This window comes from Hypanus sabinus, unplaced genomic scaffold, assembly GCF_030144855.1.
Source record: "Hypanus sabinus isolate sHypSab1 unplaced genomic scaffold, sHypSab1.hap1 scaffold_440, whole genome shotgun sequence".
NCBI classification, from domain to species: Eukaryota; Metazoa; Chordata; class Chondrichthyes; order Myliobatiformes; family Dasyatidae; genus Hypanus; species Hypanus sabinus.
The window spans coordinates 235106-294355 of NW_026781314.1; the positions used below are offsets into that span (position 1 = coordinate 235106).

Genomic DNA, 59250 nt, shown 5'->3' on the forward strand with positions numbered 1-59250 from the left:
CCTTTCTGAGACACTGCTTCTAATCCTTTGGTAATCTTATAAACGTCTATTCAGTCTCATCCCAGCCGGCACGTCTCCAGAGAAAACAACTCAAGTTTGTCCAACCTCTCGTTATAGCTCATGCCCTCTATTCCAGGCAGTGTCCTGGTAAACCTCTTCTGCGCCCTCTCCAAAGCCCCGACATGCTTCAGAGAACGAGAGCGACCACAACTGTATGAAACACTCCAGATGTGGCCTAATTAATCTTATAAAGCTGCAACACAACTTCCAGACTTTTGAACACAATGATAAAGAGAACCACACCATTTGCCTTCTTAATCTGTGCAGATCAATCTGTGCGGTCGCTTTCAGGGAGCGATGATCTCGGACTCCAAGATCCCTCTGATCATCAACACTATTCAGTCTTGCATTTAACAGTGTACTGTCTCTTTACATTCCACCGACCGAGCTGCGAAGGTGATCATCACTAATCAAATCTCACTGAGATTTCTCAGGTCCTGTTGAATTTATTGCCAAGTGCACAAGTACGAGAAGGTACAGGGACAGAGAAACACTGACTTGTAGCAGCATCACAGGCAAGTCTATTCAGATAACACACGGAACACAAATTATACGATTCTCTGTCAGTAACAGTATAGAAATATGTTTACGTCATCCTGCTAATAGGACCAGAACAACAGGGGCTGAGCGGCGGCTCATCTCAGAGACCTTGTGAGACCTTCACACCGAACCGACCCCGGCAGATTCTGTGAAGGAAGCGAGGCGAGGCCGCCAGTCCGGGAAAGTTCATCCCCTCCCCCTTCAGGTTTCACCGATCACCTTCTGTTTCTCTCTCCCTTCCCCACCCCCACCTTTTATTCTCCAGTCCTGCCGAAGGGTTTCGGCCGGTTATGTCGACTGTACTCTTTTCTTAGATGCTGCCCGGCCTGCTGAGTTCCTCCAGCATTTTGTGCGCGTTGCTCGCATTTCCAGCAACTGCAGATTTTCTTTGTTTGAGTTCAGGAAAGTTAACTCACTATCCACCGTCAGAACTCCCCGATCGGGACCGGCTTCAATACTCACCGAAGGAAAATTGTTGGTGTTGCCCCGCAGAGAATAATCCGTCTCCGGCTCCCCGTCCAAGGGGGCGAGAACCTACTCCCCATCCCGATCTCACCACCGACCCGGTTTCACAAAGAACGAAAAAACAGCACTGCCAAGCCCGGGAATGTGAGCATGCGCAATGTGCTAATTGCGTCATCAGGCGGTGGGCGGGGCCTCGGAAACAAACCCGAAGATGCTTCCGATCTGCGGTAAAACGGGATCACGTGACGAGTGGAGGGTCTCTCAAGTCACCCGTTGACTGTTCCTCGCCCTTCACACCCTGCCCTTCCCACCGCCGCATTTCCCACATTATTTTATTATTTCCCTATATTATCTCCAAATTTAAACCAGATATGTATTTAGTTTTTCCCACCATATCTTCCCCGGTCCCGTTCCCTCCAGCCCAAAGTCACAGAGCGCTCAGAGTTAGAGTTTCGATTCCCATCCCAGTCAGAAACTGAATTCAGACCCAAACCGGAAATGTGCAGGTTTCATTTAAATCAGTCTATGTCAGTAAACACTAATTTCTATTCACATTCCTCCGGCCTCACTGATCAGGAACACTGAATCATTAAGTGAGAAACAGCAGCAGGAGGCCATTCAGCCCTTCTAACCATCAACAAAATGGCGGCTGCTCTACCTTCTTAGCCACAAACTTCTGCCCGATCCTCTTTTCCTCGATTCCCCTCGGTCTCCACACATCTGCTTTTCTCTGTTTTATGTGAGGACGATCACTGAGTCTTCACCACCCTCTGTGGTGCGGATTTACAAACATTCACCACCCTCAGAGTGGAGACATTTCCCCTCATCTCAGTCCCGCACAGTCCATCCCTGTTTCAGAGACTGGGATCCCTGGTTCAACCGGTAATGATGTTGTGCATTTCAATGTGTTCACCTCTCAGTCCTCGCTTCTCTAAATGAAAGGGTTATCACATTTGATCGTTCTTCATATGATGACCCCACCACTCCAGGGATTAGTCTGGTGAATCTTCATTGCACGCTTTATAACAAATACTCTCTAACCTCTCTGTTAATCCTCTGTGGAATTAATTTCCATCTTCTGCAGCACCGTGTTGGTCCAACCACTTACTTCCCACCCTTGTCACTATTTCCACCATCCCACCTCCCCCCTCACCTGGATCCACCTCTCACTCCCCAGCTCTTGCCCCATCCCCACCCCTCTCCTCTTTTCTCTGACTATTTCCCGTCTACTCTCAGTCCAGAGGGAGGGTCTCGGCCCGAAATGTTGACGGTCCATTTGCCTCCACAGATGCTGCTCGGCCCACTGAGTTCCTCAGGCAGCGTCTTTGCATCCTGGTAAACTAACAGCCTGACAATGTGGACCATGGATACCCCTTCCTCTAAAAGTCATCGAATCACTCAGACGGCTAATCGCTGACAGGAATTATATTTGTTGGTCATTGCATTCCAGCTGGATGGAGTTGATGGAGAGTTCGGCGTGTCCCCGTGAAACAGCCGAACGGCCGAGCTCTCTGCACTGTCCCTCCGGCTCCGGCCAGTGGTGGCGCTGTGGGGACCCCCGGCCAGTGTCTTGAGCATAGGGAGACGCGCAGGCGCGCTGCCGACACTAAGCCTCGCAACTCCGAGCGGCGGTGAGCCGGGGCCGATGTCGGGTTTGTGTAAATCGGGGGCCGGTAGCAGTGAGAAAGGGCCTGGCCCGAGCTCTGCCGGGTGGCTGTGGGCTCCAGGCACTCCTCAGCCCCGGTTTTAACTTTGCGACCGAGCCCGGGCTGTGGGATCAATTCCTTGTGGTTCTCCAAGGGGTGAAGGGGATCTGTCCGTGTGTGTGGGTAGAGGTTATCAGTGGAGTGTGGGCGTGGGGTTGTAAGCGGGTTGGGTTCTGTTGCGAGAAAATGGGATGATTGGACATTCCGTGATACAGGGAGGAGGGTACCGAGACAAACTAAGTTGTAAACAAGGGATGATCTGGTGAACTGGATCAGACAGCTTAGCTCGCGTGTCCTTTCAGGAAACAACAATTCTCTCTTCATATTAATGACTGTCTAAGCTTGCTGTTCACAAGATTATGAGTTACAAGATTGTGTGTTACAGAGCCCCAGAGTCCAGGACAGCTGTCTCCGTCATGGGCTGCGAATGCAGATTGGGAAGGGGGAGGGTGTGTCAGTGACACGGGTTTCTACATCCTCCTGTGAGGTATAAATGTCCTTACAGTGAATTCTGATATGCTGGCATATCGGGAGTCTGAAAGGGAAAGGGAATCAGTAAGGGGCTCAGGACAGAGTTTTAACAGAAGAACATGTTCAGGGGTAAAGGGGTACAGGAGCTGTCTAATAGATCATTTTATTTATTTATTTTTTGTTTGTGTGAACTCACAGAAGGTGACTGAGGAAGAAGCTTGTTGACGGAGGATACCCAGAGGCGAGCAGGTCAGGCACAGAATCAGGAATTGAATTGAATTGACTTTATTTCATACATTCATGAGGAGTATGTCTCCATCTAAATGTGCAAAGTGCAATCATAGTAATTTATAAGAGTTTATAATAATTAAAACAGACAATGTAATATAGAGTACATTCAAGTCAGCGTCAGTTCATCAGTCTGATGGCCTGGTGAAAGAAGCTGTCCCAGAGCCTGTTGGTCCTGGCTTTTATGCTGTTATGATGGTAGCAGCTGGAATAGAGTGACAGAGATGTTATTTCCTTTGTCACGGGTATAGACAGTCGTCTCAAGTGAGGAGTTTGTGTGGAGATGCAGCTTCCCTGGAGGTGGAGGAAAGAGGACACACCAACAGGTGGAACCAGCTGTGGGAAGACATGGTTTGTCAGGTCTGACGATGAGCTGAATGTACCATAACCTTCAGACTGAATCAGAAAACCATTCTGAGGGTATTTGAAATGTCAGAAGCAGGGGAGATGTGATCACATATGCAGAGGGCAGGGATTGTGTCTACAGAACCTCAGTGAAATGGTTCAAGTGCAGGGTTGAAAGCACAGTGTTTGGTGCGGGATTTAATCACTGATTGTGACACTGTGAGAGGGTTAGTTTTGCTGTAAGGCAGCAACATTAATGGAAGACACAGGAACTTCATCAATTGCCAGTTATTTAGCAGAAGTGACCAATCTGAATGCTACCTTGACAGAAACAGATACTTCCAATGGTGACAAAGGGGTTCAGTCTGGATTATTTCAGGTTGGAGAGGGGTGTGGAGTTTTGAAATCAATAATTTACCATGTCCGGAGTGGCGGATCACACAGATCAGAAACAGGCCTTTGGCCGGCCATACCTGTTCTGACCATCCACTCACTGTCTACACTGGTCCCATTTATCAGCACTTGGTTCACAGCCGACTGTACCTCGGCAGTTTCAATGCTCATCCTCTTCGTAAATGTTGTGAAGGGACCTGCCTCCACCACAACCTCGGGCAGTGAGTTCCAGATTTCAGCTGCCCTCTGAGTGAGAAATCTCCTCCTCCGATCCCTCTAAACCTCTTCATCCTCTGCTTAAATCCATGCCCTCTGATCTGTGACATCTCTGTCCCAGGATCGTGGCCGATATGGGCATCAGTGAGTTCTTTCATACGGTTCAGCATGGTAAGTTGCTGTCGAAAGTTAGATCACACGGGGTCCAGGGAGAGCTGGTTAACTGGATGCACAGATGTCTTGATGGTAGGAAGCAGAGAGTGATGGTGGGAGGCTGTTTATTGGACTCGAGGCCCGAACCCAGTGAGGTTCCCCAGGGTTACACCCCATTGCTCTCATTATTCATTGATATTTAATTATATTTGCATTTGCATAGTTGGTTGAATTCTGTGCTCTACTTGATCTTTCATTGATCATGTTACTATTCTAAAGATTTGCTAAGTATTCTTGTAGGAAAAACTATCTCAGGGTTTTATGTGGTATCTGACTATATAAAAGTTAAGTACTCTGATAATAAAATTTACTTTGAACATCAACCATTGCTACTTGTCATCTGGATCAGTAATCTGGTTAAGAATATACAGGATATGGAGAGTAGGTTTGCAGCAAGTTAAAACAATTAATTTTTCTCAAAAAATATTAAGTATAAACACTCCGCTCTGTTTCCCTCTCCACACTCAACCACCCTTCCCTTTACTGTCTTCCCTCTCTGCCCCGTCCACCCTCTCATCCTGACATTTCACATAAGTTCCGTGTGAATGTGAATTATTTTCAGGGAATCTGAAGTGGAATTCTTCACTTTGGTGAAGAGGTTGGTGAGAGTGTGGAATGAGCTGCCAGTGGAAGTGGAGGATGTGGGTTTGATTTAGAAACTAAAGACGGATTTGGGTGAGGACGTGGGTGGGAGGTGTATGGAGGCTCTGATGCAGGTAGCTGGAAATGGGCAGTAACAACAAAAACAGGTCAGCATTGACTAGAAGGGCTGATAGGCCTGATTCATTGCAGCTTGGCTCTGTGATTCTAATAATATTGTGATTTGTAATTTCCACAGTTAGTACATTGCTACTAATGTCTGAACCCAGAAATTTGCCCAAACAAGAATTGAAAGACTCTTGGCTGGCTAAAAAAAGTGTCTGCAAGCTGTGATACTTGCCAAAAGGGGTGCTACTGAAAATGTAGGGCGCCCAAACATTTCCTTCTGGCCCTTTTCCTTTTTTTGTTATTTTGAAACTGTAATAGATTGAAATAAAAATGTAATCTTGCTTAAATATTAAAGAAATGTGTCATCTCTAACTTTATGCCTTTTGTAAATCAGGTCGTCTTTTACTCGCTGATCTATTCACATTAGCAGAACTTTTGACAGGGGGTCAAAAGCAAGGAAAATCATTGGGAAAATCAGATCGCTACTGGAAGAGTGGATTGGGAAAATCAGTTCTGCACTGGATCTCAAGAGAGAGAATTTCTAGAATGTCTATGAGATGGCTTTTGAGAACAGCTTGTTGTTGAGCCCACTAGAGGATCAGCTGTACTGGATTGGGTATTGTGTGATGAAACAGAGGTAATTAGAGAGATGGAAGTGAAGGAACCCTTAGTGATGACAACATGATTGAGTACACTGTGAAATTTGAGAAAGAGAAGCCAAAATCAGATGTGTCAGTATTTCAGTGGAGTAAAGGAAATTACAGTAGCATGAGAGAGGAACTGGCCAAGGTTGACTGGAAAGGGACACTAGCAGGGAGGACGGCAGAGCAGCAGTGGCTGGAGTTTATGCGAGAAGTGAGGAAAGTGCAAGACAGATATATTCCAAAGAAAACTAAGTTTTCGAATGGATAAAGGATGTAACCGTGGCTGACAAGAGAAGTCAAAGCCAAAGTAAAAGCAAAGCAGAGGGCATACAAGGAAGCAAAACTTAGTGTGAAGACAGAGGACTGGGAAGTTTTTTTAAAAACTTACGAAAGAAAAGTATGGTCATTAATAGAGAAAAGAAGAACTATGAAAGAAAGATAGCAAATAATATCAAAAAGGATACTAAAATCTTTTTCAAGTATATAAGGAGTAAAAAACAGGTGAGGTAGATATAGGACCGAAAGAAAATGATGTTGGAGAAATTGTAAATGGAGATAAGGATATGGCGGAGGAACTGAACTGACTCCATGCGTGTATATGCAATTATGATAAGAAATACAGACCATAAAACTTAAATGACAAGCTGGCTCAGAAAAATAAATCATCACTCTGGATGAAAACATTAACCAGTGAAATGTGTATGACCCTCCATGGGAGACATCCCAATGATCTGAGCAGACGAGGTGGTGACAAGGAAGCATCGAGCACCTGACTGAGAGTTGGAGACTTCTTCCCAGAAACAGAGGAGTTCCTTGCGGAAATACAGGACGAGGTGGGTAACAAAAGTAAAACAAATCGAAACTTCATGAAATACAAACAAACAAAGCAGTAAGTGCAGAAAAGGCCAAGAGAAACCAGACACAGTCCAACACATTCTAGGATCCTGCAGCAGTTTAACTCAATCTGATTACTTACGCAGGTACAATCAAGTGGCAAATATCTTTCACCAAAATCTTGCTTTAAAATACAAACTCATGAATGCCCTCCATCACCTCATGAAAACACCATAAATTCAAGCCTGATCCAGTTTTAGAGCCAAAATCTTGCAAATTATATGATCATCAATACATTATTTCAGATAGGTCAATCCATCTGGTTATAATATTACAGGATAAACAAGCAGGAATAACTTCCCCAATAGATAAAACCATTCCTAACACACATGTTCCTCAACCAGTGGAACCAGTAGTGTTTGTGTCGTCAGTCAGATAACCTAATTACTTTCTCTGTCAATCTGCTTCCAAATGTCATTCGTTGACATGCCCTGTTGCTGAATCCCCTCTCCTCATCATACGTTCTTACCCCGAACATCGTCCAGGGCCCCAAATTCTGCTCCGTGCAGACCTCCCTCTGGTTTCTGACCCAGCTTCATTGAAAATCCAATTGATGACTTCCCACTCTGCTTTCAGTCTTTAGAGGACAGTGGTGTTCGCTAACAACATTTTAGAAGTGGGGAAAGTGACCCATAATGTGGACATGAGTCATGATTAAGGAGGTTAACTCCCAATGTCATTCTTCCTCAGCCCAGAGATTAGAGGGGCAAAGAACATCTCAGACAGATGTGCAGTCAGCTCGACTTCTTCAGTCTGCAAGAAATTCAAGGGAAACATATTCACCCACAGAGTGATGACTATTTGGACCTCATCCCAGGGAGAGTGAGAGGTGAACAACAGGGGAGGATTTGAAAGATCTGTTGTGGAACAGAATCACTGGCAGGGTTCAGCCGGCCTGAGTTGACTCTCTACTGTACACTAGATGTGTTATAAATTCACTAAGTAACAGAGACAGTGCTTAAGATAGAACTGATTCATTTGTCACAGATCTAGTCCCATTAAAGGTGAATATGCAGCAGAAGAAACTCCTCCCATGCCCAGTGACCAGGGTGCAGAACTGGGTGTGGTGAGCAGCAGCAATAATTGCAGAGTTCAACACTTAAAATCACTCTCAAAATAGCATTCAGCAATGGTGGATGGACAAATATCCAGCATGAAGCTTATTGAAACTTTCTCCCCTGTGTGAACCTGGTAGTGTGTTGTAAGTGTAACACACTGTAAGGTTTCACTGCTAATGTAATGACCTCTCTGTAATGTTTCACTGCTGAGGTAGTGGTTTCTCTGCAGCAGCAATGTTTAGGATACAACTAGAGATAACAGGGTTTTGGAGTGCTGGGCTATCCAATGACAGAAATGTTCTTTCTTGTGAGTCTGAATGAGAGAATTTCATGGGCTTTTGCTGTGGAGAGATGAGAAGCCACAAATGGGGAGAGTGGGCCCTTTTTTTTTACTTTACTAACCCTTTAGTCAAAGTAAGAATTATGAATCACATCTTGTGTACTGTTTGTTATTTTGGGGTATTGATTTGTAACAGGGGACGCGGCGCAGCATCCACACACATTTGGCCGAGCTAGGGGGCTATCACCCCCTATATTAAGCTACTAGCCGGAGTAAGAGTTACATAAGGATAGATGACTGAGTGAATACATTCCCACATTAACAGGAGGTTAACGGTCTCTCTCCAGTGTGAACTGACTGGTGTGTCAGTAGGCGAGATGACCGAGTGAATCCCTTCCCACAGTCTGAGCAGGTGAATGGCCTCTCACCTGTGTGAATTCGCTCATGTACCTTCAATTGAGATGATTGAGTGAATCCCTTCCCACAGAATATGCAGGTGAACAGCCTCTCCTCAGTGTGAACTGACTGGTGTGCTTGTAGGCCAGCTAACTGTGTGAATCCCTTCCCACAGTCTGAGCAGGTGAATGGCCTCTCCCCAGTGTGTACTCGCTGATGTACCTTCAATTGAGATGACCGAGTGAATCCCTTCCCACAGTCTGAGCAGTTGAATGGCCTCTCCCCAGTGTGAACTAAATGGTGTGCTTGTAGAGTAGCTAACTGAGTGAATCCCTTCCCACAGTCTGAGCAAGTGAACGGCCTCTCCCCAGTGTGAACTCGCTGATGGACTTTCAGTTGAGATGACGAAGTGAATCCCTTTCCACAGTCCAAGCAGGTGAATGGCCTCTCCCCAGTGTGAACTCGCTGATGTACCTTCAGTTGAGATGACCGAGTGAATCCCTTCCCACAGTGTGAGCAGGTGAATGGCCACTCTCCAGTGTGAACTGACTGGTGTGTCAGTAGGCAAGATGATAGAGTGAATCCCTTCCCACAGACTGAGCAGGTGAATGGCCTCTCGCCAGTGTGAACTGAATGGTGTGCTTGCAGGCTAGATAACTGTGTGAATCCCTTACCACAGTCTGAGCAGTTGAACGGCCTCTCGCCAGTGTGAACTGACTGGTGTGCTTGCAGGCCAGATAACTGTGTGAATCCCTTCCCACAGTCTGAGCAGGTGAACGGCCTCTCCCCAGTGTGAACTCGCTGATGTACCTTCAGTTGAGATGACAAAGTGAATCCCTTCCCACAGTTTGAGCAGGTGAATGGCCTCTCTCCAGAGTGAACTGACTGATGTACCTTCAGTTGAGATGACCGAATGAACCCCTTCCCACATTCTAAGCATTTGAACGGCCACTCTCCAGTGTGAATTGACTGGTGTGCTTGTAGGTTAGCTAACTGTGTGAATCCCTTCCCACAGTCTGAGCAGGTGAATGGCCTCTCCCCAGTGTGAACTTGCTGATGTACTTTCAGTTTAGATGATGAATTGAATCCCTTCCCACAGTCTAAGCAAGAGAACGGTCTCTCCCCAGTGTGAACTGACTGGTGTGCTTGTAGGTTAGCTAACTGTGTGAATCCCTTTCCACAGTCTGAGCAGTTGAACGGCCTCTCCCCAGTGTGAACTCGCTGATGTACCTTCAGTTGAGATGACGAAGTGAATCCCTTCCCACAGTCTGAGCAGGTGAATGGCCTCTCCCCAGTGTGAACAGACTGGTGTGCTTGTAGGCCAGCTAATTGTGTGAATCCCTTCCCACAGTCTGAGCAGGTGAATGGCCTCTCTCCAGTGTGAATTCGCTGATGTATCTTCAGTTGGGATGAGTAGGTGAATCCTTTCCCACAGTCCGAGCAGGTGAAAGGCCGCTCCTCAGTGTGAACTCGCTGGTGATCCATGAAGTCAGATGACCGAGTGAATCCTTCCCCACAAATTCAGCAGATGACCAGCCTCTGCCCAGTGTGAACTGATTGGTGTGTCCACAGGTGGGAAGACGACTGAATCCCTTCTCACTCACAGAACAGGTGAATGGCCTTGTCCAGTGTGAACTTGCTGATGTACATTCAGTTGAGAAGACCCACTGAATCCATTCTCACAGTCTGAGCAAATGAACGGCCTCTCCCCGTGTAAAATTTCCGCTTTGCCAGTCGGTCAGATGACCAAGTGAATCCCTCCCCACAGCCTGAGCAGGAAGGATGATCGAGTGAATCCCTTGCTCCACTTCTTAAATATCTGGACAGAGACAGCAAAATTGGCATGTTGTGTTCGAAATTCCCGTAGATAAATTCCTTGTTTTTAGCCTGTAAAAAGATTTACAAAATCCATCAATGTGTGTGGGGCAACTTTTCATATGAGATCACTTGAGTTGTCAAGGTGTGATCTGGCAACACACTCTTACAGTGAAGTTCAACCAAGTTGGAGAGAGAAATCATCTTCTAACTGGGCACAGTGCTGGTACCTGGAATGACCATCAAACTCTCTGATGCTCTTCCTGTCTCTATAAGAATGGGGCATCTCTCCCAACTCCAATCTGTGACCTGGCTCAGTTTGACTCTCGCCATTGGTATTGCTCCCTCTTCCCACTGAGCAGCACGGGCTCCTGGCCCCGCAGTAACTGAAATACTCTCACACAAATAGCCTGCAGTGCATTCCACGCACCCACCACTCTCTGGGTAAAAATCTTACCCCTGACATCCTTTCGGTATCTATTTCTAAGCACCATAAAACTATGCCCCTTCGTGTTAGCCATTTCAGCCCTGGGAATAAACCTCTACCTATCCACATGATCAATGCCCCTCATCATCCTATACACGTAAAAAAGGCTCTAAACATAAACAAGGACATTGTACATAGCTTTGGGAAATTGTCAGAAGTATACAAGATTATGAGGTTATAGGGTAAATGCAAGCAGCTTTTTCCACTGAGGTTGGGTGGGACGACAACCAGAGGTCATGGGTAAGTGGGAAAGGTGAAAATTTAATGGGAACATATGGAAAAGCTCTTTACTGAAATGGTCGTGAGAGTGTGCAATGACATGTCAGCACAAGTGGTGAATACGAGCTCGGTTTCACCATTTCAAAGAGGTTTTGATGGAAGCCTGGATGGTAGGTGTATGGAGGACGATGGTCTCGGTGCAGTTAGTTGCAATAGACAGCTTAAATGTTTTTTTGGCATTGACTAGATGGGCCAAATGGCCTGTTTCCATTTTGAACGTCTCCATTATTCTATGACAGAGAAGCTGGACAAACTTGTTTGGAAGGGAAAAGGTTGGAGTGACAACGGAGCAGCAATAGCTGGAATTTCTGGGAGCAATTCAGGAGCTGAGTGATCGACATATCCCAAGGAAGTGAAAGCATTGGAAACCAGGAGGACACAACCATAGTTGAATTGAGAAGCTAAAGCCAACATAAAAGCCAAAGAGAGGGCAAACAAAAGAGCAAAATCTATTGGGAAGCGAGAAACCAACAGAAGACAATGAAAATGTTCAGATGAGCTCAGGGCATGGATGATGATTAATGAGTCTTGGTTGCACCCAAAAGTCTGAGGCATTTAAAGGAACAAAATATCCGGGGCTTCAATATAGCCAGAAAGCCAAGATTCCCTGCACCAGTTACGTTTCAACTGTTACACTGTTAGGCACATAAAGTCTCTACACCCTCAAAATTTCACTTCTGAAGGCCTCCCACTTACAAAGTACTCCTTTGTCAGAAAACAGCATGTCCCAATCCACACTTGTCAGATCCTTTCTGATACCATCAAAATTGACCTCTCTCCAATTTAGAATCTCAACCCATGGTCCAGACCTCTCTTTTTTCATCTTTATTTTGAATTTCATGGCATTATGAACACTAATTTCTGTCACCAGCCCTGGTCATTGCCTAACAGCTTATTGCACACTTCTACATCGGGAATTTTACGTACCAATTAAGGGCACATTTGACAAACTCTACCCCATCTAGTCCTTTTACAGTATGGGAGTCCCAGTCAATATATGGAAAGTTAAAATCGCTTACAATCTCAACCTTTGTTTCTTGGCATGGTCTGTGACCGCTCTGCAAATTTGTTCCTCTAAATCCCTCAGACTGTTGGGTGCAACCAAGCCCCTATAATGGCCACAATATCATAATTCCCTGTCCTGAGCTCATCTGGCTTTCCTACGAGGCTTCTTGCATTGTGATATACACAGCTCAGCACATTCATCGCACCATGCTCAACCATTTGATTGCTGACTCTGTCTGAGGTCTGAACAATATCTGACTGGTATCAAGAAAACAAACTCTCCCTCATTATCACAAAAACAAAGGAGCTGATTGTGGAGGACAGGAGGAGTGGAGACACAGATAAGGGCATCACCCTGGGACTAGTGACCAACCGACAGCTTCCCCGGTTTCCGAATCCCCAGTGGTGGGCACTTAATCTGGACTCCACCGCGTTTGAACCCCTTCCGTCAGCGGCCGACCCTCATGTGATTCTGTGCTATGACCCTATGGGGTGCTCATTGAGGAAAGCCAATATTATGCACCCCTCGAGCGAGGGAAGTTCCCAGTCATGGTGATTGGACAGGATTAAGGAAAAGAGGGCAGCACATTACTGGCCGAAGTTCCGGATTTCCTTTTGTGACAGACAGGACTGGTGGCTCCCCGTACCATCGTTAGGGTTTGCCCTGGGTTCAAGTCAAAGAGCCTAGAGTTCATTGCCTTCACCCTGAGGAAACAAGCCTCCAGCACCAAGGGAGACTGGCAAGACTTGGCCGTGGGCCAACTCCGATACTGGAAGGACATTGAGGTGAAGACAGGACATCTGGTAAGACTCTCTTTTAATATTGACTGAACCCAAAGACATTGCACACAATCTCATCTCAATTTCAGACAAAATGAAGTTGACTGCACCAACTGCCCCCCATCCAGATCACCATGAAAGGAGGACAGACTCTCCCATTCATTCCGCAATACCCCCTCTAGCCCAAGGTAACTTTTCTTGAGGATGGAAGCTATTTTGTGGATCCATCAGGAAAATGATATTCTGAATATGCAATAGTGACGGACAGTGAAGTAATTGAACAGGCCTCTTTTGAAGCAGCTGTCTCCGCCCAGAAGGCTGAGCTGTTTGCTCTGACTCGTGCCTGTATCCCAGCAACAGACAACAGTGGGAACGTTTACACAGACTCCCATTATGCATTTGGAATTGTACATGACTACGGGGCTCTCTGGGAACATGGGGATTCCTGACTTCCTCTGGCCACCCCATTAGTAATGCCACCTTTGTAAACAACTTACACACCGTTCTGCAGCTTCCTCGAGCTTTGGCTGTTATTAAATGAGCGGCCCACACCTGCATGTCTGACTAGGTCGCTAAATGCAATGCTTTAGCGGAAGAGACAGCGAAAAGTGCGGCACAATCCTAGTAGTTGTAGTCTCCTCGGGTTCCCATCAGGCAACCCTCTGTGACTTAAGCAGAACACGTTTGCCAGACATGCGGGAGGTACATATTTTTCATGGGGACATCTCTGAGGAGGAGTGCAAATTGTGGTCCCAGATGGGGTGCCAGAAAGAACCAAACTAGCTTTTTGGAATACTCCAAAGGGACAGGTTTGTGTTCCTATACAGTTTTTACCAATATTGGTCGATCATATACATGATTTGACACACCTGAAAGGAGGGAATAGTTGGTAACCTGTACCCTGCACACCAGGTATGACTCCCTTGCCAGGTGGACCTTTTCGTGTCTACAAGTGGATTTTATTGAATTGCCTAGAGTACATTGCTATAGATACTGCTTAGTTATTATAGATGTGTTTAGTAGATGCATTGAAGCTATTCCAATTACCAATAATAATGCTATGTCTGTTGTGAGTTATTATTATGGGAAATAATTCCCAAGTAAGGCCTGCCAGAGATGCTGAGCTCTCACAATGGCCCACACTTTGTGGTGAAAGTAAACAAAGGGGTACCAAACGAACTAGCTATCAAGTAACAATTCCACTGTGTACACCACCCACAGGCCGCTGGCTGAGTGGAAAGAGCCAATGGCACTCTGAAGAGTAAACTGGCCAGACTAACAGCGGAGACTGGACTCACTTGGTTGAAGGTACGACCATTAGCCTGATTCCACATGAGGGTTACCCCACAGGGGAAAACAGGGTTGTCACCAGCTGAAATCATTCATGGACGGCCCATGAAGACACCCTGGGGACTAAGACCTTGTGTACCATTGTTCCCGGAAGTCTACCAGCAAAATTGGATATGTATACCCAAAGGGAAGAGATTGGGAAATATGTATGCCAACTAACCAAACTTTTCCAAGAATTACATTCACAGGTACGACAGGCTTACAAGGAAGAGAACTACACCACAGAGAGGAGTGACTATCCCACCACAAAACATGGGAATTTTGTCCTAATCAAGAACTGGGATTGAGGAAAACTCTGACCTCAGTGGAGAGGACCATATCAGGTGTTACTGACCACTCCCACGGCTGTGAAACCGAAGGGGCAATCTCGATGGACACATTGAACAGACTGAAAATGTGTTACAGAAGGAACTGAGTAGCAGGGCTCTCTCGGACTGAAGGAAAATGTATTCGTTGATAGTGGTCTTTGCATTTTGACTTATTGCTCAAACAATATTTGTGGCCCCATGTCAACACCTTTCTGTCTCTCTGTCACACCTCTGCCAAACAGGTAGAACTAGGGGCCTGCTGGGTTTGTGCTGCAATTCCACAGCATGGTAAAACTATGGTTCCAATGTCAGTAATCCTGCTCAATCAGAGTGAGGAACTCTAAGCCTGGGATTTCTCAAATAACACCCTGGGAAGTGAGGTGAGGAACTGCGGTCCAGTCAGAGATGACAGTGGCTGTCAGTGTTTTGAGGGATAGTATCTCAAGTTCCCATCAAATGGAACTTCCTACACTGGGAAACATGAATCCTGGTCTTAGTTGCAGCTGCCCAGCAGCAGAGAGAAATAACAGATTGAGTGCTTTTGGATGATTGCTTTTCTCGCCTATGGAGTAGCCAGGAATTCACGAGAGACAATCAATTTACCTACAGCACTTGAGGAGCTGGCCACAACACTGCAGGGGCCCTGACAGAAACACAGTCCCAAGTAACAGAAATATCTACTGAAATGATTGCAATCTGGCAAACAGTCCTACAAAATTGTAAGGCTTTAGACTTTATCCCAGCTGAGAAAGGGGGAACCTGTGCTATTATTGACACAGAATACTGCACCTATATCCCTGATGAGTCTACTAACGTTACATCCCTCTCCAAGCACACTGCCAAGGTGATTGATAGCATCTAGATAGAAAGTAGGGCATGATTTACACCGGTTCACTGAAGGGTCGAAATGGTGGTCTTTGAAGGTCTGTTCAGTAATACATGGAGCAGGATATTGCATTATGACCTAATAGTTGTCCATATCATTGTTATAAATACTGTTGTACACTGTTTTTTTCCCACTGATAAGTCAATGTTGTACTCATTTGCTTTCGCTGCAAAAAAATCACTGCTTTGTTGATCATGTAATGATCAAAAGGAGGGAATGATAAAATGTGTAAAAGGGTTAACACTTTGTTAAAAAATAGCAACCTGTTTTTCTGAAAGAAACTGCTGATAATCAACAGATGTGCTAAGCCATGCTGAGCCATATTTCTTCTTGAGGGTAGCTAGCTAGGGTTTCAGGATGCTTATCTCCTTGTGCACATGTGTAGAGATAGGACAGCTTCAGTCTGTTCTGTGTGTGTAAGCCATTATGACTGTTTTGTACTCTGTCTTTAGGGGCTCCAGCTTGTCATGTAGTAAATAACTTTGGCTCCAACATGTCTTGTGTGGGGGGTAGCTGGACGGATATATCTGTGGTGTAAGGGGTATTGTTAGTCAGTTAGTGGATTGGGCGGGAACAGTCATCGACTGTGCCTGTTTGAGCGACTAACTGAGTAAGCCCGATGCTTCAAATAAAGGGTTTGTACTTATACAGTCTCACAGTGACTTGATCCAGATTCGACTTCCACAGAATGGGAGTGGTTTCAAAGGGCTGGGCTGCTGGAAGCACATCACCAGACCTGGAGTGATTGCAAAGGGGTCTGACAGAGGCATAACTGGTATTTCTGGGCATGTTCAGTCTCACTCCCAACTATTTCCAACCTTCCACTGTACAGGTATGTAATGTCTAAAGAACAGTGTTTCAGTAAATGAGACTCACCAAAATTTCTCCTGACTGAATCACTGTCCCACACACGCCACAAAACGATATGGGATAAGAAGGAGCCATCATTCAATCATGGTAAGACATAAGACACAGGAACAGAATTAGATGATTCGATCCATCTGGTCTGCCCACCATTCAACCAGGGCTGATTTTTATTCCAACACCATATCCTTGCCTTCCTCCTGTAACCCTGTAGCTACTTAACAATCTTTAGTGTATTAATCTCCCTCATAAATATACCCGAACGGCAGCCTCAACCAAACTGTGCGGCAACAGATTCCACACTTCAGACACTTTTTGGCCAAAAGATTTTTCTCAGCTGAATTTTTACAGGAGGCATTTTTATTCTGAGACGGTGCTGTCAGATTACAGACTCTCCGTCTAATGGAAACATCCTCTCCATGTACACTGTATCCAGCTTTTTAGCATTCGGAATGTTTACTTTATCATCCATCGCCCTCACAACCCCCCACCGTCCCTCTGAACTCCATCGAGCACAGGTCCGGAGACGTCAAATGCGCCTCATACATGAAGCCGATCGTTCCTGATATTATTCATGTTAACCTTGTTATCAACACTCCACTTGATCCTCCGTCACAAAGCGGAGGGCGGGGCGGGGCGGATCTGCGGCACGCAGCCTCACGTGACCTGTTGGTTGGTCTCCCATTTCAACTCTGCGGAAATAGACAGCCTGGGCTCCTGGTTTGGATCGTTCAATGCAGATTAAATGAAGTCGACACATTTTTGCCGAGCCCATATAACTGGAAAATAAATGAGTAACTGGCCTTCAGTTCGGGGCTCACGGACCTCCCTGCTCGGGATCGGTCTCAATACTCACCAACAGGAAAGTGATATCTTCAGCCCGGAGACAGTAATCCAGAGCCCCGGCTCCCGGATATACGAGACGAGAAGCCTTTCTCGATCCCGCAGACTTCAGCACCGAGCGTTAAGGAATACACCGCACACCCGGAGACAGTGAGCATGCGCGAAGTGTGGTACGTCATCAGGAGGGTGGGGCCACAGAAACGGCAGCGCGATGTTGCCCTCCTACGGTTTAATTGGGGGGGGGGGGGGAGAGGGTAAACTGCATCACGTGACCGGTTTTGGTCTCCCACCCCAGAGAGATCCTGTTACCCGCTACTCTGTGGAAAGAAGCAAACTTGCTGCTCACATCTACTCTCACCTTAAATGTGTTAGACATTTCAACCCCCAGGAAAAATATATCGTCTGTCCACTCTGTCTATTCCTCTCGTAATCTTATAAATGTCCATCCAGTCTCACCCCAGCCTGCGCCACTCCGGAGAAAACAACACAAGTTTGTCCAACCAGGTCGGGCTGCATCCGTCGAAACGAGCAGTCAACGTTTCGGGCCGAGACCCTTCGTCAGTCCTGAGTTCCTCCAGAGTGTGTGTACGTGTTAATTTGACCACAGCATCAACAGTGTACTTTGTGTTCGTCCAATCTCTCGTTATAGCTCATGCCCTCTAATCCAGGCAGGGTCCTGGTAAAACTCTTCCCCGCCCTCTCCAGAGCCCCGACATCCTTCCGAGAATGGGGGCGACCAGAACTGTATGAAACACTCCAGATGTGGGCTAACTAGTTTTATAAAGCTGTGTTACGAACTGTGACGTTTTAGAAACGAACCAGCAGCAATAGAGTTCACACTGGAGTCTGGTTTTGATGGTTAAAACACTATTTATTAGTATTTACTTTAACATAGTAACTTAACGAAAGTTAACAGTGTTAAGTGGATATATGTGTAAATATAATTCCCAGACTATCGAGCCTGAGGAAACAAAGCTTAGAGTCTTGAGATGGTAAAGAAGGAAAGTTCAGTAATCCACGGAATAAATGATGGGAGAGAGATATTTGTGATCCAGAGTGAAATGTAGAGAAAAGGCGGTTACTTCAAAATAACCGTCGACGAAGTTCTTATCCGTTGAATCCGTCCACATACGAGTTATCAGCGAAAATGACCTGTCACAGGAATACCGTCTTCCAGGGGTTACCACACAACATACCCAGGCAAGGGTTAACACAAGATATTCCAAAACCCACTCCTATGGATTATACGAAGTGACAGCCACAGACATTCGTTGTGGTTCCGTGTACCGATGATCAACCCACTCTTGTGGGCATAGGAGAGTTCCAAGCCTCAGCTGCGACTAACTGAAGCTATCAGTTTTTCCAGTCTCTCTCTCTCTCTCTCTCTCTCTCTCTCTCTTTAGACTGGCCGACTGCCTGTCTGCAGATCGCTCTCTCTCTCTCTTATGGTTCAGTCCACAGTCAGCGCTGTCAGCCTGTGACTGACGTCATAGTCCCGCCTCCTCACGCCGGCGCTCTTAAAGAAACAGTCACAGTACGACCGCAGGCTCGTAACAGCCGCAACACAACTTCCCGACTTTTGAACTCAGTGCTTCAACTAATAATGACAACCATGCCATTTGCCTTCTTAACCACCCGATCAATCTGTGCAGTCTCTTTCAGGGAGCGATGAACTTGGAGTATAAGATCCCTCTGATCATCACCACTGTTCAGGGTTTTGCATTTAACAGTGTACTGTCGCATACATTCGACCTACTGAGCTGCCAAGATGATCATCACTAATCAAATCTCACTGAGATTTCTCAGGTCCTGTTGAATTTATTGCCAAGTGCACAAGTACGGGAAGGTACAGGTACAGAGAAACACTGACTTGTGGCAGCATCACAGGCAAGTACTTTCAGATGACACACGGAACATAAATTATACGATTCTCTGTCAGTAACAATCTATAAATATGTTTTATGTCATCAACAATATATAAAATACATTGCGTCATGATCACTATTAAAATGTGCATTTTGTGTCAATAACAGACTTGGAAATGTTGAATTTGGTCCCTGTCTCCATTCCTCCTGTATTCCACAACCAGCTCCATTGTTTTTGTCACAATGAGGGAGAGGTTGTTTTCTTGACACCACTGTGTCGGGGTGATGACTTCTTCTCTGTCGGCTGCCTCGTTATTATTTGGGATTCGGTCGATCAATGTATTGCCGTCAGCAAATCTAATTAGCAGATTGGAACCCGCCACTGCAGCCCCACAGTGCACTATGTACTGATTGCAAAGCTACGAAATTGCATGTGAATAGCCTCCCCTCCCTCAACTCCACTCTTTCTGCGTCACCAGCAGACTGGGACATCTCACATCTCGCTCCCTCCGCCAGGACATTAAACTGTGAACAACTGTGGTCAGGGACTGATCTCTGGGGTACTCCAAACGCTACCTCCTTCCAGTCTGAAAACGACCCACTCATCCAGACACACACTACCGGCAGTTTAGCCTAATCACCTACTCCTGAGGGTCACTACCATTACTGACTCTGAGTTTACCACCGTCAAATGCCGGGAGGGACATAATAATCAGAAAGTCTCTAGTCACAGCCGTGTAAATAAAATGTGATCTCAGTGGGTGTGTGGCGCATGCTCAGAACGCGAAGGAGACAGACAAACTGAGCCAAGTCACAGACTGATGAAGGGGAGGAATGATCCATTTTGATTCAAAGAGGGAGGCAGAGAGTTTGATATTGTTCCTGATGCCGGAACTGTGGCCAGTTAGAAGTTGAAGTCTTGTCCCCCCAAATTGTTTTGAGTTGTGACAGTGTTTTTCTCAGAAGGCACCATGGAAACTAAATAATCTGAGTGGAAATATTGTCCTTCACCTACCGACGTGCTTTGTAAGCTTTTAGCCGTGTAGAAAAGACAAAGGATTTGTGTATGGGAATCACAAACACAACAGCTCGTTAGTTCTGCTGTATCTGTCAGTTCATCAGCGCTTGAATGCCGCCGATCCTTGAATGTGGAGGCGGAGATGCTGGAGAAGACAGCGCCCCACTCGCTACAAGGAGAGCACGGGCACGTGTCCATGCCCGTGATCTGATTGGATACATCGCCATGACGTTTATAGCAGTGTGACGTCATTCACTGGCTCTTATTTTGGAAAGGATTCCGTCGGCCATCGCAGATACACCAACAGCTTCGCTCTGGGAAGCGGCCGTTCACCTGCTCCGTGTGTGTGAAGAGACTCATTCAGATAACCCACCTTGTGATGCTCCGGTGAGTTCACAATAAATAGAGGCCACATTTCTGTCCGGAGTGAGCAAAGAGTTTTACTCAATCATCCCAGATGCTGCAATAGCAGCAACTTCACAACAGGGAGGAAGTTCAAATCAGCTCCGTGTTAAATGTTTAACCATCACGGTGACTGAAGGCTGCTGCAGGTTCATGAGGGACTGTTACTGTCAGATTCTGCAGTTCTTGCGGCTGCTCATCGCACCCAGGACTGAACCCTGGTCACTGAGCATTGGAGGAGTCCGTTCTGCTGATGGTAGCCTTAAACTAGACTGGTGTTTAATATTGTGGATCTGTGAAAGATAAATCCCGTGAAAGATAAATCCTGTATCAAATCCCGTGTCTCGCTTGAGAGGCCACTCAGCCCAGCTGGTCCCTGCCCATATTTCTGTTCCATATCAGTGTATGAAAATCTACCCCCGCCGTTCCCCTCTCACTCTCCCTGAGATGCATCTAGTCACCTCTCCGTGGGATAGGAGATTTCCTTTTAATGTCATAGAATCACAGAAATCTACAACATATTATCGATACTTTGTCCCACAATGTTGTACCGACCATGTAACTTACTCTAGAAATTGCTTAGAATTACCCTACCGCATAGCCATCTATTTTCCTAAGCTCCATGTACCTATCTTAACAGATCCTTTTGTATCCGCCTCTACTACCGTCGCTGGCGGTGCATTCCACACACACGCCATTCTTTGTTTAAAAAACTTAGCTCTGACATGTCCTCTATACCTACTTCCAAGCAGCTTAAACCTATTCGCCCTCGTGTTAGCCGTTTCAGCCCTGGGAAAAAGCCTCTGACTATCCACACGACCAATGCCTCTCATCATCTTATACACCTGCTTGAATTCCCTGCATGATTTTCTCCGGGCTGAACAAGACGATGAGCTCACGGTGGTTGTGACGTTCTTCAGGGCTCCGGACGAAGTTGGTTAAACTCCTTCTTCCCCGCTCTTTTCAACGTTTTGGGTCATTTTCACCAATTTTAAAGGATTGTGCCTCAGACAGCTGGGTTGTTGCAATTGTTACGTGCCAGCAGCAATAGATCACTAACGGAGTCTGGTTTCGATGTTAAAACCATTCTCTTCATTAGTATAGTGACGGGGTCCTGAATTACCCCATATGAACTGTGTTTTTGAAAAGAGAGAGGGAGATGATCAACACCGGACACAGAGAGAGGGAGGGAGGGAAGGTGGAGAGAGAGAGAGAGAGAGAGAGAGAGAGAGAGAGAGAGAGAGAGAGAGAGAGAGAGAGAGAGAGAGAGAGAGAGAGAGAGAGAGAGAGAGAGAGAGAGAGAGAGAGAGAGAGAGCGGGAGAGAGAGAGCGAGAAAGAGAGGGGGAGAGAGCGAGAGAGAGAGAGAGAGAGAGAGAGAGAGAGAGAGATGGTGTTATGGTTTCTCTGCAAGCTTGTTTCCACTTTTATAAGGACTCTGTCAGCTTCTGTGTTCTTACAGAGAGAGAAGGGAGGAACTGTTTGATGGACAGCTGGGGCTCAGCACGATGAGATAAGTAGGAGGTCCGCTGATAGACCTCCAGATACATGGTTTTGGACACTGAATGAGCTTTGTTGTGTCCACAGAAAAAGGTGGGTTTTGGAAGATCGATCCGGAGCATCGATCAGTGGCTCTCGCAGTGTGAAAAGGCTGTGACCGGTGGGGAGTTATTCGTGTGTCCATCCCTCGCCTGGGTTAATAACTCCACCACAGAAGAACGGTATCGTTTGTAGTGTCACAGTCGGTGACTTCCAAAGGATTTCGGAGGACGACGGGACTATCGACGGCGACAGCTTACCCGAAGACTCAAAACTCTCCCTCTCTCTCTCTCCATCACTACCCGACTCAATCCCACGAAATGAACCGAACTTCACTCATCACCGTCAGACGGTATCCATTCACCCCGAGGCGTGAAGAAGCTTGGTTTTCCTATGTCCACACACACACACACACACACACACACACACACACACACACACACACACAATTATTGCTAACCTGTTTGATATATCTGCATTTATATTGCTGTATAGCGTAGTTACTAATAAAGGGAATGTAGAGAGAAGGCAATTACGAAGAATTCCACACACATTCCACGCTGGGTAAACGAAATAACAGTCGCCAAAGATCTTATCCGTCGATTAGCTCCGAAATCCACTTAGAAATATCACCAGGTGACAGTCACAGGAATATCGTCTTCAAGTGATTACCACAGAACACCCCGATTCCAGGTAAGGACCAACAAAAGTAATACCACAGGATACTCCAGCAAATCCACACATATGGATGATACGAACTGACAGTCACACATCCGTTGTGCACTGCGTGCCGATGAACAGATCAACCCAACCTTTTGGGCATGGAAGAGTTGCAGTCTATAGCAGTCACACGCTGAAGTTCCAACAGCTTGTCTCCCTCTCCCTCTCCCTCTCCCGCTCCCGCAGCTTGTGTCTGACGTCACAGCCCCGCCTCACTCAGGCACTTAAAGCGACACTCACAGTAAATGAACCTGCGGTCTCGTAACACAATGCACCTCTAAAGTCTGACAGCAGACTAACGAGTGAATCTTCGATGGTGCAGAGTCAGAAACCGAAGATTTGCCAGCCTGAGTCGAGGGCTCCAGAGAGAAATGGTGTCCAGAGGAGGAGGACGAATAAGACCAGCACGATGTGGTTAAAAGTGAAAGATTAGAAGCATTTGGAAACTGGTTGATCGAAAAAAAAGGTGGTTAATTTCTGCAAAACACAGGTGGAAATCAACAGATAAGGCAGAAATTTTGGAGAGGAATACATAGAAAATGTTTTCTCAGTATTTCCAGCAACTGCAGAATCTCCTATGTTTTATATCTGCATTTTACTTTGGCATTAGATACACGTTGATATTGAGTATATTGCTTATGGGAGCCGCTTTCTGCGTTAAAACAGCTGCAGATTTTTTCTATACCCAAGATAAAAAAAAAATGAGGTATGGATATTGAAATGGTGCTTGCAGAAATGTTTAATGGCACCGTGATTACCCATAGGGCAATTCGTTAAGAATTTCGCCGGCGCTGAAGCGCCGATGAAATGCGCAGGCGTCAGGCTGAGGACGTCCCTGACTTTCACGCATGCGCGCAGTGCACAGAAGGCTTTGAAAATGTCGGTTGTAGGTAAGAGCGATTAATTGTGTTTTTATCTTAAATACCGACTTCAGGATAATTCCTCTGAATTTCGGACACCGTGGGCAGCAATCCCGGGACAATCCTGCCCTCTTCCCTCTCTCTCAGCTCCACGATCCGTATACGGGCCCCGGGGAGCTTCCGGCTGATGAGGGAATGGGAACCGATGGATCTCTCAGACAGAGCTGAGCTCCAGCTATCTAAATGCAAGGATTAGGAACTCGGAGAAAGGGAACAAAATCTTTTACATCACAAGTTGAGAAAATCGCCTTTGTTCTACCTCCAATTACTAACAAGAGAAAATCTGCAGATGCTGGAAATCCAAACAATACACACAAAATGCCGGTGGAACTCACCATTCGTACTCTTTTCCATAGATGCTGCCTGGCCTGCTGAGCTCCTCCAGTATTTTGTGTGTGTTGCTTCCTTTACCTCCTCTTGCTCTGGACTTTTCTACCGGTGAGAACATGTTTTGTCCCATTCTCTCTGGGTTCGCAATGATATCAAACACCTTTGCCCTGGGCAACAAGTAGCTTTCACATCAGAAATGTGCCAGACTCCAGGGAGACAGACTACTGCCCTTCCCTTCATATTCATTGGGATTTCATTCACTGAGTTCACCACCGTCAGTCATTGGGGGAGTGTTCAGGGGGAATATTTATGTAGAACACAGAAACTAGTGATGCCTGTTTGCATTTTGGTGATGCAAAAGTTGCTGGAGAATTTGCAAGTGGGAAGAAGTGGAGTGATATTTGGAAATCTGACTTCTTAAAGCGTCATTTAGCAAGCAAACCACATATGGACAATGTGCAAAAGCTTTGGTGAGAAACTCCTGCATTTCCTGTTACAGGCCTGCTACATAGGTTGTGTGAGAGTGCAGATGAACTCGATCAAACCCAGAGGAGATCAAAGTTCCTATTGACAGTGATTTGCTAGCTGTCACTGGGTAAAAAATACACAGTCCCAAGATTTATCTGCACACTGGTTATTACAAATTAGAGGGGTATTCGAGGGAAGGAGGGGAGACCTGCAGTGTCCCTGATGCCCTCCCCTACAAGATGTGCATCCAGCTGCAACTTGTAACCCTGCACTTCAATGAGCTGCTTGAAATGGGTGAATTCCATATCATCCAGCAGTTGGAGGGGGTGATAGATATGACATGAAGGGAGGTGAGTTACTCCCAAGGTGCAGGACACAGGAAATGGGTGAGAGTCAGGAAGGGGAATGAGGTTAAATAGGCAACGCAGAGTACTCTTGTGGCCATTTCACACAACAACAGGCGGACCACTTCAGAAGCTGTGGGGGTAATTACCTGGCAGATGAAAGTCAAAAGACTGATAGGGGTTTCGTTAGTTAGAGGAACAGAACAAGAGGGGACAAATATCCTAGTGGTAAGACTTGCTAGTGATAGTGAGCAGGGGAGGGGGTGATGTGGTTAAAATAAGTTGTAGGGGGAATGGGAGCCAGAATGACAGAACAGATAGTGGAGAGGGTGAATTGATTTGACTTTATTAGATACATATTTCATAAACATGAGGAGTAGAAATATATACCTTACATCATCTAAATGTGCAATGTGTAATTTATAGTAATTTATAATAGATAGTTTGTACATAGGACAGTCAATATAACATCGAAATGCAATTGTATCAGCATGAATTAATCAGTCTGATGACCTGGTGGAAGATGATGTGCCAAAGACTGTTGGTCCTTTTGCTGTGGTACCGTTTCCTGGATGGTAGCAGCAGGAACAGTTTGTGGTTCTGGTGAATTGGGCCTGTTTGTCCCCGATATTCGTTGGGCCCTTTTTACACACCTGTCTGTGTAAATGTACTGAATCATGGAAAGTAGATTGTGCAATGTATAATTTCCTTGTTTATATTTAGAGACATTTTTTGGTGTATAAAATGATGAGGGGTATTGAGCGTGTGAGTGGCCAGAGGAGTGTTTTTTTCCCCCAGGGTTGAAATGGTTAATGCCACTTTTCCACACTCCCATAGATCCTTTGTCCATCTCCTGAGTAAATAGAGATGGAAAAATATTTAAGATCTCCCCCATCTGCTTTGTTTCCACACGTGGATTGCCATTCTGGTCTTCCAGAGGACCAACTTTGTGCCTTGCAATCCTTTTGCTCTTAATCTATCACTAGAATCCCTGAGGATTATCCTTCGCCTTTTCTGTGACGGCAACCTCATGCCATCTTTTAACCATCCTGATTGATTTCTTATGTGTTCTCTTGCATTTCTTATACTCCATAAGAAACTGACTGCCTATCCCTGTTATGCAATTCCATTTTGTGCTTTACCAGGGTCTCAATATCTCGTACAATCCAAGTTTCCCTACAGTTTCTATCTTTACCTTTTATTCTGACATACCCGCTTACTACTTTCAAAATTTCGCTTTGAAGCCTCCCATTTACCAAGCACACCTTTGCCATAAAGCAGCCTGTCCCAGTCCACAGTTGCCAGATCCTAGTGTTGATCCATGCCCTGAACACATCCGCCTTTCCTACACTCCTCCTTGTACTGAAATATACTGGGCTCAGCATATTCACTGCACCATGCTCAACTTTTTCATTCCTGACTTTGTCTGAGGCCTGAACAACATCTGTCTCCACAATCTCTCCACTCTCTGTTCTGTTATTCAGGCTCCCATTCCCCCTGCAACTTTCGTTTAACCCTCCTTACCCCCACCTCCCTCCATGCAGATCTATCACCCCTTTGGCTTTCCTCTCCCTGATCAATAAAAAGGAGGTGCATACCAGGTACAGGCAGATAGGAACAAATGGGGTACTTATGAAATACAGGAAATTCAAGTGAACACTTATGAAAGAAATAAAGGCATGAGGTTGCCCCAGTAGACAAGGTGAAGGAGAATCCTCAGGGATTCTGCAGATATGTTAAGAGTAAAAAGATTGCAAGGGAAAAAATTAATTCTCTGGAAGATCAGAATGGTAATCCATATAAAGGGATAACATAGACTTGGGGAGATTTTTTTTGCATCCGTATTTACTCAAGAGATGAACACAGAGTCTATAGAAGTGAGGCAAAGCTGCATCAACTTCATGGACCCTGTACAGATTACAGAGGTGGAGGGGTTTGCTGTCTTGAGGCAAATTAGCATGGATCAATCCCCAGGGCCTGACAAGTTGTTCACTAGGACCCTGCGGAAGACAAGTGCAGAAATTATCAGGGCCTAAGCACAGATATTGAAATCATCCTTAGTGACAGGTGAGGTACTGGAGGATTGGAGGACAGGCATTGTTGTTCTGCTGTTCAAGAAAGGCTGTAAAAATAAACTAGGAAATTATATGTTGGTGAGCTTGACATCAGAACTGGGAAAGTTATTGGAATGTTGGTGCAGGAACCAGATATATACTGTAAGTATTTGGATAGGTGTGGACTGATAAAGTATAGACAGCATCGCTCTAGCCAAACTTATCGAGTCTCTCGAGGAAGTTATCAGGTAAGTGGATGAATGCAAAGCAGCAGATGTTGTCTACATGGACTTTAGCAAGGCACTTGACAAAGTCTCATATGGGAGGTTGGTCAAGAAGGTTCAGTCACTCAGCATTCAAGATGAGACAGTAAATTAGATGAGACACTGTCCTTGGGAGAAGCCAGAGTGTGGTAGCAGATGGTTGCCTCTCTGACTGGAGGCCTGTGACTAGTGGTTGCCACAGGGATCAGTGCTGGATCTGTTGTTATTTGTCATCTGTATCAGTAATCTGGATAATAAGCTGGTTAGGGATCAGCAAGTTTGCGGATGAAACGGAGACTGGGGATTCAGTGGACTGTGAGAAGACTATCATGGGTTGCAGTGCGAACTGGACCAGGTGGAAATATGGCTTGAGAAATGGAAAACAGAATTCAATGCAGACAAGTGTGAGGTGTTGCATGTTGGTAGGACCTACCAAGGGAGGTCTTTCACAGTTACTGGTCGGGCACGGAGGAGTGTTGTAGAAGAAAGGGACCTGGGAATACAGGTCCTTAATTAACTGAAATTGGTATCACAGTTAGATAGAGACGGAAAAAAAGATTTCAGCCCAATGGCCTTCATGAATCAAAGTACTGACAACAATAGATGGATTTTATGTACACTTGTTGAAATCATTGGTGAGGCCTAATTTAGAGTATTGTGTGCGGTTTTGGTCACCTGCCTACAGGAAAGCTGTAAAAGAGGTTCAGAGAGTTCAGAGAAAATTCACAATAAAGTTGCTAGGTCTGTAGGACTTGGGTTATAAGGAAAGATTAAACAGGTCCAGACTTTATTCCTTGGAATGTAGAAGATTGAGGTGAGATTTGATTGTGATAGAGGGGCATAGATAGTGTTAATGCAAGCTGGCTTTCTCCACTGAGATTGGGTGGGACTACAATCAGAGGCCATGGGTTAAGGGTGAAAGGTGAAATGTTAAGGGGAACATGAGGGGAAACTTCTTCACACAGACGGTCATCCGGGTGTGGAATGAGCAGCCAGCACAAGTGGTGCATGCGAGCTCGATTTCAACATTTAAGAGGTTTGTGTAGAAACCTGGATGGTAAGGGTATGGGAATGGGCAATTTAAATAGATCAGCATAAACTGGATGGCCCAAAGTACCTGTGTCTGTGTTGTAATTTTCTATGACTGTGACAAGAACCTGAAATAATACAAAAATTCACTCCAAATCCTTTTTAACAGACTTAAGTTGAACCTCATTGTAACAGTGTGATACCAGATCAAACCTTGGCAACTCAAGTAATTTCAACGGAAGTATTGTCCTAAATGCATTGATGGATTTTGCAAATCTTTTTACAGATTAAAAACAAGAAGGAATTTGTCTCCAGGAAGCTCAAACATGACACACCAGTTTTGTTGTCTCTGTCTATATATTTAAGAAGTGGAGCAAGGGATTCAACCAACCATCCTTCCTGTTCAGACTGTGGGGAGGGATTCACTCGGTTAACTGACCAACTGGCACACCCGTCATTTTACACAGGAGAAAGGCCGTTCACCTTCTCAGACAGTGGGAATGGATTCACTCGGTCATCTCAACTGAAGGTACATTAACAAGTTCACACTGGGCAAGGCCATTCACCTGTTCTGTGGGTGACAAAGGATTCACTCAGTATTCCCACCTGTGGACACACCAGTCAGTTCACACCAGGCAGAGGCTGGTCATCTGCTGAATTTCTGGGAAAAGATTCACTCAGTCATCTGACTTAATGGCTCACCAGCGAGTTCACACCAGGGAGCGGCCATTCACCTGCTCATTCTGTGGGAAGAGATTCATTAAATCATCCCACCTGCTGAGTCATCAGCGAGTTCACACTGGGGAGAAGCCGTTCGCCTGCTCAGAATGTGGAAAGAGATTCACTGAGTTATCCAACCTACAGAATCATCAGCGAGTCCACACTGGGGAGAAGCCATTCACCTGCTCAGAATGTGGGAAGGGATTCAGTCAGTCATCCCACCTGCAGAGACACCAGCGAGTTCACACTAGGGAGAAGCCGTTCACCTGCTCAGAATGTGGGAAGAGCTTCACTCACTTATGCAACCTACAGAATCATCGGCCAGTTCACACTGCGGAGAGGCCATTCCCCTGCTCAGAATGTGGGAAGGGATTTACTCAGTCATCCAGCCTACTGAGTCATCAGCGAGTTCACACAGGGGAGAGGCCCTTCACCTGCTCAGAATGTGGGAAGGGATTCACTCAGTCATCCCATCTGAAGGTTCATCAGCGAGTTCACACTGGGGAGAAGCCGTTCACCTGCTCAGTCTGTGGAAAGGGATTCACTGATTCATCCACCCGGCAGAAACATCAGCGAGTTCACACTGGGGAGAAGTCGTTCACCTGCTCAGAATGTGGGAAGGGATTCACGGATTCATCCTGCCTACTGGTACATCATCGAGTTCACACTGGGGAGAAGCCGTTCACCTGCTCAGAATGTGGGAAGGGATTCACTCAGTCATCCCACCTGCAGAGACATCAGCGAGTTCACACTGGGGAGAAGCCCTTCACCTGCTCAGAATGTGGGAAGAGATTCACTCAATCTTCCACCCTACAGGCACACCAGCGAATTCACACTGGGGAGAAGCCGTTCACTTGCTCAGTCTGTGGGAAACGATTCACTCTGTCATTCCAACTACTGAAACACCAGCGAGTTCACACAGGGGAAAGGCCGTTCGCCTGCTCAAAATGTGGGAAGAGATTCGCTGGATCGTCCAACCTACAGAGACATCAGCAAGTTCACACTGTGGAGAAGCCGTTCACTTGCTCAGTCAGTGGGAAGGGATTCACTCAGTCGTCCCAACTACTGGCTCACCAGTCAGTTCACAATGGGGAGTGGCCATAGTTATGAATCCCTGGGTTTTGTTTGCTGTGGACTGGCATTTTAAGAGAGATCAAGAGATTAAGAAGGTGGATCAGTCTGACTTGCAGCTTGTTTACATCACTCGCAGCTTGTTTAGTTTTAACCAAGGACACAGACACTCAGAGTCAGACGGAGACCAACTAGGGAAAACTGAAGGATCGAAACAAGGGAACTTGTGGCCAAGGGTCACTGTTTGGAACTTTCCTATGCACACAAGGGTGGGTTAATTATCGATTCACCGTACATCGAATGTGTAGTTGTCACCTCGTTTGATCCATAGGAGTGGATCTGATTTGGGGTGTCCTGTGAAAACCACTGATGTGTTAACCCTTGCCTGGGTGTGGTGTGGTAATTCATTTGAAGACGAAACCCCTTGTGACAAGTCACTTTCGGTGATAAATCGTATGAGAGTTTGGAACGACGACAAATAAAATCTACAGCGACTGTTCTCTCATTTTTCCACCATGGAACCTGTGGAATTCGACATAATTGCTTTCTCTCAACATTTACCCTGGATTACAAATATCTCTCTCATCACCTATTCCATGGATGAACTGCACTTTCATACTGTACCATCCCAATACTCCAAGCCTTATTTCCCCCGAGCTCAATAGTTTGGGAGTTTTATTTAAACACATATATACACATAACACTGTTAACTTTTGTTTATCTTGCTTTAGTTACTATATTACAAGTAGATTCTAATACAGATAGTTTTAAGATCAAAAACAGACTCCAGGTATAGTCTATTGCTGCTGGTTCGTTTCTAAAATGTTATGATTCATAACAAAATTGGGGCCTGCATCCAGTATATGAACAGATTTGGGGGTGTATTCATTAATTATCAATTTCATCCCTTTTCATTTATTTGTGTGTGGAAAATCAGCAGAAATGGATGCTGATAGCTGTCTGGAAGCACCAGCCTCTGAGGCATTAGAGGATGCCAGAAGGATTGAGTTGTTGAGCCTTGCTAGAAGGGTAAAACTTGCTAAGGTGAAATTGACAATGAGGAGGGCACAGATGCAGAGGGTAATAGCTGAACATTATGAATTTGAGGGTGTGTTTAAAGTGGACAAGTTGGAGGTGTTTCCTGAAAGTAAACCTAGTGAGCTTGAGCTCCAGTACAAGTGAGAAAAATTAAACTGGAGGCTGAAAGGCAGAAGCAGATTGAGGCTAGAGAAGCAGAAAAACAGAGAAGAGGCAGAAAAATAGAGGGAGGAAACAGAAAGACAGAGGCTGTTCGAGCTGGAAATGATAAAGAGGTTGCAGCAAAGGAGTCCAGCGTTGGTCTCTGGTGATAAATTTGAGGCCAATTGGGAAGTTAAATTGGTCCCTCAATTTGACGAGGCCGAGATTGATAAATACTTTCAGCATTTTGAAAAGGTTGCTCAGAGTTTAAAGTGGCCAGAAGAGGTTTGGCCTATTCTCTTACAAAGTGTAATTCAGGGGAAGGCTCAGCAAGCCTATTCTGCTTTGATTGTTGATGAAGCAGCTGATTGTGACATAGTGAAACAGGCTGTGCTCAAAGCTTATGAGTTTGTCCCAGAATCATACAGGCAAAAGTTTAGAAATTTGAGGAAATCTGTGAACCAGACTTTTATGGATTTTGCTTATGAGAAGTCTGTGTGTTTTGACCGCTGGTGCACATATAAAAATGTGAATGATAATTTTAACAGCTTGAAAGAATTGGTTTTAATTGAAGAATTCTAAAGGTGCGTCCCTGATGACACAAAGACATATTTAGATGAAAAAGATGCTGCCACTTTGCAGGACTCTGCTCGATTAGCAGATGAGTTTGCTCTAACTCATAAGGTTAAATTTATCCCGAATAACAGCTTCCAAAAGAGTAGCAGGGATCACCAGGGTAAACCAGAAATTAAAGCTGGGACTAGTGACAAGAGTAAGGATGAAGGGAAACAGTTGAAGGAGAAATACTCTGGTCTTACTTGTTACTATTGTAAGAAAGCTGGTCATGTGATGGCTGATTGTTCTGTCCTGAAGATGGAAAAGGAAAAGGAGGCAGTCCCGAATGCCTGTGATCAGTCTGTTGAAGCACCTGTAAACCCACAGGGTTCTGAACATTCTGTTTGCTTAGTTAAGGTCTGAGAGGTCTGACCAAGTTAAGAAGGTGTTCGATCATTTTATGTCAGATGGATTTTTATTAGTAAAAGAAGGGTGAACCATATTTCCAGTGAAAATTTTTCGAGATACTGCGGCTTCTCAGTCACTTATATTAGACAGCGTTCTAAAGTTTGGTGATGAGACTAACACTGGTGAGGTAAATCTTATTAAAGGCATTGGGAACGGCATGGTTTCTGTGCCATTGCACAAGGTAACTTTACAGTCAGGATTGGTTTCGGGACCTGTTAAGATCGGATTATGCTCCAGTTTACCGGTGGAAGATGTTACTTTGCTGTTCGGGAATGACCTGGCCAATGGTAAAGTTGTTCCTGCAGTGCTGTTGACAACTAACCAACCAGTGAAGACCCACAGATGGATTTTAACATTTATCCTTCCTGCACAGGAACTCGAAGTATGGCTAAAATGTCTGCCGATGCGGGAGAGCTTACAGCAGAACAGAACCAAGACCCTGAGATTGAAGCTTTAAAAGAAACAGCTCTCGCAGATGATGAGATTAAGAAAGTGCCAGCAGGGTATTATTTCAAGGATGGTGTGTTAATGCGGAAGTGGAGGCCACCTGCTATGCCAGCGAGTGAGGAATGGGCAATTGTTCACCAAGTTATAGTTCCTTAAGTTTATAGGGCTGAAATTTTAACTTTGGCCCACAGTATACCCTTAGGTGGCCATTTTGGAGTGAATAAAACGGTAAACAGGATTATGAAATAATTCTACTGGCCTAATCTGTGGAAAGATGTTATGAGCTTTTGCAGAACCTGTCACACTTGTCAAGTTGTGGGTAAACCTGATCAGGTCACCCCAGTGCCCCACTGTGGTCTATACCTGCATTTGGTGAACCCTTTTCAAAATTTATAGTGGATTGTGTTGACCCATTGCCAAAGACTAAAGCTGGCCATCAATATCTGCTAACTATTATGTGTACTGCATCCAGATTCCCAGAGGCAATACCTCACAGAAATGTTAAAGCTAAAACTGTGGCGAAGGCTCTTACCAAGTTTTCTACATTTTCTGCTTTGCCTAAAGAAATCCAGTCTGATCAAGTACGTGATTTTACATCTGGATTATTCCAGCAGGTAGTTTATGAACTGGGAGCTGAACAATTTGCATAATCTGCATACCATCCAGAATCACAAGGGGCTTTAGAAAAATTTCATTCTACCCTCAAAGCAATGATTATGACATTAAAATGTTGAAAATGGAAAAGACTGGGATGAAGGTATATATTTATTTTTGTTTGCAGTAAGAGAGTCTGTACAGAGATCACTGGGCTTTAGTCCATTTGAACTTGTATTTGGTCAGAGAGTGAGGGGACCTTTGACCTTGTTAAAGGAACAGTGGATTGATGGGGATGTACATGTTAACTTGTTAGACTATGTTTAGAAGTTCAGAAATAAACTACATCAAGCCTGTAGTCTATTGAGACAAAACAAAGATTTCTCAAAACAAAATGAAGTGTTGGTTTGATAAGCGGGCTTGCAAAAGAAAATAAGGTGCTTGCCTTATCTCCAATGTTGACAAATCCACTTCTGGCGAAATTCAACAGACCGTATGAAATAGTCTCTCAAATTAATGATGTGAATTATGTTATTAAAACGCCCGACTGACATAAACTAACACAGGTGGTACACATAAATATGATAAAGCCTAATTTTGACAAGCAGGCACCGTCTGTGAGTGTTGTTGTCAAAACATATGAATCTGGTAACCCTGAGAATGAAACAATTGACTCATCTGAGACTTTTCACAAGCCAAACATGGTCCCAGTTAGGCAAATGAACTCGGTTGTTCTGGAAAACATTGATAACAAGTTGGCTCATCTGCAGCCAAAGCAACAGCAACAGCTGAAAGAATTAATTCTGAAGTTTAAGGATTTATTTCCCGATGTTCCCAAGCAAACCGCGGTTGCAGTCCATGACGTAGATATTGGTCAAGCCAAACCGATTAAACAACACCCATATTGCATGAACGTAAAAAAATGTAAATTGGCTGAGCAAGTGTTGTAAGTGGGGAAACAGATTCGATATGTCTCAGAAGCAAGGACTTTGGACAGAAAGTGATTTTATTTACAGAAGGCAAACGTGGGAAAACGGCAACAGAAGCAACACGCACAATTTACAGCAGTCGTGGGGAAAGTCGGTTCGGCAATAAAACACACGGACAATTACTAACGAACGTGGGAATATCGCCTGGGAACAAAGTGCACGCGCATAACACCCGCACACACACGCAAACACACAAAGGAAAATTCTATACGATATCCGCCAGCCCTTGACCCTGTGCAGGCACAGCTCTGTGATATGAAAGAGAGTAATCAACGCTCCCAACCCTATTCAATGCACAGCTCACTAACAATTTCTCCAGCGCCGTTCCACGGTTGTCAGCCTGGAGTGAAGCAGGGTGGTCTCTCGGAGATGGAAAAGGGAAAGCACACGCGGCTCCCTTTATAGTGCTCAGGGATAGAGGGTCCAGCCCGGATGATTTACAGAGGGGCCAAAGGCTCCGTGCCAGCAGAGTTAAGTCGATTACAAAGGCCGATTGCTCGAGGCCAAGTACAAGGCTAATTAAAGGGGCCAATGGTGAGGTGTGTATTTGGCAGGTGGTGTGCCTTGACCAGGTGGTGGGTAGGTTTGTCACGTGACAGTCACGACCCCTCCAATACAGTCTACCCCTCGGATCCACGCCACTCGCCAAGCATTACATGTAACAGAGTGAGAAGGAAAGTGCTATATCTTAATGGAAGTCTTACACTTAACTATTTCTAAGGTTAACGCTGTATGTGACTGTACAGAACTAGAGAAAGACAGACGTGCTCGGAATAACATACACACAGCGATGATAACGAGAGGTAAAACGTAGAGAGAAGGCAATCACGCCGAATTCCACAGTGGTAATTAATAAACATCAGTGGTGGAAAATCCTCCGTCGAGCCGTTCCAAAGCCACACACGAATTACCACCAGAGTGATCTGTCACAGGGATGCCGCCTTCAAGGGGTTACCAGATCACACACCCAGGCAGGGGGTAACTTCGAGTGGCCCCACAGGACATTCCCAGATCCACTCCTTTGGACTATACGGAGTGACAGCCACACATCCGATGTGCACCGGATCGATGATCACCCCACCCTTGTGGGTGTAGCAGAGTTCCAAATCCCCAGCCTCGACAAGCTGGAACTGCTGCCTTTTCCAGGTTCGCTCCTCTCTCTCTCTCTTCTTCCGACTCCTGACCGTGACTGTCTGTGTCCTTGTTTTAAAGGTAAACAAGCTGCGAGTCGGTCAGTGAACAACATCATAGTCCTGCCTCACTGAAGCGCTCTGTTAAAGTGACAGTCCACAGTGAACGAAACCTGCGGGTCCGTAACAGTGCATTGATGGGCGAGGAGGGGTCAAACCTTGATTGGCAGGTGACGTGCCTTCCGACCGGGTAGTGGGCAGTGATGTCACGTGACAGTCACGACCCCTCCGATACACTGGGTTAGGCAATGTTCTCTCAAACCGTTCAGTCTCTGTGTACTCCCGACATAAAAACAATTAACCCTGTCTTTCCCTCCAGGCTTCCAAGAACGCTCGGAGACGGCTTTCCTCTCACAGCGCCAGTGCCTGGATCCCAGCTCAGAGTAGAAGAAGAAGAATGTCCTTAACTCCTGGTGGAGTCTTCGGGCGCCGTCATGACAAGCTTTTGCACCGATCTTTCTGGTGATTGCTCATGGCGTTTCTGTGGCATTCTCCAGTTTTATTTTTACGGGGTCGAGTTGCCAGCTCGACGCTCAACCCAGCACGGATGGAAAGCGTGCAAGGGAGCCGGCTGGCCTTGAACTCGGGACCCTTCGCTCCGGAGTCCGGCGCTGATGCCACGACGCCTCACAGTGCCGAGGGGCAAATTCCATCCACACAAGGTGATGGTTCGAGGACGGCATTTGCCACTTTCAGGTTGCCATCGCAGGGAGCTGTATGCTACAGAGACATAGAGGCGATCTATTCGGGAATCTCTCCCTCTAGACCTTCTGGAGAAGGCTCCAGATTCAGGAAGTAGATACCGCCAGGCGTCCACCAAGTCAAAGGAGCCGATTAACTCCTTCAGCTTCTTTGCCGATGCTGTGTCGCGCTGGAGACTGCAGAGGTTCCCCACCTCGAAGGTACATTTGAAGTCCCCAACCCCAGGATCGATGGAGCTCAGTAGAGTGGACTGCTGACGGAATAGGGAATAGGTGCGTCAGCATCACCCCGCCCCTCAAGGCAGACACGTTGTTGAAATGCAGAGGTACAGCAGCCAGGCGCACGGCCAGATGGAGCAGGCGGCCGGGCTCGACATCTCGAGCTTTAACCATTTCCGGCTGGAAGGTCGAGGACAACAGGATCGTCACCCCGCTAGAGATGGAGCTGAGGAGGCTCATGTAGACCCCTCCTTGCTACTCCAGTAGCCAAGCGGACTCGACCCCCGGGATGGTATGGGTTCCCTACAGGAAATTCACCGCGTATCTCCCATCCCTGAAGACTGCGAAATTGTTTTCTCTGCGGAGAGAACCATTGCTACCATTGACATTTAGACCAGCTACAGTGAGCTTCATGTTGGGAGTTTACTAGGCCTCAGCAACAATACCCTTCCCGGTGAGAGCGGAGTCGCCCTCAACCACACTATCCTGAGAAGAAGCAAGAATGATCTTTGCTTTCCGGGCCCGAGTGGTGCCAACGTCACCCTGTGACCCACCGTCTCCCGAAGGAGCGAGGCTGCTTCCCACTGTGATGTCCCTCACCAGGTCATCCAGAAAGGATTTCAGCTGCCGTCTGTCATTTCCCCGACACAGCATTCCTCTTCCCCTTCCCCTTCCCCTTCCGTCCGAGGATGACACGCAGAGATTTCACCAGCCTCGGCATGCTAGACCAACGAAGCGAGGCTAGTTTAGGCCGGTGCTTTGCACCCACAGAGGTGAGAATGAACTCTCTGATTAGCTCTACAGGTATCAACAGGGATTTCTCAGCAGGGGTGAGGATGTCCATTGTCTCACTATCAAAGGAGTCTGCCTCCAACCCCTCACTGCAGACAGATTCCCCATCTTCCTCCTCGTGTGTTCTGGAAGGTAGCTGCACTTGTAACCCAGACTGCGCAGCGGGTACCTCACTCTAACCTTCCCGCTCCCCCGTCGCGTCAGTCTTATCCACAGTTACAACAATGGAGGGATAATCCCCAATAACTCACTGCGAGCCATAATTTCATGGCGCCGGCCTGCAGGGTATATCACCCTCTCCAGGAGGCAGGTACGAGGTGGACTCCAGCAACGGAGGTCCTAGGGATCCACTGGCAGCCTGCTGAGAGTGAGAGAGCCTGGTCTCTCTGTTTACATTATTCAATACCTTTGCTTACTACTAACTGCTAAGTTCTGGGTGCAGGGCTCCAGGACAGTGTGGAATGAGCTTTATCCTGTGGGTTGGAGTGGAGGGAGATTCTCTTAATATCTGACCCTGTGACAGTCTGATGAGACTCTGTGGAGGGAGCTCTATAAGAAGGTCTGACTCTTTGTGCGTGTGATGAAACGGTGTGGAGCGTGCTTCACTCTGTGTCTGATCCGGGGAGTGGAGGTTGTTGCGATGTGGAAGGAGATTCCCTCCGTGTATAATCGGGGGACTGTGTGGTGGGATGATCTGAAGGGAGCTACAGTCTCTGTCTGACCCCGTGACTGTTAAAGGGAGTTAAAGGGAGCTTCATGCTGTGTCTGATCCGTAGACTCTGTGATGGGATGGTGTGGATGGAGCTTCACTCTGCGTCTCATCCGGGGAGTGTGTAATGGGACTGTGTTGAGGAAGCTTCAGTCTGTTACTGATTCCGGGACTGTGTGATGGGATGGTGCGGAGGGAGCTTCACTCAGTATCTGACAGGAATTTTGTAAGGGGCTGAATCGGAGTTATAATTTCTCAGTCTGACTCTGGGAGAGTATCATGTGACGGTGTGGAGGGAATTCTCTGTGTCTGACCCTGTGAGTGTGTGATCCGACAGTGTGGTGGGAGCTGCACGTTGAGTCTGAAGTGGGTGATGGGACGGGTTTAAGGGGAACCTCACTCTGGGTACAGGCGTGGGTGCGTGTGTTGGGACGGCGTGGAGGGAGCTTCATTCTGTGTCTGACCCATGAGAGTTAGTGATGGAAATGTGCAGACGGAACTTCACTGTGTGTTTGACATTGGGAGCGTGTGATGGGACGGTGTGGAGGCAGATTCACTCTGTGTCTGATCCCGAGTGTGTGTAATCGGACTGTGTGGAGGGATCTTTATCCTGTGTCTGATCCAGGGAGTGTGAGGTAGGGTGGTGTGGAGTGATTCTCTCAATACTTGACCCCGTGACTGTGTGATGAGACGGTGTTGAGGGAATTTCACTCTGTGTCTGACGCTGATACTTAGAGATGGAAGAGTGTGGTAGGAGCTTCACTCTGTGTCTGATCCAGAGAGAGTTTGATGGGACGGTGCGGAGGGAGCTAAACATTGTGTCTCATCCGGGGACTGGAGATAGGGTGCTGTGGAAGGATATTCTCTCCATGTATAATCGGGGGACTCTGTGATGTAATGGTGTGGAGTGAGCTACAGTCTATGTCTGACACAGGAAGATTGTAATGGGTCCGGCTGGAGTGAGATCCGGTCAATGTCTGACCCTGTGACAGTGTGATGTGACGTTGTGGAAGGAGGCTCCCTCTGTGTCTGACCCTGTGACAGTGTGATGTGACGTTGTGGAAGGAGGCTCCCTCTGTGTCTGACCCTGTGACAGTGTGATGTGACGTTGTGGAAGGAGGCTCGCTCTGTGTCTGACCCTGTGACTGTGTGATCCGACAGGACAGAGGGATATTCACTCTGTGTCTCATCCGGGAAATGTGTGAAGGGACTGCGTCGAGAGAGCTTCACTCGGTTTCTGACCAGGGAGTGTGTGATGTGATGGTGCAGAGGGAGCTTCTGTGTTTTAACCCTCGGAGCGTGTGACGGTACATGGCGGAGGAAGCTGCACTCTGTTTCTGACCTCGGGAACGTTTGATTGCTCTTTGTGGAGAGTGTTTTGGTCTGTATCAGGAATGATTGATGGAAGATATGGAGGGAGCTGCACCCTGTGTCTGATCTAGGGATGGGCGGTGTGGTGGGAGATTCTCTCAAAGTCTGACACTGTCACTGTGTGATGTAACGTTTTGGAGGGAGCGTCACTCTGTGTCTGACGCAGGACTTTTGTCACGATACAGCCTGGAGAGAGATTTTCCCAGTGCCTGATCCTGGGAGTGTAACATGGAAAGGTGTGGAGGGAATTCTCTGTGTCTGTGCCTCTAAGTGTGATGACAGCATGTGGAAGGAGATTCATTTTGTGTCTAATCCAGGGATTCTGAAATGGGACGGACTTGACGGAGATTCACTCTACGTCTGAGCTGGGGTGCGTGTGATGGGACGGTGTGGAGGGAGCTTCACTCTCGCTCAGATCCGGGGAGTGTGAGGTAAGGTGTTGCGATGGGAGATTCACTCTTCTCAGCCAGTGAGTGTGTGATGTGATGCTGAGGAGGGATCTTCACTCTGTGTTTGATTCAGGAATATTGCAATTCAACACCCCGGAGTGAGATTGATGGGACGAGGCAGACAGAGCTGCAGTCTGAGTCTGACACCCCATGTTGATTGCTTCTGTTCCATTCTCTATTTTGTGACCTTTGTGGACACAGGTCAGATATTATACAGTATATGAGCTTCCAAGCTCTTTTATCATTTTTGTCCGTGAGAGCAAGGAGAGCGCGCAGGAAAGTGGGGGCCAGGATAGTGCACGTATCTGGAGTGCGAGGAGGCGGTGGTCAGCCTGGATGGTGATGGGGAGCAGACACCATCAGACTGATGTCCCTCAGCCTGGAGCTGAGACGCTGCTGTACCAGTGTGAGGAGCTCAGACCTGTTATTACTGCAGTTCACTGGGTGCGGGGGCGAGGGGTGCGATCAGCAACCCCAGGTCACTGTTTCTCCTCCAATGAGACTCAAGTCCGACTGCAAGACAGGAAGTTACAGCGGTTTATTGATTTCATTATGACAAATGTAAATTAAACAATGTGGGAATAAATAAGCTGCTCCCGACTCACTCACAGTCACACACAATTAACTGACTGGCGACAACGATTGACCGGTTGAATGATCAGTCCCGTTTCTCACCGTCATCCTGCATCGGGGAACCGATGATTATAAAATCACACTTCAGAGCTGAGTCCGAGATCGCTGTAGATTCAGTCACTGCCAAGGTATTTTGCAATTTGAAATCATCCCGCAGGCGGGGATGTTCACACATTCAGATGTTCACACGAACACTGTCAGTCCAGGTCTGGGTACATTGCAGAGATCTCAGTTTCTTCTCCCCGGTCTCACTGAACCGGTTCCTCACTAGCCTGAAACAGATGGAAGATTAAAGAAGAAATAAACAGATTGCACAATAGTGGCAGTAAAATATCATCAGAGAACCAGAATATCACCAGAATATCCGCTGATATTTTATCACTTTGAACATTAACACACTCACTCGATCCATGTTAGACTCGGGAGTGTCAGTACGAGGTGGCGGAGAGCGGGGACACATCGGTCTGTAAGATAGTTCAATCCCAGGTTCAGCTCCGTCAGTGATGATTTAGAACTAAGAGCGGAGACGAGATCCTCTGCACCAGAATCAGTGAGACCGACATTGCTCAGCCTGGAGAAGAGATCTAGTGAGTGTGAAGGACAAAGAGAGACAGCAGACGGTACAAATCCCCAGTGTTTATTAATAACACAATTACTGATCACATTAATGTTCAGTGTCAGACACCCAGTTACTGTAAACACAATCTCCCACTGTCTGGTACTTACCGCAGTTTCTGTATTTTACGCTCCGGGTTACTTAGAGCCTGAGACACCAGATTCACTCCTGAATCCCCATGTTTATTACCACTCAGAATCAGCTCCGTCAATAAGCGATTGGCGCTGAGAGCGGAGGCGAGATTCTCGGCACCAGAATCTGGGAGACCGACGTTGTTCAGCCTGGAGATGAGAGAGAGTGAGGGTGAAGGATACAGAGAGACAGGAGACGGTACAAATCCCCAGTGTTTATCAGTAACACAATTAGTGATCACATTAATGTTCAGTGTCAGACACCCAGTGACTGTAAACACAATCTCCCACAGTCTGGAGATGAGAGAGAGTGAGGGTGAAGGGCACAGAGACAGGAGACGGTACAATTCCCCAATGTTTATCAGTAACACAATTACTGATCGCATTAATTTTCAGTGTCAGACACCCAGTGACTGTAAACACAATCTCCCACAGTCTGGTACTTACCACAGTTTCTGTATTTTACACTCCGGGTTCCTCAGAGCCACAGACACCAGTTTCACTCCTGAAACTCCCAGTTCATTCCATCCAAGTCTAAACACAATCAGACATATTGATGAACAAAGTGATTCAGACTGTGGGTCTGAGGGAATTTCTCTCACTGGGATATTTCAGGAAACGTTAAACCCTTCAGTGAATTACCGATCGGAGTTCCCATCACTGTCAATATCCCTCACTGACCAGCTCCAGGGTTTTCACCGAACGTCAGTAACTTAGTCTGTCGGTGTGACTCTTTAAACTCCACATATTTTAACTCATTCCCTGATAGTTAGAAAACAGTTCCTGATGTGAGAGCACCTGAAGGGACAGGGCCTAAGGTTTGAAAATTGTCCCGAACAGTGGGAGAATGTCCCACAGTGAAGAAGATTAGTGAATGGGAAAGTACCGACGGGAGACCGTGGAAAAGATTCCACCTGAGGAAAAGGGATAGGAAGACAGAACCTGCAAGAGGAAAGGGAATAGAGAAGAGAAATCTGACAGGAGGAAGGGGGGTGGGGAAGAGAGATCCCTCAGCAGGAAGCGGGATGGGGAAGAGAGATTCCACAGGACGATGGGGGATGGGGAAGAGTGATCCTAGAGGAGGAAGGGGAATATGAAAGAGAGATTCCAGCAGAGGACATGGGATGGCGAAGAGAGGACCTGCAGGAGGAAGGGGGTTGCGGAAGAGAGATCCCACAGGAGGATAAAATTTGGGAAATCTTAATCCCACAAGACGAGAGGATGCAGAAACAGATTGCACGGGATAGTTGGACTGAACTGAAGCCCACAATCGGGAGAGGAGAACCACCATAGATTTTGGGTATCTCTTGGTGAGCACATTAACGCAGGTGTAAAGCTGGGACAGTCTGCCGACGGTCTCTTGTCCCTCAACGGGAAGAGGGTGTGAATCTCTGACCTACCTGCTGCAGTCAGTGTCGGTCTGGGTATCAGTAACAGTGAGAAGGAACATTGTCAATGGACGTGTCACAGGCAGCGAGAAACACGGCGATTCCTGTGATTTACTACCATTAAACCAATGACCGTCATTCACTGATCTAATGAAGTCTCCAACATCCCTTCACAAGGAACCAGAACCCTCCCGTCCTCGGGGAATTACTGACTAATCCCCTGGGCATTTGTCACAATTCTTCACAATCTCATTTACTACATTTTACACCAATTCCTTAACATTGAAACAACACAATGGAACAGTTTCACAGTTCAGAGTGAGATGTAGAACGAATTAAGTTACCTCAACTCCTGGCACTTGTGCAGCCCGGGTCCCAGCCGCTGGATTCCTTCACACCGAATGTGGCAGTTCCCCAGGTCGAGGTTTTTTACTGTGTTGCAGAGTCCGATGACATGAGACAGGACAGCACAGTCAATCGGGGTCAGAGTCATTCCACTGAATGAAAGTATTTCCACAGATCCCAGTGCGGCCTGAGCCAGTACACGATTCTGAGACTCAAACAGGTAGTGCAATGTGTTCAGGAGGCTCCTTTTACCAGCTTCACTCCATGCGTTTCCACTTTGACGTTTAACCTCCTCCTTCACCCAGTCAATCACCCGGCAGGTTGTTTGATGAGGAAATGGACCCAGAAATTCCTCCAGGCCCCGAGCTGTCATTGGTGAGGAGAGACCAGCAACAAAACGGAGAAATACCTCAAATCGCCCATCGGTCGTGTTGCGGGCTTCAGTGAGGAATTTCAGTATATCCCCGGGATGTGGATTCAGGACAATTTTTTTTTATATGGTGTTAAAACTGTGGCACTTTAAGTTAATAATACATAAAAGAAAATCCCAGGTGCACGTCCACAAAGACAATTTGTGTGAGACTGTTTCAGTTACTGTGGGGCCAGGCACCCATACTGCTCAACAGGAACAGGGAATAATACCAACGGAGAGAGTCAAAATGAGCCAGGTCACAGATTGGAGGCGGCAGAAATGCCCCATTGTTATATAGACAGGAAGAGTATCAGGGAATTGATGGTCATTCCAGGTTCCAGCACTCTGCCCAGTCAGGAGATGATTTCTCTGTCCAACTTGGGTTGAACATCACTGTAACAGTGTGATACCAGATCAAACCTTGGCAACTCAAGTAATCTCATCTGAAATGTTGTCCTAAATCCATTGATGGATTTTGTAAATCTTTTCACAGGATAAAAATGAGAAGGAATTTGTCACCGGGAATCTCAAACACAGCACGCCAGTTTTGCTGTCTCTGTCTGGATATTTAAGAAGTGGAGCAAGGGATTCAATCGAATATCCTTCCTACTCAGACTGTGGGGACGGATTCACTCGACCATCCTTCCTGCTCAGACTGTGGGGAGGGATTTATTCAGTCATCGCAATTGAAGGTACATCAGCAAGTTCACACTGGGCAAAGCCATTCACCTTTTCTGTGTGTGAAAAAGGATTCAGTTCCCATCTGTGGACAGACCAGTCAGTTCACACCACACCAGGCAGAGGCTGGTGATCTGTTGAATTTCTGGGAAAGAATTCACTCAGTCATTTGACCTAATGGCTCACCAGCAAGTTCACACTGGGGAGAAGCCGTTCACCTGTTCAGTCTGTGGGAAGGGATTCAATCAGGCATCCAACCAACGGAGACATCATCGAGTTCACACCGGGGAGAAGCCATTCACCTGTTCAGTCTGTGGGAAGGGATTCACTCAGACATCCAACCTATGGAGACATCAGCGAGTTCATACTGGGGAGAAGCCATTCACCTGCTCAGAATGTGGGAAAGGATTCAGTGAGTTATCCAACCTACTGGTACATCAGCGAGTTCACACTGGGGAGAAGCCGTTCACCTGCTCAGAATGTGGGAAAGGATTCAGTGAGTTATACAGCCTACTGAGACATCAGCGAGTTCACACTGGGGAGAAGCCGTTCACCTGCTCAGAATGTGGGAAAGGATTCCGTGAGTTATCCAGCCTACTGAGACATCATCGAGTTCACACTGGGGCAAAGCCATTCACCTGCTCAGAATGTGGGAAAGGATTTACTGATTCATCCACCCTAAAGAGTCATCAGCGACTTCACACTGGGGAGAAGCCGTTCACCTGTTCAGAATGTGGGAAGAGTTTTACGCAGTTATCCCAAGTACAGAGTCATTTGCGAGTTCACACTGGGGAGAGGCCATTCACCTGCTCAGACTGTGGGAGCAGATTCACTCATTTATCCAGCCTACAGAGACATCAGCGAGTTCACACTGGGGAGAAGCCGTTCATCTGCTCAGAATGTGGAAAGGGATTCATTCAGTTATCCCACCTACAGAGACATCAGCGAGTTCACACTGGGGAGAAGCCGTTCACCTGCTCAGTCTGTGGGAAGAGATTCACTCATTCATCCACCCTACAGCGACACCAGCGAGCTCACACTGGGGAGAAGCCGTTCACCTGCTCAGTCTGTGGAAAGAGATTCACTGATCCATCCAACCTACAGAGTCATCAGCGAGTTCACACTGGGGAGAAGCCGTTCACCTGTTCAGAATGTGGGAAGGGATTTACTAAATAATCCCAACTACAGAGTCATCAGCGAGTTCACACTGGGGAGAGACCATTCACCTGTTCAGAATGTGGGAAGAGATTCACTCATTCATCCACCCTACAGCGACACCAGCGAGCTCACACTGGGGAGAAGCCGTTCATCTGTTCAGTCTGTGGGAAGAGATTTACAGAGTCATCCCACCTACTGAGTCGTCAGCGAGTTCACACTGGGGAGAAGCCGTTCACCTGCTCAGTCTGTAGAAAGAGATTCACTGATCCATCCAACCTACAGAGTCATCAGCGAGTTCACACTGGGGAGAAGCCGTTCACCTGTTCAGAATGTGGGAAGAGATTTACTCAGTCATCCCACCTGCAGAGTCATCAACAAATTCACACTGGGGAGAAGCCGTTCACCTGCTCAGAATGTGGGAAGGGATTCACTCAATCTTCCACCCTACTGAGACATGAGCGTGTTCACACTGGTGAGAAGCCATTCAATTGCATAGAATGTGGGAAACGGTTCACTCTGTCATCCCACCTTCTGGAACACCAGCGAGTTCACACTGGGGATAAGCCGTTCCCCTGCTCAGAATGTGGGAAGAGATTCACTCGCTCCTCCGACCTACAGAGTCATCAGCGAGTTCACACTGGGGAGAAGCCATTCATCTGCTTCGTCTGTGGGAAGAGATTCACTGAGTCATTCAGATTACTGGAACATCAGCGAGCTCACACCGGAGAGAGGCCATTCACCTGCTCAGAATGTGGGAAGAGATTCAGTCGCTCTTCCACACTACAGAGACATCAGCGAGTTCACACTGGAGAGGAGCCATTTACCTGCTGAGTATGTGGGAAAGGATTCACTCAGTATTCCCAACTACTGGCACACCAGTCAGTTGTTATGAATCCCTAGGTTTTGTTTGCTGTGGACTGTCATTTTAAGAGAGAGAGATTAAGAAGGTGAATCAGTCTGACTTGCAGCTTGTTTACATCACTCCCAGCTTGTTTAGTTTTAACTGAGGACACAGACACTCAGAGTCAGACAGAGATGAAGGAGGAAAAATGGAAGGATCTATACAAGGGAAATAGGTGCCAAGGGTCACTGTTTGGAATTTCCCTATGCCCACAAAAATGGGTTAATTATCGATTCAGCGTACTCAAATGTGTGGTTGTCACGTTGTTTGATCCGTATGAGTGGATCTGATTTGGGGTATCCTATGAAGACCACTGATGTGTTAACCCTTGCCTGGGTGTGGTGTGGTAATTCATTTGAAGATGATACCCCTTGTGACAAGTCACTTTGGGTGGTAATTAGTATGTGGATTTGGAAGGATGACAGATAAAATCTACAGTGATTGTTCTCTTGTTTTACCACCATGGAACCTGTGGAATTTGACGTAATTGCCTTCCCTTTACATTTACCCTAGATTACAAATATCTCTCTCATCAGTTATTCCGTGGTTGAACTGAACTTTCATAATTTACCATCTCAAGACTCCAGACTCCAGGCAGTCCTGACGAAGGGTCTCGGCTTGAAATGTCGACAGTACTTCTCCTTATAGATGCTGCCTGGCCTGCTGTGTTCCACCAGCATTTTGTGTGTGTGTTGTTCCAGGTGTAGTCTATTGGTGCTGATTCATTTCAAAAGCTTTACAATTCATAACAAAATTGGGGCCTGCATCTGGGATATGAACATCTATGGGGGCATAGTCATTAATTATCGATTTCATTGGGGAAGTCCCTTTTGATTTATTTGTGTGTGGAAAATCAGCAGCGGATGCTGATTATTGTTTGGAAGCGGCAACCTCTGAGGCATTAGAGGATGCCAGACGGATTGAGTTGTTGAGTCTTGCTAGAAGGATAAAACTTGTTATGTTGAAATTGACAATGAGGAGGGCACAGTTGCAGAGGATAACAGCTGAACAGTATATATCTGAGAGTGTGTTTAAAGTGGAGGAGTTGGAGGTGTTTCCTGAAAGTAAACCTAGTGAGCTTGAGCTCCAGTACAAGTGAGAAAAATTAAAGATGGAGGCTGCGGAAAGGCAGAGGCAATTTGAGGCTATCGAGGCAGAAAATCAGAGAGGAGGCAGAAAAACAGAGGGAGGAAGCAGAAAGACAGAGGTATTCGAGCTGGAAAAGATAGTGGTTGCAGAAAAGTGGTCTAGCGTTAGACTCTGGTGATAAGTTTGAGGCCATTCAGTAAATTAAATTGGTACCTCCATTTGATGAGACAGAGGTTGATAAATACTTACAGCATTTTGAGAAGATTGCTTAGAATTTAAAGTGGCCAAAAGAGGGTTGGTTCTCTTACAAAGTGTAATTAAGGGGGAGGCTTAGCAAGCCTATTCTGTTTTGTCAGTTGATTGAGCAGATGATTATGTCATAGTGAAAGAAGCTGTGCTCAAAGCTTACGAGTTGGTCCGAGAATCATACAGGCAAAAGTTTAGAAATTTGTGGAAATCTGTGAACCGGACATCTGTAATTTGCTTATGAGAAGTCTATGTGTTTTGATCGCTGGTGCACATATATGATGTTATATATGATGATGATAAATATATGATGATTTTAATAGCTTGAAAGAGTTAGTTTTAATTGAAGAATTCATAAAGTTTGTCCCTGATGACATAAAGACATATTTAGATGAAAAGGATGCTGCCACTTTGCAGGAGTCTGCTAGATTAGCAGATGAGTTTGCTTTAACTCATAAGGTTAAGTTTACCCCGAATAACAGCTTCCAAAAGAGTAGCAGGGATCGCCAGGGTAAACCAGAAATTACAGCTGGGACTAGTGACAAGCGTAAGGATGAAGGGAAGCAGTTGAAAGAGAAATATTCTGGTCTTGCTTGTTACTATTGTAAGAAAGCTGGTCATATGATGGCTAATTGTTCTGTCCTGAAGAAGAAAAAGGAAAAGGAGGCAGTCCCGAATGTCTGTGATCAGTCTGTTGAAGCACCAGTAAACCCACAGGGTTCTGAACATTCTGTTGAGGCTCAGTTATGGACTGAGAGTTCTGTCCAAATTAAGAAGGATTTGATCACTTTATGTTAAATGGGTTTGTATTAGTAAAGGAAGGGTGAACCCAAGAACCAGTGAAAATTCTTCAAGTTACTGGTGATTCTCAGTCACTTATATTAGACAGCGTTCTAAAGTTTGGTGATGAGACTTAACACTGGTGAGGTAAATCTTATTAAAGGCATTGGGGGTGGCATGGTTTCTGTGCTGTTGTACAAGGAAACTTTACTGTCAGGGTTGGTTTTGTGACCTGTTAAAATCAGATTATACTCCATTTTACCATTGGAAGATGTTAGTTTGCTGTTAGGGAATGACCTAAAATTGTTCCTGCAGTGCTGTTGACAACTAAGACAACCATTGACGACCCACAGAGGGATTTTAACATTTATGCTTCCTGCGCAGGAATTCGAAGTATGGCTAAAAAGTCTGCCAATGCAGACAGTTCTGTGCAGCATGATTCTGATACCCATGATAGCCAAAATCGGGATTCATGTTATGACGTCAGGGAATTTCTGCCTTCATTGTTTCAATTTCAGGTCGTAAGTCTGATGAGAAAGATTTATCCCTGTGTAGGAAGGAGTTTATAGCAGAACAGAACCGAGACCCTGAGATTGAAGCTTTAAAAGAAACAGCAGTCTCAGATGATGAGACTAAGAAAGTGCCAGTAGGGTATTATCTCAAGGATGGAGTGTTAATGAGGAAGTGGAGGCCACCTGCTATACCAGCGAGTGAGAAATGGGCAATTGTTCACCAAGTTGTAGTTCCTAAAGTTATATGGCTGAAATTTTAACTTTGACCCGCAGTATGCCATTAGGTCGACATTTTGGAGTGAATAAAACTGTAAACAGTTATGAAATAATTCTACTGGCCTAATTTCAGGAAAGATGTTGTGACCTTTTGCAGAAGCTGTCGCACTTGTCAAGTTGTGGGTAAACCAAATCAGGTCACGCCAGTGGCCCCACTCTGCTCTATACCTGCATTCGGTGAACCCTTTTTAAAATTTATAGTGAGGGGAACTTTGTCCTTGTTAAAGGAACAGTGGATTTATGGGGATGTACATGTTAACTTGTTAGACTTTGTTTAGAAGTTCAAGAATAAACTACACCAAGTCTGTAGTCCAGTGAGACAAAACTTAAAGATCTCTCAAAACAAAATGAAGTGTTGGTTTGATAAGTGAGCTTGAGAAAGAAAATACCAGGTCGGAGATAAGGTGCTTGAAATAGTTTCTCAAATTAATGATCTGAATAATGCTATTAAAACACCCGACCAACGTAAACTAACACAGGTGGTACACATAAATATAATAACTCCTTATTTTGACAAGCAGGCACCATCTGTGAGTGTTGTTGTCAAAACATATGAATCTGGCAACCCTGAGAATGAAACAATTGACTCGTCTGAGAATTTTCACAAGTCAAACATGGTCCCAGTTAGGATAATGGATTTAGTTGTTCCAGAAAACATTGTAAACAAGTCGGCTCATCTGCAGCCAAAGCAACAACAATAGCTGAAGGAAGTAATCCTGATGTTTAAAGATTTATTTCCCGATGTTCCCAAGCAAACCACGGTCGCAGTACATGATGTAGATATTGGTCAAGCCAAACCGATCAAACAACACCCATATTGCATGAACGTCGAAAAGTGTAAATTGGCTGAGCAAGGAATTGAATATATGCTGAAAATGGTATTATTAGTCCATTGGCATCAGATTGGAGTCACCCTGCGTTATTGTGCCTTAACCTGATGGTGGTGTTAGATTTTGCACTGATTATGGGAAGGTAAATGCAGTAACAAAAACAGAATCCTCTCCTATCCCTAGGGAGTATGATTGCATCAATAAGGCTGGAAAAGCTAAATTTCTTACAAAGATTGATCTGTTGAAAGGGTATTGGTGTGTTTCATTGACGGACAGAGGTAGAGAAATTTCTGCATTTGTGGCACCTTCTGGGTTGTATGAACACAATGTTTTCTCTTTTGGAAGGAAAAATGGTCCAGGATCATTCCAGAGAATGATTGATTCTGTAATTCCAGGGTTAGAACACACAGATGCCTATATTGATGACTTAGCCACAGGGAGTGACACTTGGGAAAAGCATATCTCTGCAGTCGAGAAGCCGTTTGACAGGCTTTCCTAGGACGACCTTACAGTTAGCTAAGAGTGAATTTGGCCATGCCACTGTGACCTGTCTTGGCTATGTTGTTGGTCAAAGCAAGTTGGCTCCTGTTCGGGCAAAAGTCCAGGCAATTTCTCAAGTTCCTATTCTGACTGATAAGAAGGCTCTTGGAAGGTTTCTGGGAATGGATGGATATTATCGTAAGAACTTTGCTGCTATCGCTCTTTCTCTGACCAATCTCCTGAAGAAGCGTGAAAAGTATGTTTGGACTGAACCTTGTCGGGAGGCATTTGATCGATTGAAAGTTATTATTTGAGGTTAGGCCAATCAATGTAGTGCTGTCAGCCAATTTCATTAGCAGGTTGGAGCTGTGGGTGGCAACACAAGTCATGGGTGCACAGAGAGTAAAGGAGAGGGCCAAAGAGAAAACACTGTGGGGTATGTGTCCTGAGGGTCAGAGAGATAGGAGATGGAGCCCACTCTTACTACCTGCTGGCGATCTGACAGGAAGTCCAGGATCCAGCTACACAAGGCAGGGTGAAGGCCGAGGTCTCTGAGCTTCTCGTCGATACTTCACGCCTTTGTATGGCTACTGCTCTGCCCACGACTGTAAGGAACTGCAGAGAACTTTGGAGAGCAGAGAACATCAGAGAAACAAGCCTCCATCCATGGACTCTCCCTACACTTCCTCTCCCTCAGAAAAGCAGGGCATGTGCACAAAGAACCTCATAACCTGGACATTCTTCCTGCAAACCCGCTCCCCCATCGGGGAAGAGATACAAAAGCCTTAAAGCGAACCACCCGGCTCAAGGACGGCTTCCTGTCTGCAGTTACAAGCCAAATGATTGATAAAATGGACTCGACCTCACAATATAACTCGACGTGACCCTGCACCATATGTCTATCTGCACTGCACTTTCCCTGCAGCAATAATGCTTTGTTACAGTTATTGTTTTATCGTATATCAGCTCGATGTACCGTTGTAATGTATCGATCTGTGTGGATGGTACGTCAGGGAAGATTTGAACTGTCGTTCAGTACATGATGATAATAAACAAATTCCCCATTTTAATTGTGTGCAAATATTAGACAGACTGAGCTTCTGCTCTGGAACCACAGAAGGAAACTGAACAGTTCTCTTTCTGAGGAACGCAAATAAATAGAAAAGGCTTTAATCTCTCATTACGATCTGCTGTAAGTGGGATCAGGTGACTAGTGGTGGGTCTCCCATATTAATATCAGAATCAGGTTTAATAGCACCGGCATATATCATGAAATACGTTCAGAAGTAGAACCTAATTTTTAACCATAGATTTTAACAATTGTGATTTAATATAAGAATATAAATATCACATTGTTAAATTATATAAATAGTACAAAATGAAAAAAAGATGTAATAAACTATTTTAACTGTGCCGACTGTTTGACTGACTGGGTTGTTGCTTTGGAAGTAGTGGAGTGAAGCTTGACTGAACTGCACACATTTATGAGAAGCTCAGATAATTATAAAAAGCTAAATTCTCACATAAGTGGGTCAGACACCCAGAAACATCGGCAGCACTTCAGCAGGTAAAAACAGTGGAATGAAACATGCTGAAAATATTGCCGAAAAAAAACCATATTGTCCACCACAACGAGAGGACGTGACAGATCCGGATCTCACTGCCTTGTCTGAACGGGGAAAGATGAAGCTACACGTATAGGTAGAGCAGTGACCCGCAGATGCTGCAGATCTGCAGAGAAACGTGAACAGGAAACGGGATCACATGGCCGCTTTGGTCTCTCACCCCCAGACAGATGTCCGTTTACCCACTACTCTGTGGAAAGACGCAAACGCCGCTCACATCTCCACTCACCTTAAATGTATTAGACATTTCAACCTCCAGGAAAAATATATCGTCTGTCCACTCTATCTATTCCTCTCGTAATCTTATGAACGTCCATCCAGTCTCACCCCAGCCTGCGCCGCTCTGGAGAAAACAACACAAGTTTGTCCAAACTCTCGTTATAGCTCATGCCCTCTAATCCAGGCAGTGTCCTGGTAAACCTCTTCTGCGCCATCTCCAAAGCCCCGACATCCTTCCGAGAATGGGGGCGACCAGAACTGTATGAAACACTCCAGATGTGGTCTAACTAGTTCTATAAAACTGTGTTCCAAACTGTGGCGTTTTAGAAACGAACCAGCAGCACCAGAGTTCACAGTGGAGTCTGATCTTGATGTTAAAACCATTATCTTTAGTAGTATCGACTTATAATATAGTAACTTAACGAAATGAAGGGAAGTTAACAGTGTTATGTGTATATGTGTGTAAATATATCTCCCAGACTATCGAGACTGAGGGAACAAAGCTTAGAATCTTGAGATGGTAAAGTAGGAAAGTCCAGTAATCTACGGAATAAATGATGGGAGAGAAATATTTGTAATCCAGGGTGAAACGTAGAGAAACGGCCGTTACTTCAACCAACCGCCGTCGAAGTTCTTATCCGCTGAATCCGTCCACAGACGAGTTATCAGCGAAGTGACCTGTCACAGGAATACCGTCTTCCAGGGGATACCACACAACATACCCAGACAAGGGTTAACACAAGATATTCCAAAACCCACTCCTATGGATTACACGAAGTGACAGCCACACACAATCGTTGTGGTTCCGTGTACCGATGATCAACCCACTCTTGCGGGCATAGGAGAGTTCCAAGCCTCAGCTGCGACTAACTGAAGCGATCAGCTTTTCCAGTCTCCCTCTCTCTCTAGACTGGCCGACTGCCTGTCTGCAGATCGCTCTCTCTCTCTTATGGTTCAGTCCACAGTCAGCGCTGTCAGCCTGTGACTGACGTCATAGTCCCGCCTCCTCACGCCGGCGCTCTTAAAGAAACAGTCACAGTACGACCGCAGGCTCGTAACAGCCGCAACACAACTTCCCGACTTTTGAACTCAGTGCTTCAACTAATAAAGACAACCACGCCATTTGCCTTCTTAACCACCCGATCAATCTGTGCAGTCTCTTTCAGGGAGCGATGAACTTGGAGTCTGAGATCCCTCTGATCATCGACAATGCTCAGGGTTTTGCATTTAACAGTGTATTGTTCATACATTCGACCTACCGAGCTGCCAAGATGATCATCACTAATCAAATCTCACTGAGATTTCTCAGGTCCTGTTGAATTTATTGCCAAGTGCACAAGTACGGGAAGGTACAGGTACAGAGAAACACTGACTTGTGGCAGCATCACAGGCAAGTACATTCAGGTAGCACACGGAACACAAGTTATATGAGTCTCGGTCAGTAACCATCTATAAATATGTTTTATGCCATTATCGATATATAAAATACATTGTGTCATGATCAATATTAAAATGTGCATTTGTGTCAATAACAGATTTGGAAATGTTGAATTTGGTCCCTGTCTCCATTCCTCCTGTAATCCACAACGAGCTCCTTTGTTTTCGTTACAATGAGGGAGAGGTTGTTTTCTTGACATGACTGTGTCGGGGTGATGACTTCTTCTCTGTAGGCTGCCTCGTTATTATTTGGGATCCGGCGGATCAATGTACCGTGGTCAGCAAATCTAATTAGCAGATTGGAACCCGGCACTGCAGCCCCACAGTGCACTATGTACTGATTGCAAAGCTACGAAATTGCATGTGAATAGCCTCCCCTCCCCCAACTCCACTCTTTCTGCCTCACCAGCAGACTGGGACATCTCACATCTCGCTGCCTCCGCCAGGACATTAAACTGTGAACAACTGTGGTCAGGGACTGATCTCTGGGGTACTCCAAACGCTACCTCCTTCCAGTCTGAAAACGACCCACTCATCCAGACACACACTACCGGCAGTTTATCATCTCCAACGAAAAAGCCTAATCACCTACTCCCGATGTTCAATGCCATTGCTGACTCTGAGTTTACCACCGTCAAATGCCGGGAGGGACATAATAATCAGAAAGTCTCTAGTCACAGCCGTGTAAATAAAATGTGATCTCAGTAGGGGTGTGGCGCATGCTCAGAATGCGAAGGAGACAGAAAAACTGAGCCAAGTCACAGACTGATGAAGGGGAGGAATGATCCATTTTGATACAGAGAGGGAAGCAGAGAGTTTGATGTTGTGCCTGATGCCAGAACTGTGGCCAGTTAGAAGATGAAGTCTTGTTCCTCCAACTTGTTTTGAACTGTGAAAATGTTTTATTTATCAGAAGGCACCATGGAGACTAAAGTTATTTGAGTTGAAATGTTGTCCTTCACCCACCGACGTGCTTTGTAAGCTTTTAACAGTGTAGAAAAGGCAAAGGACTTGTGTATGGGAATCACAACACAACAGCACGTTAGTTCTGCTGTATCTGTCAGTTCACCAGCGCTTGAATGCCGCCGATCCTTGAATGTGGAGGCGGAGATGCTGGAGAAGACAGCGCCCCACTCGCTACAAGGAGAGCCCGAACATGTGTCCATGCCCGTGATCTGATTGGATACATCGCCATGACGTTCAGAGCACTGTGACGTCATTCACTGGCTCTCATTTTGGAAGGGATTCAGTCGGCCATCGCAGATTCACCAATAGCTTCGCACTGGGAAGCGGCCGTTCACCTGCTCCGTGTGTGCAAAGAGACTCATTCAGTTAACCCACCTTGTGATGCTCCGGTGAGTTCACAATATATAGAGGCCACATTTCTGTCCGGAGTGAGCAAAGAGTTTTACTCAATCATCCCAGCTGCTGCAACACCAGCAACTTCACATCAGGGAGGAAGTTCAAATCAGCTCTGTGTTAAATGTTTAACCATCACGGTGACTGAAGGCAGCTGCAGGTTCATGAGGGACTGTTACTGTCAGATTCTGCAGTTCTTGCGGCTGCTCATCGCACCCAGGACTGAACCCTGGTCACTGAGCATTGGAGGAGTCTGTTCTGCTGATGTTAGCCTTAAACTATACTGGTGTTTAATATTGTGGAGCTGTGAAAGATAAATCAATTTGTATCAAATCCCGTGTCTCACTTAAGAGGCCACTCGGCCCAGGTGGTCCTTGCCCATGTTTCTGTTCCATATCAGTATATGAAAATCTATCCCTGTCGTTCCCCTCTCACCCTCCCTGAGATGGACAGGTTGCAACTAGTCACCACTCCGTCGGATAGGAGATTTCCCTTGAATTTCATGGAATCACAGAAATCAACAACATATTACCGATGCTTTGGCCACAATGTATGGCCGACCATATAACTTACTCTAGATCTGCTTAGAAATACCCTATCGCATAGCCACCTATTTTCCCAAGCTCCATGTACCTTTCTAAGAGTCTCTTAAAAGACCCTATTGTATCCGCCTCTACCACCGTCGCTGGCAGTGCATTCCACACACACGCCACTCTTTGCTTATAAAAACTCAGCTCTGACATGTCCCCTGTACCTACTTCCAGGCAGCTTAAACCGATTCCCCCTCGTGTTAGCCGTTCAGCCCCGGGAAAAAGCCTCTGGGCTATCCACACGATCAATGCCTCTCATCATCTTATACACTGCATGAATTTCCTGCATGATTTTCTCCGGGCTGAACAAGACGATGAGCTCACTGTGGTTGTGACGTTGTTCAGGGCTCCGGACGAAGTTGGTTAAACTCCTTCTTCTCCGCTCTTTTCAATGTTTTGGGTCATTTTCACCAATTTTAAAGGACTGTGCTTCAGACAGCCGGGTTGTTGCAATTGTTATGTACCAGCAGCAATAGATCACTAACGGAGTCTGGTTTCGATGTTAAAACCACTCTCTTCATTAGTATTGTGACGGGGTCCTGAATACCCCTATGAACTGTGTTTTCGAAAAGAGAGAGGGAGCTGTTCAGCACGAGAGAGAGAGAGAGAGAGAGAGAGAGACTGCTCAGAGACGGTGTTATGGTTTCTCTGCAAGCTTGTTTACACTTTTACAAGGACACTGTCAGCTTCTGTGTTCTTCCAGAGAGTGAAGGGAGGAACTGTTTGATGGACAGCTGGGGCTCAGCACGGTGAGATAAGTACGAGGTCCGCTGATAGACCTCCAGACCTCCTAACCCTAACCCTGACCCTAACGAGAGAGAGAGGAGAGAGAGAGAGAGAGAGAGAGGAGAGAGAGAGAGAGAGAGAGAGAAGAGAGAGAGAGAGAGAGAGAGAGAGAGAGAGAGAAGGAGAGAGAGAGAGAGAGAGGGAGAGAGAGAGAGAGAGGAGAGAGATGAGAGAGAGAGAGAGAGAGAGAGAGAGAGAGAGAGAGAGAGAGAGAGTGAGTGATGAGTGAGAGAGAGTGTGAGTGAGTCACTGACTGACTGAGACTGCTCGGAGACGATGTTATGGTTTCTCTGCAAGCTTGTTGACACTTTTACAAGGACACTGTCAGCTTTTGTGTTCTTACAGAGAGAGAAGGGAGGAACTGTTTGATGGACAGCTGGGGCTCAGCACGGTGAGATAAGTAGGAGGTCCGCTGATAGACCTCCAGACACATGGTTTTGGACACTGAATGAGCTTTGTTGTGTCCACAGGAAAAGGTGGGCTTTGGAAGATCGATCAGGAGCATCGATCAGTGGCTCTCGCAGTGTGAAAAGGCTGTGACCGGTGGGGAGTTATTCGTGTGTCCATCCCTCGCCTGGGTTAATAACTCCACCACAGAAGAACGGTCCCGTTTGTAGTGTCACAGTCGGTGACATCCAAAGGATTTCGGAGGACGACGGGACTATCGACGGCGTCAGCTTACCTGAAGACTCAAACCTCTCCCTCTGTCTCTCTCCATCACTACTCGACTCAATCCCACGAACTGAACCGAACTTCACTCATCACCGTAAGACGGCATCCATTCACCCCGAGGCGTGAAGAAGCTTGGCTTCCCTATTTCCACACACACACACGCACACACACACACACACACACACATATATATAAAATCATTGATAACCTGTTTGATATATCTGCATTTATATTGCTGTAGTTACTAATAAATAGCATTAGTTTATAGCAATACCAGACTACACGGTGTTTTCTATTTCTGCTGGATCTTTGACCCGTCACGGGGTACGTAACAGTATCTACTCCAAATATATAAGATTAAATGAAATAAACAGAAGTTAACAGTGTTATGCGTGTATATAGCTCCCAAACTATCAAGCTTGGGAAACAATGCTTAAAGTCTTCAGATGGTAAATTAGAAAAGTAGAGAGTAATGTAGAGAGAAGGCAATTATGAAGAATTCCACACACATTCCACGCTGGGTAAACGAAATAACAGTCGCCGAAGATTAGAAATTTCACCAGGTGTCAGTCACAGGAATATCGTCTTCAAGTGGTTAGCACAGAACACCCCGATTTCAGGCAAGGGACAACAAAAGTGATACCACAGGATACTCCAGCAAATCCACACATATTGATGATACGAAGTGACAGTCACACATCCGTTGTGCACTGCGTGCCGATGATCAGATCAACCCAACCTTTTGGGCATGGAAGAGTTGCAGCCTATAGCAGTCACACGCTGAAGTTCCAACAGCTTGTCTCCCTCTCCCGCTCCCGCAGCTTGTGTCTGACGTCACAGCCCTCCTCTCTCAGGCACTTAAAGCGACCCTCACAGTAAACGAACCTGCGGTCTCGTAACACAATGCACCTCTAAAGTCTGACAGCAGACTAGCGAGTGAATCTTCGGTGGTGCAGAGTCAGAAACAAAAGAGTTGCCAGCCTGAATCAGGGGCTCCAGAGAGAAATGGGGTCCAGAGGAGGAGGACGAATAAGACCAGCAAGATGTGGTTAAAAGTGAAAGATTAGAAGCAATTGGAAACTGGTTGATCGAAAAAAAAGGTGGTTAATTTCTGCAAAACACAGGTGGATATCAACAGATCAGGCAGAAATTTGGAGAGGAATAAATAGAAAACGTTTAGGCAGAGCCCCTTCCGCATGCCTGGCTTGTATACTCCGCTGCTTAGTTGCTCTCTGAATTGTTTTGTGTGTATGCGTCTCTGTATTTCCAGCAACTGCAGAAACTCCTGTGTTTTATATCTGCATTTTACTTTGGCATTAGATACACGTTGATATTGAGTATATTGGTTATGGGAGCCACTTTCTGCGTTAAAACAGCTGCAGATTTTTTCTATACCCAAGATGAAAAAAAATGAGATATGGACATTGAACCGGTGCTTGCAGAAATCTTTAATGGCACCGTGATTACCCATAGGGCCATGCGTTAAGAATTTCGTCGGCGCTAAAGCGCCGATGAAATGCGCAGGCGTCAGGCTGAGGCCGTCCCGGAGTTTCACGCATGCGCGCACTACACAGAAGCCTTTGAAAATGTCGGTTGCAGGTAAGAGTGATTCTCCGTGTTTTTATCTTAAACACCGATTTCGGGATAATTCATCTGAATTTCGAACACCGTGACCAGCAACCCCGGGACAGTCCTGCCCTCTTCCCTCTCTATCAGCCCCACGATCCGTACACGGACCCCGGGGAGCTTCCGCTGCTGAGTGAATGGGAAACGATGGATCTCTCAGACAGAGCTGAGCTCCAGCTATCTAAATGCAAGGATTAGGAACTCGGAGAAAGGGAACAAAATCTTTTACATCAGCAATTGAGAAAATCGGCATCAGGACTCTTTTCCGTAGATGCTGCCTGGCCTGCTGAACTCCTCCAGTATTTTGTGTGTGTTGCTTCCTCTACCTCCTCTTGCTCTGGACTTTTCTACCGGTGAGAACATGTTTTGTCCCATTCTCTCTGGGTACATAATGATATGAAACACCTTTGCCCTGGGCAACAAGTAGCTTTCACATCACAAATGTGCCAGACTCCAGTGAGACAGACTACTGCCCTTCCCTTCATATTCATTGGGATTGCATTCACTGAGTTCACCACAGTCAGTCATTGGGGGAGGGTTCAGGGGGAATATTTATGTAGAGTACAGAAACTAGTGATGCCTGTTTGCATTTTGTTGATGCAAAAGTTGCTGGAGAATTTGCAAGTGGGAAGAAGTGGAGTGATATTTGGAAATCTGACTTTTTAAAGTGTAATTTAGCAAGGAAACCACATATGGACAATGTGCAAAAGCTTTGCTGAGAAAATCCTCCATTTCCTGTTCCAGGCCTGCTACATAGTTTGTG

General features: G+C 46.0%; 1 protein-coding gene and 1 pseudogene across 2 annotated transcripts; one reads left to right on the forward strand and one right to left on the reverse strand.

The window, feature by feature from the left end:
* Window positions 1-3492: 3492 nt before the first annotated feature.
* Window positions 3493-17459, reverse strand: LOC132388950 (zinc finger protein 226-like). Of its 2 annotated transcripts, XM_059961371.1 has the most exons (3): window positions 17308-17439; window positions 16464-16486; window positions 3493-10564 (listed from the first exon to the last, which is right to left on the reverse strand). In XM_059961371.1, exon 3 carries the CDS (start codon window positions 10160-10162, stop codon window positions 8600-8602), a length of 1563 nt encoding a protein of 520 aa, XP_059817354.1. In that variant the 5' UTR covers window positions 10163-10564; window positions 16464-16486; window positions 17308-17439; the 3' UTR covers window positions 3493-8599. The 2 variants fall into 2 exon arrangements, with proteins under 2 accessions (XP_059817354.1, XP_059817353.1); XM_059961370.1 differs by lacking the exon at window positions 16464-16486 and having other exon boundaries at window positions 17308-17459.
* Window positions 17460-28572: 11113 nt separating this feature from the next.
* Window positions 28573-58376, forward strand: LOC132388942 (zinc finger protein 208-like; annotated as a pseudogene).
* Window positions 58377-59250: the final 874 nt, after the last annotated feature.

What these genes read in the sequence shown, in the direction of transcription:
- LOC132388950 (XM_059961370.1), bottom strand. Translation starts at nt 10,162, where the DNA reads ATGGATCACCAGCGAGTTCACACTGAGGAGCGGCCTTTCACCTGCTCG.